The sequence below is a fragment of the Schistosoma mansoni genome, chromosome 3, assembly GCF_000237925.1.
Source record: "Schistosoma mansoni strain Puerto Rico chromosome 3, complete genome".
Taxonomy (NCBI): Eukaryota; Metazoa; Platyhelminthes; class Trematoda; order Strigeidida; family Schistosomatidae; genus Schistosoma; species Schistosoma mansoni.
Genome location: NC_031497.1, coordinates 16306673 through 16366217, shown reverse-complemented (window position 1 = coordinate 16366217; position 59545 = coordinate 16306673). Strand labels below are relative to the sequence as shown.

Sequence of the window (59545 nt, the reverse complement as noted above, 5' to 3'; positions counted from 1 at the left end):
CAATAATCATTCTCCCATAAATTTTGTTGTTGATTTTCGATTTGTTTCTCGGATTGTGCTCTTCATTGTTATATCGAAAGTAATGAACAAGTACCACCCCAATGCCGTCAGCGTAGCTTTATTATTATTATTGTTAGTAATGCCACTTTTTGAATAAGTCCGTATGTTTTCATAAATTTTTCATTTTATCACTCTAATCAGTGATAATGATTTTGGTGGATAATTTTGAAGAAAGATGAAAATGGTTACTCGTTTGCAGCTGTTTGTTATATGCATTTGTTTTTTTACCAAATATGATTACTACGTAAGATTTCGCCAATAAAGGCTTCGTAAAAATTTCATAAATGTTCCATTCTACACTTATACGTTTTATATTATATATATATATATATATATATATATATATATATATATAATAAAATGGTACTGGATTATTCATTTTACATCCATTTGTTCATTATTTGCAGGACGTTTAATTGTTGCAGTTATCATTGAATTATTTGAATCATTGATTACAGTATCTTATTCTGTTTAACATGGTCCAGATAACCTGATAGGATTAAGCTAGTATACGGAAGATTTAATGGAACCTTATAGTTGGCAAAGATATAAATGGTTATAAGACATATGTTGTTAACTGCATTATGACATTAATCACATATTTTTGATTGTCCTAAATCTCTTTTTTTTAAATTTGGAAACGTTTCGCACTATTTATTTCTATTTCCTGATCATGTTTTTAAAACATCTTTTGCGAAACATAATTAAATGAATGTCATTAAATGATTAAGGGTAATTTTGGTCATTAGCTTTTAATGGATTGAACCGTGGGAACCACATGCCATCATTTGATATTTAACAACTAGGTTTAAATCTTAGTAGTTTAATCACTACTTACAACCATTGAATAGCAGGATTAATTCTTGGCTATTCTGGTGTATTCATTAGTCCTTATACAATAAATTCATGAATCTAACCGCTGTACACCAACCTTTATGTACGTTAAATGAATTGGAAATTTTTCTACTAAAGAAAATTTTGTCTTTGAATTTAGTTAATAAAATATTGCATTATTAGATTTCGATAGTTTTCATTTCTATCCATTCATATATACTCTTCATTTGTTCAGGTTAAAGTGTATATTTTAAAGATGCTGCTTGCTTGACCATCCTAATTCTTGCTAATTTTATTCAGATCACGAACCAATCCAAGCTAGACAACTATTGAATACCTGGAAGCATTGAACTGTCGTTTCGTCTCATCAACGTGCATTGACAACGTTGTAACCGGGAATTGAATCTAAAAAAATGGAAGATGGTCGTGCATTATCGTGGGTTGATCAAACTTAGACTTGAACACTATTGAATCCAGGTCCAGTGGTCTTGAGGTTAAGCGTTTATGTGTGAGGCCGACGGCCCTGGGTCCAATTCCCGGTATAGGGTGGTGGTTGCGCACTGCTAAGGAGTTTGATACCAAGACAAAACGGCTGTCTCATGCTTCCTTATTTCTAATGTTTATCGAACTTAGATCGATTTGTGATCTCCATTGAATTCAGCGATCTTCGTAATCCATTATTGATACTTTTATTGTTAGTATCCTGATGCACTGAAAGAACTAAAAAGCGAGTGCAGTCTCAATGAAAAGTGATAAACGCTAGAAATCATTTATATACGATCTGAGAATCAATAAAGAAAATAAACAATTCGTAAACATCTGCTTTTATTTAGTCGTTTGTTTGATTAAACCGGTAGTTATTCATATGACTCTTGATTCTAACAGACTACCATGATTGCAAAAAATAATAATATGGTTCGTTGTAACTCTTCGATTACGCAATAGATACGCTTTTATTTTATCACTCGTTTTTTTTTAGTTGTACTTAATTAGGCGTATTCTTTGAGAATTGTATAGAAATATTCACGCAACGAAACTGAAATACTGTGCATTGTTGTTTAGGTGAATTCAATAAAAATATTTTTTTGTAAAAGTAGACAAAAGCAAGCAATTTATTAAAGTATACATCTTTACAACAAACTAATTATAACAATGAATTATTTTCCAAATGATATGTTTCTTCCCAGATTAATAATTCTTTACTATAAGCAGCTGCAATGTATATTTTATTCTTTTCTTGTATAATGACTGATTTGATAAGTGGAAAAGATGATAAAAAAGGTTGATTCTCATTCATACAAGCATTATATACATACTGTGGTCCAATAATTTTTTTAGATTTAATTTGTAAACCATTAGAATAGAAGTTTAATAATTGAATTTCAGTTTGATGCTTATTTAATGATGATCGTGTCAATATAATTAACTGTAAATATGATAATATTAAGTGATATGTTCTAGTATTTGTAGAAGGAAGTATAAATACCGGGATGATTGATTCCACTTTACCAGGTATCTGTAAACATAATGATGACGATGATTCCGTTTGAGTTTTAATCAAATCATCAATTGAATATATCCATAAGTTTGTAATTTCTGTTGTTTTATTAGTTGCGTATATCATAATATAAGGATTGCCAAGTTTATCATGACTTTCTTCATCGTCTGTAAAAAAAAGGAGTAGGAGGATAAATCGATTTATCATCGGAAATTTAATTTATTAAACGTTGAAAAGAACTCTTCCTTCAGACCGACCAAATTAACCCCCAGATGGTATTTATTAGTCTCCACAATGGTGAAGGTACTCCGCAGAAGGTCTCCTATATGGCCTACACTCAGCCAGTCCTCAGGAACACGGTTTCAAACAACCTCGGCTAGGGGAACTGGGTAAACCTGGGCCACCCCGAAGGACAAGCAGCGGGATTCCGACACGCGAAAAGAAAGAGAATAGCCCTCCTTTTACCCTAGCCGATAGTCGATATCCTGGTGCGTTTCACCCATGCTACTGGAGGCCTACAGCACTGACACTGCATATGAATTCGGCGACGCTTAGCCAACCAGCACCGTGTTTTCAGTAGGAACCACGAAGAGGTAGTCTCCACGCAACTATAACACACGAAAGGACCAAAAACCATTATTAAATTATCCAGAGAATATAATAAATACTCATATCCCGTTTTGGGTCAGGGGTTCAAGACTGTATTAGCTCTGAACATAGTCACTTGCGGCCTAAACAGAGTCGTAGTTGATAAATCATAAGATGTTTCGTCTTTTGTGATATTCGTACATTTTTTCAGTAAAAGTATGTGTCGGAGTGGTAAAGAGTTTTAATTATCGCGTTAGAAAATCACTGTATAATATATTTTTTGGAAATATACTATTTTCTTACTATTTAGCTTCTTGTTTTAATGTTTTCATATCCATTCTTAATTAACTTGCAACGTACAATAAACATTCAATGTTATCGAGAAAAGAGACAATTGTTCATATACCAGTTCATCTCTTTATTCGAATTAAATTGTAGTATATTGTCAATACTTCATTTGCTTCCAGTAATTGTGTAAATTTACCAGGGATATGTATTGAAATGGGAGAAATATTCAATTCTATTAAAGAGTTGGAGTATAAACCAAACTTACTTGTGATTTGGAAATTCTGTTTGCCGGGTTGCAGAATGCCGTATATGGAATTCCTGTGTTCTGACGACAATAAACAATGTGGATGGTTTTTTTCGATTTGCGTATTTAAAGTATACTAACTTTTGATGGTTGTTAGTAAAATGAATTAAGCCTCACAGTCAAAAGTGCAAGCCATTTTTATGCTCATAAGAAATCATCAGTTGCCCTTTAATTAACTGCTTTCAGACTTCAGGAAATTAAAATTTCAGGCAACTTTCGGTTTAAAGTTGTGCGATATATCCTAGATTCATATGTTCCTTTTTCCAAGTGCTTGGATTTAATAATGCTTTTGATATTAAGATCTCAATGAGGAACAATTTTCTTATCAAATCTTCTAAATATATTGACTGTGTAGAATTTTTTTCTATTGCGACTAGTTTGTCACTTTGTCAAATATATTACTAAGTGTAAATTACTAGAACTCATTTGCTAACAGTTCTTTACACATATCGTTTCTGAGACTTTGGACGTAACTTTAATATACGTAAATGTAGTCTTCCTGTTATTGAGCGGAAGATCATCTATGGAATTCGAATCGATAACTGCATCTCTGTCTTAATGTGGTATGGCAACTCGAACTGATGTACGTACGTACGAAGTTTTACGTTTTGACTGACTGAAAATTTGTTCATCATAACATTTTTTATAGTGTTTTAGTGTGAAATCCATTTGTATTCCCACCATCACAGTTATATATGATATTCATTTGCGAATCATCCAATGACACTAACATCTATGTATAAATGAGTGTATTCGCTAAAAAAATCATGTTTCTTGGAAGATGAACGAAATCTTTTGTGATTATTTTCTATCGTGTTCCTCAGTTTGCACAAATTTTGTTTCAAGTTCAATTTCTTAGGTATATCACCTTTCCTCATTTATAAAATTGCCTCATATTTAATTATCTTTCGTAATCACTTTAAGTTACTAGAAATTTCTATGCTTAAGTCTCAAACGTAGCTTTTAAAAAACCACAAATGAATTTTAACCATATTCAGTAATTTGCATATATATAAAAGGTCTTGGAAATCTTTCAATAAATTAGACATACTACTTACATTTTATTAGTTTCAGAATATCTTTCAGATTTTGTGTTGGTAAAAAATCGGCGTGATAAGACAGTTCAGCAGGCTCATTTTTTTCATCTTCACTGTCATTATTATTATTAGTAAGTTTCAGTGATTCCAATGGTAACCAAGCAAGAAGATAAAATCGTAGCGGATTATGATAAGGATTTGCACAAATTGATAAATTCCATACACTTAAACGATTCTCTGCTCCAACTGCAAGACATATCCATCTTGTATTAGGAAGAAAGTAGCGAAAAGATTCCGAAAGAAATATGTAACAAGAGATGGTTCAGTTAATGAATATGCATATAGGTATGAAGAAAAAAAACATTATAGGACAATCCATAAGGGAATACTTGATTTTTGACCTATTGAAACTATGATAATTGTTAACAGAATTGAATGGCGGCTAGCAGTGCAATCCAGGACCCGCGCTTCATCCTATATACAACTCGTCAGCTTAACGTACCTGGATCTCAGAGATGATTTCCACTATCTGGACTCAATAGCTAAGTGAATAACGCAGTGGCGTATGCAGCGAACGGTACTGGGTTCGACTCCCTCTTTGAACATCTGCTCGGATGCAGGTACATCCAGCTGTCGAGTCGCAAATTGGACGAAATGTGAGTCCGGAAATTCACTGCTAGCCACCATCCATCTCCGCTTATAATGTTAGTAACTTAAGGCAATATCGAGGCAGTTCGCACAGAATGTATGTATATCGAGAAGAGACCGGTCGATTGCAGTCCTAATCGTCGATCGGAAGATTCAAACAACCAATACAAAAAGTAATCAATATAATTGTGGATATAATTATTGCATGTATGTAGTTGATTATTGCAAATAACATAGATTAACAATATTTATCTAAAGGATCACGTGCAAAAGCGTTTTCGACCTGAATTTCGAAAAAAAACACTTCAAGCTATTCAGATAAGTCTTCATCCACGAATCTATGTAACTATTCTTCGACAGTAATTTGCATTTCATTTTCAAAAATATAATTTTCGAAGACTCAGCATTAATATTAGTGTTATGATTTAAAAAATAAAACCCTAATATTGTACAGTTTTGAAAGTCATGTTGTGAACAAACTGTATATATATATATATATATTCGTGGATATAAACTGTAGCTATCACATATCTCATACTGTGGTGAATTTAGACTCGATACAACTGCGTTTGAATATGAGGTTCCATCTGTTAATAAGTCACTGTTTTTTTTCGCATAGAATAAACATCTTTTTACAAGTTAATACAAATTTATCTATTATGAAGAATCTATCTCGACACTGTTAATAAATCCAAACACTTTTAACCACGCCACTCCCCAAAACGATTAGGGTTGGACGTGAAATGTCAGAAATCCTATTATCTAGTCATTTGGATAGTAGAAGCATAGCATTTTTATATATCCTACGCTAGATTTATGTGAAGTTACTACATTAAGTATAGGTTGTTTTATTGTTTCTGTATGCATAAACTTGTTTTGTTATTGCAACAGAAAACTGCTTGACATCACATTATGGAATAATAAATATTTACTAGCTTTGCCATTCGTAGCTGAGTACTACGAAAGGGAACGTATTAACCTTTATGATAGTGCTACATTTTTGAACTGACGGCAATAAATTTTACGACAATTTCGGAACTGTGCGCAACTGCTTTCTTCTATTCCAATCCAAAATGTTCCAAAGGAAAATATTGTTAACGATTTATTGGGTGAGACCGAAGAATGTTGACTTACATCTACATGATTCAATTATATATGGATCAATTACAGAATTTGTCAAATTAGCAGGCATCACTTAAATGCAAAATAATACTGAACTGATGTATACAGTAAGATCCATTGAAACTCATCAAACCAACTTCATATGGAATAAATCAATAAAATTAAAAATGCACCGTAAGTCAATAAGCGGTTTCTTTCTTAAAATGTATTTTGAGGATTTAAATTATCTTCAACAGCGTACGAGACTCAAATACAGTTTACAAGATAATACAAATATTAGCTTGTATTAATTGTCCCTGAAGTAACATCAAAATGATCATAGGTTTTATTAAAAATTTAATCAACTTTTATTTATTTAGGTTCTTGCTTCTTGCATTTATACTTTTGCCAACCTTTCTTTCTGGGTTACGTGTAATGTATTTTCCTTAAGATTCCGAAGAAAATTCCCCAAGATTCCTCCTTCTTTTCTTAAATGTATCTTATTATTTTAGAAATAGGTTGCGAATAACAGCATAGTTATACAAAATACGTATATTTTTGTTTACTAGTATCTACTCAGTAGATTATGTATGATGAAATACGTCTTCTGTTATTGTAGTTTCCCATCGATCACATTGGATATTGGATACACAGTTTGGGAAATTAGTTTATGTCAAACATGTAGATGAATAGATAACAACTCATTGATCTGGAAAAGATTCGGATAGGACAGGATTTTACAATACTTGTGTCCGAGTCTGTCGTATTGAAAAGTTTACAAGGAAACCTAAAGAGGAAGTCGAGGGTTATTAATTGAGATATATTTGGATTGTCGGCAGAGATATGACAGCGTTTAACTTTTGAGATGGCTAGCTATTTGTGGAGATGCGGTCCACGATGAGTTGAAACGTGATCTGGGGTCAATGCTCAACTGAGTGCCCTCAGTAAATTGTGTGTCCAGCGATAATAACATGGTTAGCATCAATGTTGAATGCTTAAACACTATTTCTTCTGGATTTTTTATTTACCACTATAGGTTTTTAAGTTAAATATTCACAGCTAGACGTGAAGGCGAGTCCTGATTCAGTCGTAGATGCGGACTGCTACGCAGTTCCACATAAGGACTCAACAGCTGCTCAATGCTTTCTAGTTCCCCATGGTTGTCAAACTAAGGACAATATGTGAAGTGAACTACCAACTTTCTGTTCTTGTGTTTGAAGGTGTGAATAATTGAAGATAGTTAGGATAAAAGTCAGGTAAAACTTTTTTTGTTCCTTCAAAATAAATAATCGACATATCTCATTCTTCTGTGAATAGGCATGATTGAACAGATATAGAATTTTTATGGGAATACTCTTGCCTAGTTCATCAAACTAAAGTTACAGATACAGTGCAGAGACTATAGTTATTGCATTCTCATTTCATTATATAAATTTATCAAGGAAACTAACTTTTAAGAAGACCTAATTAATACGTACTTAGTTTAGAACATGTAGCACATTTTATTATGTGGCTAATGAATCGAGAAATCTAACAAGACTTTTATCTTATTGATCATAGTTATTAAAAAAAATTCAGTTTGCCAGTCGTGCTCGAGATGAATCTAGATCGATTTAAATGGTGACATCTCAGATCAACATACTGGAAACATTAACAAGATAAAGCGTATCGAAAGGAGGAAAGTGGCAATACTAATTCCATTGAAATAATAAGTAAAATGAAATCTCACAGTGAAAAATTCTCTTTCATATAGAATCTCATGATTCAGGAGACAAGGAATGAATCCAACTTTATCGCTTCAATCAGTTGGGATTCATAACTGATTGATTAATTATTTTAATACACGTAATTTGGTCAATATTTCTTCTACTATTAAGTAATAAGAACAGATTATGTAAACTCACGACTCTGGTTGGTTGTATTCATTCATGTCGGACTTTATTATTGAATAGATGGTTTGTTTCTTATCCTCTTTCAGTTGGTGTAAATAGTAATCATACAATAAAGGTTGTGAATAAGTATTCAAGCATAGAATAGGCATAGGGATTTGACAATTGACCAGGTAATCTTTTATAATACGTTTGACTAGAATAGGCTGTGAATATAGCTTATCATAAGTATTATTATTATCCTCGGTATTATAACCTATAGATAATAGGACCAGTAAACCATTTCTAGTTCCAACAATTAAATAATGTGGACTAAAAAATCTGATTACTGTAATCTGATCATCCAACTGTGGGAGTATTCGTTCAGATTCACTGACTAGACACATCTATAAATGAGAATTTAACCCATTAAAGCAAATTGTTAGTCATATTTTGAGAAATGTTTATAATTTACAATTTCATACGTTGAATAAACAAAAAAGTAAGTTGTATTAGAAAAAGTATAGAAAGATCAACACTTTGTCAATATCTTACATATTTGTAGTAGACCTTTTATTGTCGCACTTTTTTCCTCAGATAATGATTTTAGAAAAAAAAACTTGAAGAAAAGCAAAATTTAAAATTACACCTCTTAAATTGTGAGTTACATCCTCTTATATTTGTAATACATTAGAAGAAAGCTAGAGATAGCCGGAGCAAAACGTGGCATTATTTCATAAAGTTATTGAATGTTGGATTAACCATGTTAGTAGGTGAAGAATATCTAGTTAGAATCCTCCCAATTATCGTAACCAATGGTTGGAGACGTTTGGTAATATGGCTTGGAATCAGTCTCAGTGGCCGGGACACACCCATATGTTGTCTTCCCTTAGATCTTGAGATTTAGAATTATAGTATACTGTTTTGTTGAACAAATTTATTCCCTATTCTCGAATCATATTATCTATGCCTAACGTTTTCACTACTAATTATCCTGTTATTACTTCTATTACTTTGGGATTTGTCTTGACAATTTAATCTTGCTGAGTTGATATGGTATAGCAACGTGGACTGGTGCATATGCGCATTTCGTTCTGTGTTGCCTGTCACTGACTGAATCATCAATTTACGAAACTCATAAAAAGCAACTATTTTATCTGTCACACATCGAACAGTCACATTATTTTCAAAGATTAAAGTCGAAATTCAAGAACCGATAGTCATCTAATAAAATCTATTGCTCAGAAAATCATAAATTGCTAATTGTATCTGTTGAAAATTTTAAGCTAAATCGAACATGAACATGATTTTTAAAAAAATATTATCTTTATAGGATAATTACGCTCGTCATTGAGACGTGTGTAAAATCATGCTAATCATTCTTTGACTTCCGATCACGTAACGATTCTGTAATTGAAACAGCGGGTTTGAAAATTACACTCTCATAGTTTTATCGGACTGGCATTAATGCTTTTTGTATTACTCAGCTTTGTAAACAAACTAGTAAGCTGTTGAAAAATATCGCTCAACCGATTATGAATCTAAACAGACAAATGATCCATCAGTTCACAAATCATTTAAGATCTGTCAGATCAGTCATCTTACACGTAGAGCTTTGGATAAATGTGAGTTGGCCCACTTTTCTATGTCACATTAGCACATATGATACAAAAAAAAACAAGCTGAATTGAAAAAGTTATCGAAGTAATGTAGCGATGATAATAGACTTAAAATTGAGGATATAATTAGAAAAGAATGAAAACGTATTTATAAATGAGTATTCAAATTCAAGAAGCAGAAAGGTGAAGAGTAAATGCTTCTGAGCCGTTACGGTTATCGCGTAGACCACAAACATGTAGTTTGGGCTTACCAAAATGACTTAAACCAACAGCTTCATAGACTGATACTATGTCACGGCTTGAAAGTCTTTAACATTCTCCCCACCTACCTCCCTATAGTACCAAGGATTGACTGTAGAAGTAGGGAGTGATCGTGCATACCTGACGCGTTTCCTAACTACCACTGTCAATGAAGATGCAAAATTCCATTGACCGATTTTTTACTTTGCTTATAACCTTAAGTCCAACCTCAACATTGTTCACTCGATAGCTTAAAGAAACACGAGCAAAGTTTCAAGGATAACTATCAGTAAAAATCCAAAGCTTACACATTTCTTCCTTTTTTAAAAACCGTGATTCACATACATAAAGTAATCCAGAGCGAATCACTGCTCAGTATACACCCGCTTGGTTGGAGATGGACAGTTCTCTTACTCCACAAGTGACGCAAGCTGGCAAGAGCCAAAAGACCTGAATCCATGCTGGGATCCTGTCAAACACCAACCTACTAGAGTTTATATAACTTTCCATTCAATTTCGGTAGTTCGAAAGAGAAAAGTGTGACTCAAAAATTGTGTGATTATTTATTTTAGCCTACAATAATATAATATATACATAGAATCGGAACAGTTTGATCAATATAATACTCCTTTGGTTTTGGGAGTTTACGTGTGAATAATAGATACCTTTGCTGTTAGATTTAGCATCTATATTGGTTTGAAGAAAAGCGTATCAGCCATCTTGAAAATAAACATGTTGATCTCGAAATTCAGAAACTTCTTAACTGAACAATGTGGTTAGAGCGATTCGTCATGAGAAAAGTGGCTAACTTGAAAGCAATATTTACAAGACTCTAAATACAATTTACCAACAATCACAAATGTGCATAAGACGAAAGTTTTCTGAACTAACCAATCATCTCCACTTTCTCAACATTAAATAAAATGACTTGGTTTTTCATTTAGAATGACATATGTTTCAGATACATATACCGCAAAACTACCTGTGCGGATAATTTAGAGACCATAAATTATTCTAATTTACCTTTATTTAATGTGAGCTGTAAATAAATGACCATAAAAGGAAATCCTCATTATTATATTAGGGAAAATATTTAACGTGTGATATCTCATGAATGGACTCTATAATCTTTAGATCTCACTGTGATTGCGTCATTGTTAAATCCATTAGTAAATATCATACAGACAATACTAAATTTCTAATCAATCAATCATTTGTTCAAATTTCTGTCTTGGATTATTGGACAAGGTTTTAGCATCAAAACATTACTTTTATTTTACTACCTGATGACGGTTTGTTCGTCTTCATGTAGATCTGAGCTCAGGTTCAATCATTGAAGGTACAAACCATGGGTTCAGTGAATAATTCTAATCTGCAATGAAAGAGTTGTTTCATGTATTAAAACATGTTTTAGTTCTTAAAAGAATACCTTCCTATGATAAGTAATGAAAATTCCTTTGTTGTAGTGAATCCTGTTTTTATAAATGATGATCATGATTTTCATTTAAAAAGAAATAAAATATCTATGAAAGATTTAATATTCATTACCTTATGCAAACAAAATAATCGTACACATGTATCAGTATAAGCAATAGCTAAACATCCTGGTGATTTTCTACCATTACTATCTTCCTTGGATGAAAGCGTCTCATTGACCCCAGATACTTCTGATCCAGAACATATTACACCGGGATAGTCTAACAAACATAAATCAACTGTTGATCCGTTTAAACTATTCACTGACTCATTAGTCTGAAAGGTAAAAAAGAAATGAACCGTTTTATCATTTCACAATTTATGTCTATGTTTTAAAATGTTTATATGTTCAAGAACATCTGGTATTTTAAAAAAAGGTGTCATGATGATTCAAACATACGTTTAATTCTTCAGAGCATATAATAAAAAGTAAGAATAGCAACTTTCGCCCCAAAGTGAACTTAACGGTTGTTTTAAAGCGACGAGATGCGATTTTTAATCTAATGCAGTGAAACAGGAACAATTGCATATCTCTGACTCATAGAGTAGGCACATTTAAATGTTTCGGCTGTCAAAACAAAACTGTGATGTGGTTACTGAATTAGTAGTACTGTCCAATCAGTAAAGTGTAAGCCTAATAACCTGAAAACCACCAGTCTGAGTTTAATTGGATTTATTATGACCTTCAATTATCTTTCTTACATATAGTAGCTTGGTCCATCTCAAAGCTGAAGTGATGATGCTTATATACAGTAAAGCAGCGAAATATCAATTCACACTGAGATTTAAATATATGTAGGAGATAAGTTAATAAAAGATGCATATACTGATTTTTTCCTTGTTAGCTATTATAAGCAAGAGTTGACTAACATCTATATTAAGGGATCTGACAAGCTGCCTTTGGAACAATTAATCGTGCTACTTTTAGTTGCAAAATTTAACGGGTAAATTATAAATGCTCACGACAAATTATGTCTACAAAATTCATGGACGTTTCAAACTCTAAACGAATCGTCTTACAGTATTAAACAGTACTAAACAGCAATACGTAACTTAATTCTTAGGAGAACTGATATTATTTATGTGATTCGAACCGACGTTATTCAAATGCGCTCCGAATAACTCAGACCATCTGAGTTGATTAACTCTAAACACCTAACATTTCAACATAATTCATGCAAGTCTAAGTTTCTTATACTAGTGGTCATATTCCGAAATGGTCGATTGAATTTGGTTAACATGATAAGACTAAATAAACTTGTAATCGGTCACTATTGAGTTATGGATTACTTTTCGACATTTGTGCTTATTTAATATCCTAGTAACAAGGAAATTCCCCTTTTGTATGTATTCATACCAAAGAATCAATTCAGATTTTGACCTACAGTAACTATCTGTAGCTTATCATGACCTAATTTAAAATTAGAATCCATTAATCAAATTACTCTTCATATACAGATCTTGAAGTTGATTGAATAATTTTAACTTATTGGATTGTAAACAAAGATGGATGATGACTAGCAGTGGAATTCAGGACGTGCATTTCGTCCTTTTCAGAACTCGTCAGCCGGGTGTATCTGCATCCCATACAAAGTGAATTATTGAACTGTGTTTCAACATGAAGGTTCATATCTACACCACGAATGAAAGTAGAACAAAGTTAATGATTAAACTGGCAATCTAATGTTAGCCAAATAATAAACGATGTTTCGTTTAAAAACTTTTAGTATGAAATATATTATGATTACTACAATTATGTAAACATGAAACAATTTCCAATGAGAAATTAAACAAAATCCTAATATAAATTATCATCTGATGAAATAACCTTTAATTCAGAAATTAATTGACAAGTTTCCGGATTCCATAATCGTATATTTCCATCTGATGTACAAGTAATCAGAATATCATTCATATGACTGAAATCATTGTTATCCAGAAAGTTTTCATTAAATAATTGTTGTTGAGATTTTGTCCACCAAATTAATCCAATAATTGGTGTTTTATATCCACTACTTAAAAGTGTTAAATAATCTTGCATTTTTGATAATGAATGATTTAGAGGTGAAATTTCGTGAGTTGTCAATTCTTCAACTTCAGACCAATCCACATACCTTGAAAATATCATCAAACAAAATAATTTGAAGATGTATATCAAGATTAATTAATTTACAGAATACGTGCTTTATAATAACTTATGATTTTTATGCAGGTATTGAATAGTATCTTATTTTCAAGATTTATCAGGTTGACAGTTTTGTTTCCTTTGGCATTACAGTCAAGTACCAACCTACCCAAATAATAGATCTATATTCCTAAACATGATGTGCAGACAATATTCTAAGCATTGTTAAGCTGAGAGAGGCTAGTCATCTGAATCCTACAGAATACCCTATGAAAAAAAATAAAAGTTTCAACACTATTGATAAATATTTGCCAGGTATGATTGTTAGACAGTTTTACATTTTCGTTTGACAATCATTTAGTCATTCAGCATTGAATAAACTAGGACAAAGGTATTTGGTAATGTTATGGCTGCGTCTCCAACTGTTATATCTAGTCATCTCTGATTTCTATGTCAAAATCGCTTATTATTTACACATGTAAAACGCAGAACCACTGCATTTCTCACGACGCGAAGTAAAAATACCAAGACTAGTACAAGTGAAAATTTATTAACATCAAAACACAACGATAACCGTATTCGGAAATGCACTAATTAATATATTGATTGTACACTCATTTTGTTTACTAATAAGGAAAAGGTTACATATATGAAAAATACCTTGAATTTCGGCAAATCAAATGCTGCGTGTCATGCTGAGTATAGTTTAGGTTAATTTAATACGTACAATCTCGTTTGTCAAACAAACATCACACTCAAACTAATTAATGTTATAGAGAATAAAAATATCATACCGAAAAACAAAACAAACACTACACAGAGTAATTATCACATTGAATTAGAACAGAAGTAATGTTGAATAAAAATCAAAATGAGTGAAAGAATGTAATTATGCTTTTTTGTCCCGTCATATCAATCAAATTATCACAATTTCTAACACCACAACGAAGGGAATTCAACAGAATTTTATGCGTATTATTTATATTGGGAAAATATTTTATGAACAAATAACTCAAAATTAAATTCTGATTACAAGCTCTGATTCGAGAGAACGATAGCAAGTTATTATTATAAGTAAAACAAAATTAATAAAATAATTAGTTTATTGGTGTGTGTGTGTGTGTGTATAGGGGGTGGGGATTGTCGACGTTTGTGAAGTTTTGCCACGAATTGACAATATGTAAACAATTAATGAAAACCAAGAAGTAACGGACTGTTTCGCCCTAGTATAAGAAATCATACTGAAGTTACAGGCATGAAAAATTGTATATCATGTCAGTGACTTAAAGGTTATGCATTCGTAGCGAAACCTAAAGGTATCGTGTTTGATCTTTACTAGGGTCGTGGACCCGTGATAACATATAGTCTTGAACTATCTATATCAAAAACACCTAAAATGCTTTGTTCATTATTTGTATCCATAAGCTATTCAAACTGAATAGATAGAAATTCGATTATAACTGCAGGGAAACTAATAAAATCAATAACTAACAAGTTATAAAAAAATATAGAGAGGTAAACCGATGGTAATGTATCAACATTATAACACATGATAATGATTACGATGTAAAAATTATATTTTATAGACAATTAACAATTACCGATTTCAAGTTAAAAGATAGGCTGAATATCACTGAATACTTACCATAGATTACAGCCACTTGTACTTATAACACCAATCTGTCCTTCTATATCAAAGCATGCTGATAAAATTACTTCATTATCAAAATGATTAATAGATTTAATTTGCTTTACTTCAATATTTTTAATCCTGTTACGACTAACATCACTATTGTTGTGGGATGAATAAAGCTGATTGTTTGAATGTTGTTCATAATTGGAGTATTCTATTTCTAATCGCCAAAAGCGTAATGAACCACTTACATTACCTGTAACAAAACCACATGGACCACTGGAGGAGATAACACTAATCTGGGAAAAAAAGGAATAAAAATGAAACGAAATAAACGTGAAGATTGTAATGAACGCAACGATTAGATTTTATTAATTTTCGCTTTTTATAGAGGAAATAAACATAATTAAAAGAAAGACTTGATAATCTTCATCACAAAATAGTAGAGTGGGTTCTTAAGATTAAAAGAAAGCAGAGATTGGGGACACAAAGAAAATGGTGAAACGCTGACAATTTTTTTAAACTCATAGCGTAGTTGATTTGAAAAATAGATTATTGGATGAAGTTATTGTGATCCTAAGCTATTATTGGAGAACAAAAGACCTTGTCTTTTAGTTCTCTGGGTGCAGGACTTTATTTAAAAACTGTCAATAAAAACATATATACCATTCCTAACGGAGTGATGGCACAGTTCCTTTCGAAACATAGTGAGATGCTTGAGGTCTAAAGATAAAGGAATCATAAAAAATTCCATTACAGACACTCAAATTTGATAAAATATCAGCGCATATAAATATCTTTATAAACACCTAATGTGTTGATGAAGATAAGCAATTTAAAAAGCGGATTGGAACTTTTCTACAAGTACTGTCTGATAACATAGTGCTTGAAATAATTTGAATCAACTAAATTAGTGTAATCCAAATAAAAAGTGGTAATTTTGTTGGGTCTATGTAAACGTCATCATCAGTGTAATCAAACAATTCTAACGTAGACATTTTTATTTTTAAGCTGCTTGTAATAATGAAAGACGCTATTATGAGATGAAAGGCAAGGATATTAGATAAGTATCATTATCAGGCAATAAATCAATGTCACGCAATATTGTGAATTGATCAAAGTCAAACACTAACAAAATTTGGTCCCGTCCTCAATGTTTTAGAAGTTGAGCTTTGGGGCGCGAGACCGAAGGTAATAAGATCGAATTGTGGATGCAGGGTTTTGGGTGCACACTTCTGAGGAGTCCCATACTAAGATTAAACGGCCGTTCAACGCTTTCAGGGTTATTTTATTGGTGATGTAGCTTGGATTGATTTGTGATTTACACTATAAGGATTTAATTTTCTACTCATTGGCATATTACAAATATGTTGTTTTTATTATATTATGAAATAAAACAATTAATTAGTAGACTCTCAACTAACTTCACTACATTCTGCAGAGAAATTGTGTAAGCACATATGACTGTTCACATCCCATATGCTGATGTTTCCAAAGTTGTCTGATACAAGAATTAGTAAGGTCATTTTAGGTATGGTAGTATAGTATTCGTATTTAGTTGTAATTTTTAAATATGCTGCAGAACAGAACTCTGTATTGTACAAAAATTTGTTTTCGTTGAATGACCAATTTTTTCCTTTTGTATATGAAAGTATATTTTTTGCATTCACTAAATTATTACTGTTCACATTGTTAATGTTAACAGTTTCATAATTAGTATGGGTGGAGTATTTAATATCGAATTTCCAAAACAGAATAGAACTTTCATGATTTAATAACTTGACATTATCATTATCAATCTGATTTAGCTGAGCACCAATTGTAATAAACTCATTACCAAACAATGGAGAACATAATATCTGATTAAAATATCCGTCAATATTAACTGTTGATAATAAGGTCCAATTGGGCACTGACCACAATTTAACTTCATTTGTGTGATAATCTTCAATTGTAATAAGATATCGGGAATCGATTGTAAATGTCATAGTCAATAAAATGCCATAAACATTTGAATTGACTTCCATCACAGAATCTGAATCGATCACCTTCTTAATGGAACTATTATTGGTAGACAATAAAAACCTTTTACTCTGATCACATTTCAATGTTGGAAATGCTGATGACAAATGGTTTGGTTGACGATTGCCATTATGAACATTGAATTTAATTGGTACAGTTATAAATGAAGAAATACTTGTACAATTGGCGTTACCTTCATTAAAATCCCAATAATTTGTTGAACCAATAACTAGCGTTGATTTATTTGGAGCTAAGGCGATTGAATTAAAAATTTCTCCAGCGAAATTTGTTGTACAACCTAAACTACTTAGTACCATAGACCGATATGCTAATTGTAGACCAGTTTCTAATTCTTCAATTACAAGCAAAGATTCATAAGTGTAAATAAATATACCAGTGTCCGAATCCCATATCAAATTATCAATCATATGATTGAGACAACCAAACCCAACTGCTAATCCTTTCATACAATTTTCATTAATTAAAGTAAGTTTCAATTGATCCAATAAGTTTGGCTTGAATTTTCTTGTAGCATATAATTTACTGTTCGCATAAACAGTCCAGTGTCGATGAGATAATGGACAATCGTTACATTGTATATTTACTTGTTTATTTATTCCGTCTTTATTGACAACTTTACTGAAAGTGATATTAATATCATTATTAATATTTGTTTCGATTGTATTACATTGATTATTTGGTGTGAATGATTTATCCTCACATTCATTAGATAAAAATGGTCGAGTGAAAGTTGAATTTTCTCTTGTTTGTAATTTATCTTTCATTATGTTTGCATCATTATTGGAATTATTTTCCCCTTTTATTTCATGTGATCTTTGTGTAGAATCGAATTTCCACATAAATATACTACTTGCTTTTATTTCCTTTGTAATAGTAGTTTTACATATATCAGATTTCGTGTTAGTTTTCATAAAATGAAGATTTTGACACCAGTAACCTTTGTCAATACTTATACAATATCGTCCACCTAAAGTTATGTAGAAATTGTCAATCGGATAAATATGACCAATGAATTTTCGATAAATTATACTTCGATTTAATGTTTTATTAATATTATTTTTATCATTACTGTTACTGATATTTTCATATAATGGATAGAGATTAGTTGAAGTTATGTATATAAATGGAGTAGATGATTCAGCCAATAATAAAGTTTGACCATTAGGAGTAATTTTAACAGCATTTATATAAACTGTTGTCTTAGAATTTGATACTACATTGAATTCTGCACAACCTATCATTTTGTTATCCAATAAGCTGAATTTAAACAGATAACCTTGAGATGTACAGATAAACAAAAACTCATCATCATTACTGTCATCATAACTAGTACCATTGTAGTGATTAAAATTTTTAGTTTTATTACACTCAGAGTAAAACTGAATAAAATTCAATGACTTGATTGAGTTATTATCTTGACTCAGTGTTGATTCTGTTTGATTATTTGGAAAATGCTGGGAAAAAAATTGAAATTAGAATTTTTTTTTTGAAGAAAATCGGTAGTAACAGATATGTTTTCATGTTAGATAAAAATATGAAGAACGTAATAATTCAAGCATTAAAATCTAAATCTGTAATTAACTCAAAGGGACAGTAAATCTCAGACATAAACGGAACTTCATGTAAATATGTATTTAATATATAGAAAATAATACCTTTGTTTATTCTACCGCACTGTTACCATGTTTAACAGAATTTTTTAAATCACTATCATTGTAATTATTATCATCTTGAAAAATAAGCATTTATTTTCTATTGTATAGTTGTGCAAATAAAATTCAACGAAAAGAGAACGTTTCGCTGAATAATCTTTCTTAATTTATATCTCAATGAGTATATTTAGTCTATTATACATATATATATCCCATCACACAATAGCATACAAAGAGAAGATCAATAGGAGTCAAATAATATGTTATTAAACAAATATATTTTTGGAAGAATGACAACTAAGTGAACGGGAGAAAAATAATGATTTTTTCAAGTTATTCTTGCTCTAACTAGAATTACAAATCACAGAAAACGGTGACTTAGCATACCTAAGTGAGGAATGGACAGACACCGTGAATAGAGCTACAACATCATCTACTGCCTTATCCTTGTTTTTTTAGAATTTTCTATAAATTGTAATATCGCTCAATGAATTGTTCTACAACAGGCCAGCATTTGATTGAAAGACAGTCATGGTTAAATAGTGTAAATTACAAACAAGCATTTGTAATGCGGCAGAAAAATATTTCCTTGCAAACATTTTAGTAATGTTTTTATTTAGTTTGTTTGCCAATGTATTATATAGATATTAAATAAAATATATTTCCGTAACACGAGGGTGCATATATACTAGAAATGTCTTCTGATTACAAATGAAACAGACGAATAAGCTTTTAAATTAATCATTTTATATTTTACCAAGAACTATTCCTGAAGCTTAGTACAATTCTGACTTTCAATAATAAAAAAAGAATCCTAGAATCTAATTGAAATCAAGTGACTGATTCCAAATAAATGTGACAAGTTGTCACATGTTTCTTTAGGAGCAACTTAATATCTAGTTACCTTTTTTACTTTGAAGTGATTCGATTAAAATTGAACTTGAAAATCAAAAGTTGGAAGATAAGTCTTTAAGCCACTGGCCATCCTCTTCGTTTATAAATTAAACAGATTTTTACTTCAAACGGCAATAACACTGTGATTGGCTTGATGATAAATTGAATCAAATAGTGAAGAAAACTCACTTTTAATATCAAATAGGTTAAATCAATTTGTTGCACAGTTAAAGCACTAACTCCTTTGGCAATAGTAAGCATATCTAAACGAGGTCCCATATAAGCAATATACAATCCTTTAGACGATACAGTAATAATACTTTTCCTAATTTCTGACAACATTAAATGATTATCTTGTTTCATCATTGTCATCGTAGGTTTAATTATATTAAATATACCAATCTGATAATTTAATGAATGGATTAATTGACTTTCATATAATCTCTGTTTATCATCATGTATAATTTTCCAAACTGCTAGTTGACCAGAACTATCTGAAGTGTACAAATAGTTGCCACATGGTGAGTAGAGTAGGGCTATAATTTTTATTTTTGGCAATGAAGAACAAAAACAAATGTTAATGAAAAACATGATTTATACAAAAATTAATCATTCATCATTGTCAAGGGAACAATTACCATTTCTTATTAAGTAAACAGTTTTTTATCTTATTATTTTTTCATAAACTTTTCAACTATTACATAACCAACAATTTTTGGATATCTGAAATTTTTGAACACTTTATGAACTGGTCTAATTTCATTTCGCTATAATATACTACTGTATCTGTTATATCCGGGCGAGAATAAATGAATAGTAACCGTTAGGATTTACGTATGGACTAATTTTATACATGTATTTTTATTGTATAAACGTTAGGACTTAACAGGCAGGGATAGGCAGAAAAATGACCAATCGGGCCTCTAGGCTGCTCATATTGGCGTATGTGTCATTAGTTTGGTCGTATAAGTTAGCGTATCTAAATTGGCAATTGTATTTCGCGATAATCGTATAAGTTAAGGACATAACAATAGCTGTTTATATATATTAATATATATATATATATTTGGGACTCGTCAGCTGGATGGACGAAACGCGCGTCTCGGATTCCACTGCTAGCCATTGTCCATCTTTGCTTGCCATGCTTGTGAATTTAGGCTATATCGAGGCAATACACACAGTATGCACATATGCCAATTAGAGACTGACCAGTTGCAATCCTAAAACATCAACGGGTAGATTCAAACAAACAATACTGAGTGAATTTAAACTTCACCCCATTCCACAAGCAAGTGGTTATCAGGACTCAGTGGTAAAGTAGATAACGCGATGGCGTTTGGAGCGAAAGGTACTGGGTTCGACTCTCAGAGTGAACATCAACTCTGAGATGCAGATACATCCAGCTGACGAGTTGCAAATAGGACGAAACGCGCGTCCTGGATTCCACTGCTAGCCACTGTTCGTCTTTACTTACCATTCTTTGATTAAGTTAATTATATGGAATTTTCATAGTAAAATTACTTTTTATTTGAGCTCTACCAATCATTATCTCTCTTATGAAATTATCATAAGACCTTTTTTAAATTTTTGCACTCTTCATGTTATTATCAAAATGACTTTAGTATGAAATTTAACACATTTTGTGTTATTTCCATACTATTTGATTGATTACTAAAAATAACTACTTAAACAAATATTATTTTGCTTTTGGAAATTCAATGTGAATCTTTGTCAATGCTAACTATATTTCTGTTTCAAATAGGATTGAGAAAGCGACTTATAAACCGTGGACCATATATCAAACCAGGATGATGGCTGTCAATTGTACGATTATGAATTTTAATGAGGAAAACTTTATCATATACTTAAACGACGTTAGATTAGTGAGGAAAATACTGATCTATAAATTACAGACAAGTGAACTCGAATGTGAAGAAAAATGGGATAGAGAGATATTTCTTTGCAACGTTTGCTAGAAACATAGCCAAGACTTGTCCGTACAAATAATGTTTAGTTCAAGACTGAAGTACTTACAGAAAACATAAAAATGTTCACTGTTGACGTAAAAAATATACATTTTTGTGAATCATTCCACTGAAATTTTCGAATAAGGAAAAAGAATCAAGATGTCCTCAAGGTGGTTTCAACTAAATTCCAGAACTATGATTAAGCATTATCTCTTTCTCTTACTTATGTTAAAATCCTAATATTTACATTATCAGATCATGATAAATAGCGAGACAAGAATTTTTCGGAAACCATTGTCCAGACGAAATCAAAATGTTTTATAACTATCAAAAAATAGAACTCGTAAGATGAATATTTGGTGAGCACAATGATCGAAAATGATGAATTTAAACATATGATCTGTAAATGAAAATTTAGGCAGGTGTGCTATACAATGAACCTGTATATAATAGATGAAATAAAATGGGCAAAATGAAATTGTCTCTTTACACAAGTAGTTACTTATAAGTAGTCACAAAATATGATCCAAATTGTATATCAGACTATGTGTACTCAGAATAATCGTCATCATCACTGAATGGAATCGTTAAAGAATAGGCAATAAATTTTTCATCAATTAGAGTACACAAGTTTATTTCATCAAGTGTGTTCTTAGTTCTTCAGACTCTTCGGTATAAGTATAACAAATGAATGTTACAATTCGAATTTTTAATTAGTCTAGGTGATCCAGTAAAACATCAACACTGCTAATGAGGCTGGAAGCATTTATACAAAAAGATTCAGCTAGGCAACTTTTCCTAGGGAAAATTATTGCATTATTTATTTATCTCACTAAGAAGTTGATTCTTTTAATGAGATTAATAATTTAGGACATAATGTTTGCAGTTTCTTACCTTACTAACGTTGGTCATTCTCACCAAAAATAATCTCAAGTGTAAATAACGAATTTAGCTCTCTTAACCTACAGATACAATACGCTAACCATTAATATAATCATATTTCAGTAGTTGATGTAAATAATGCACCATTTTTGTAAATAAATATTAGAAAATTGAAATCAGTTTGAAAAATGCGAGGTCTGTTAACTTTCACACGAACTTTTGGTTTATTTGTCTGAGTATCTAACGAGACAAAATATATACAAACTGGAGATAACCTAATAACTTTGATAGTAAACCGGCACATAAAGATTGTTTCCAACCTCCAAATTGACTTGTCCAAAAAAGACGTAACAAAAGTACTGAAGAAACTCATCAATCGCACTAGTCATCAAATGATTACCTATCAGTTGTAAATAGTTTAAATTAAAAAGGGGATAATTATAGCATAAATGGTTACTTTGTTGCACTGTAGGAATAAAATACCTGTTACATCATAATCGTTATGAAAATTTAATTCATATAACATTTGTGTGTTGGCTGGAGAGAAGACACGTACTAGACCAGTTTTAGAATAACCACATGCAATTTGAATCCAAGATATATCCACATCTTCCAAGTTTAATTCTGACCAATTCGATTTCGGTTGAATAGCAATACAAGCTGGTGTTTCATCTGATATAATTAGGTCGATTAATGGGTTTTCTACAAGTTCTCTGTTTGTGTAGCTTTCGTCAACATTTATTCTTTTCATTTCGATATCTTCAAATTGATTGGTAAACGTTGGACGAAATGAAATATGCCGAATTCTAAGTTCGCTTCATTATTTTAAAAAAGTAAACCAAATAATTAGCTCACCAACAATTCCTCCTTACTCAAACAGATTATTCCCATAACATTATCATTTTCAACAAAGCAAGAACATATTTCTAATATTCAACCGGTCAGGATTTATCATATATTCTTATAACTTACAATAATTAAAATAATATTTTAAAAAATATAAAAATTCCATATTAGAGTTAAGCATTTTTCATCATCTTGATAGTTTGAAAGAAATCTACGAACGACTAAAGCAAACACGAAGTTACTGTTTGTTGGACTGAGGCATGTTAGCAAGTGTAGACCGCCTAGTTGGGATCTTCATAATAATCTTGACCAATCTTTGAAGACTCTGAGTGACATGGATCATAATTGGTCTTAGATACAGATGGCGCAGACTCATTAACTCTTTATCTTTCCTTAGATCGTAAAATCTATAACTACCTTTTTTATTCCGCGAATTTATTGTTTCTTCTCAAATCATATTATCCAAGCCTAATCATTACTACTACCACTAAAAAAGTTACTAATTCCATGTTACTTATGACTGATTTTTTCATCATCAATTAATTAAACAAAATGCGACACAAGTTCATATATTAACACAGAAGTTCATTTTGTCAAGAAATATTGTTTGTTTAAGTTTTATATGGGTCAGCAAATGGAAAATATGAAATATTAACTACAAATAATACTCCTAATAATTAATCATTGTCTTAATAAACTAATCATTAAAATGATAAATATTGATTGGAAATCACAGTGAAAGGATTATCACTAATATATAGTTACAATGTGATGTCTACTACACATGCCAACAGACATAAGTAGTATGTAACGCCAATCGAAAGTGGTTAAAATTATACAAAATGTGAAGGACAAATGATGGAAGATTCGTAAATGAAGTATTTAATGTATGGTTCTTCTATTTCACGAAGATATTCTGTAATTGTGTATTAAACAATGAAATGGTTGTTCCCGCCTGATCTCTTATTCATTACAATAGTTGAAAAATTAAAAATAGAACGAAATGATACATTAAAAGCCAGTGCTATACACGAAAGTGACAATATTTAAAATAATACCCTGTAATAATCTTAAATATCCTAGGTACTTTAATTTAAAGTACATCTAGTCATCCAATAAGCTTCTTTTGGCAGAGAATTGATGGGAAACCCAGATTTTCATAAATACAAATTATAAAACGTTCTTTTGTTTTGAGGTAAGTTGATAATATTGTTTTCAACCATTTACCTCTTCAACCAGGTATTCACAAAAATATTGAAAATTTAGTCTTCCTATGTATCTTTCCTCTACAAATTAAAGCAATATAAATGGACAAAATAGGTATTTCACCTTAATTATGGGGTTAAAAACTATCTAGCAGCTGTTTTAGGTGTCGTCTTCTTTAACCCCAAGTGTATTTATACTTAAATTCTTCACAACAAACTGTTTTTTTTTCAAAGGAACCCGGAATAAAATTAACCTAGACGTTTGATCTGTTATATCAGAGTTGAAGTGTACATCGTAAGTTGATTGTAGCACAAAAATGACTTTGGTATGAAGTTATTTTGATGATGAGATTTCTTGTTATAGCTACAATATTCCTAAAATATTTTTAAATATTATACAATAAGGTGAAATGAATAAACTTTTGAAATCTGGAAAAAACGTACCCATCAATACTTAAGGTAGCCAATATACACTGCGATTGTAATTTATCTATATGAACCAGATCTGTGGCTATAATTGGGCCGTAGGCCTGCCATGAAAGAATCCGTCTAGGAGAACAGTTTAATAATTTAAACTCATTTATAACATCAGTCTCATTATTTTCCATAGAATTTTTATGTAAATCGAATTCGAAATTAAGATCGAGACAAGCAAGACCGCCAGAACATGTTGCTACAGAAATATAAACTTGATGTTGTGCATTTCCATTTAAAGTACCTTTTTCACTAAAAGATGAATCGAGAGCAGAAATCATCGAAGGATATTTTACTGAAAGAGTAACTGAACTTAGTGAATTATTAGGTTCCCATAAAAACAGACGACCATCTTTTGTGCACACGGTTAACCAGCCTAAAGAAAAATTAATTCCAGGAGTTATCCAATGCAGAGAGGCAATTGAAACGAAGTTAGGTTTCGAATGATTTAAATCATCTGAAAAATTTAAAACCCACTGATTGTTTCTAAATTCTCTAAAAGCTGCAAGTTGCAATTCGACAGTGTTTGAATGCTCTGTTGATTTTCCTTCTTGTAATTTTTCAGTTAATTGATACACATTCGAAATACAAAAAAGATTTAAATCTACCTAAAAGGAGGATTGGAAGTTCATTAACTGCAATAGTTACAAAAGACATATAACATAAACAACTTTTATAATGCCACAAAACCATTAATTCAATGTTTATTTACAAACAAATTGTTGGTTTTACTGTTTATTATTTTAGACTGTGGTATGTGTGAAACAAGGTATTGGTTCGCGACATTTACTAGCTTAGATTTGAACCAGCCTTTCTTCTCTTTACTAATTTGGTGCAACTCTTTCATTTGATCAAATAAATTCTCAACTTGAGTTTCTGTATTGATTTTGTTGAGGTAGTAATGAGAAGTCCGTTAGGTCCCATCCTAGCAGATATTTTCATCGTTAATCTTGCAAGAACCAAGATCAAAGGAGCAATTGGTGAAATGGTGTATTACTCAGGGTATGTTGATGACACCTTCATCGTATGTAATAATCAACAACATGCAACAAATCTGCTGAAACTTTTCGACAAAGCCCATCCAAATAATCAGTTTACTATGGAACATGAAAATGAAAACAAGTCCCATTTTCTCGATATTGCAATAAAACGAGGGAAGAATGGCACAGTTCAATGTTCAGCTTATACGAAAGATACATGGAATGACACATCTCAATTTTAATAGCTTCTGTCCAATCAGTTACAAAAATGCACTTGTTAAAACACTATTTCACAAAACAGAAAGAATATGTGCTGCCAATACACTGAAGGAGAAACTAATGAATGTTAAAAGATGTTTAACGAACAACAGACACCTACTGAAATTTATTGAGAAATATGCGAAACGTGAAGATAAAAAACCTATTTTTATTCAACTTAAATTCAAAGGTGATGATGTGACAGGGTCAATCAGTATGTGACTAAAAACTGTATTGACAAAGACTTATCTTACAGCTAGACTAATTGTCATGTCAAAAACAATATGTCCTTTAACACAAACAAAGACCGATAGGTAACCCTTTCTTGTATGTTACCATCAACTGTGTATACAAATTCACATGTATCCGCCAAAGCAGTTAAATTGATAGAACAAAAAGGAGAGCCTACGTCTGATTCAAAGGACATATTCCAAAAATTCTAAGGTCAAGTGGATTAAAAGTATTCCGTAGTGTCATCTCGAGACATCTCCTTGATACAGGACGTCAAGTGGATATATTGAAGTCTTTCAAGGTGATTAATCAACAGTCAAACTCCAACCTTCCGAAATTTGAGGAAGCGATAGCAATCAAACTTCTAAAACCAGATATATGTGTCTAGAAAGAAACAGTAATAAATCATTCTTCTCCCTGGTAACATTACATCCTTTTTATTGCATCATTCATCATTTAAACTCTTTTTGAAGTTTGATTACATCATTGTCATTTTCCTTCAATTCATAACTGACTGATTTCAAATCACATCTCTCTTTATTATCATTAACATGTTTTTAGTTAATTCATTGCACAATCATCTAACTACATGAGTTCTAGTAACTATTTCAATGTTCTGGAACTTTCCCTCTCAAACTTCATTCATTTATCCGAAACAAAAAAACTTTTATGACCTTGATAACTCTATTGGAATCTTCGCTTCATCATGATACCAAAATTCATCTCTAATCACCCCCGTGTTTACAAGTACATCAATATCTGTAATAACTTTAGGTTTTAAATATTATAGGTTGTAAGCATCTGATGAGAACCTAAAGAAATAAAATCAAATCATGTTATTCTGCACCAATTTTCCTTCTTGTTCCCTAAGAATAAACAATAAACGAACAGTTTTATGCAAGGGAAAATAGAAACAGGACTGGTTTAACAAATACCCAAATTAACTGACGAAACGCGGAGGAAACTGTACATTAAAGTAATAGTTATTTAATAAAAATAAAGTTAAGTTATGCAATTTTCACGTAATAAATAGGGTATTTATACTAGCGAAGTAACACGACCACTTGCTCTATGTTGAGATAGAACAGATAGTTTCGGCCTCCTGTTTACGAAAGATTATATTGGAACGGAATATCTCATTACGTTCACACACGTTATTTGATTTGTCAGAAGATCAACGTTTCAAATTTAAGGATTACATTGATACTGTTAGCAAAAATCGTACGGAAGATGTGACTTTGAAATTAATGAAAAGTTTAAAACAGACGGAGACTCAAGCTTCTTTTCCCGAATCGCCAGAGAAATATGTTTTCAATTATTCAAGCATAACATTATCGACTATTCAGCTACAAGCATTATCCCTTGGTCCTAAATTTTGTAGTACGTTTACTAACATTAATGAATTGAACGCTAAAATCCTGTTTAAAAGCCTTATTCGTCAAACAAATGACCTTATTCCAGTATCTAATAAAGATTTTGAGCATTTCAAAACAACTCTTGTAGACTGTTGTAATCAATATGTAAATAAAATCCCTACAGTTAGTCGCTTACTCACAAAAAAACATAAATCTCAATTATCTGATCTTCGGAAAAATCAGGACTTAGTATTATGTCGCCCAGACAAGGGTGCAGGAATTGTACTTATGGATCGCCTTGACTATATTTCCAAAATATCTTCGATACTATCTGATCCGGTCAAATTCTCTAAAGAAACCGTCCAAAATGACACAACTGAAAAAATCGAACAGATGCTAATTAAAATCCTAAAGAAGATGAAAGATGAGTTCATTATCAATTGTGACCTCTTTGAACATCTCAAACCATCGGGTTCTGTTATACCTAGACTATATGGACTCCCAAAAGTTCATAGGAATAATATCCCTTTACGTCCAATACTTGATATGAACAACTCTCCATATCACTCTATTGCTAAATGGTTAGTTGACATTTTACAACCTGTTAAAAATCATATCAACAAATACAATGCTCTTGATTCCTTTGAATTTGTCGACTCAATCAGAAATATCAACGTAATGGGTAAGAAAATGCTCTCATTAGATGTCACTTCGTTGTTTACAAATGTTCCTCTCACAGAAACTATTTGTCTTTTATGTGACTATATTGAAAACAATAATCTGGAAATATGTATCCCAAAACACTATCTTAAAGAACTACTCCTACGATGCACGCTCAACGTGCAATTTAAATTTAATGATGGTTTCTATAGACAAACAGATGGAGTTGCAACGGGCTCTCCATTGGGTCCTCTTTTGGCTGATTGTTTCATGGCCAATCTAGAAAATTCAACACTTCGACCAATAATCGAGAAATTTCATTTATATAAGAGATATATAGATGATACTTTCATTATTTGTGATGATGACATGGACCACAATGAAATATTAAATATTTTCAATAACTGTCACCCATCAATTCAATTTACCTTAGAGACAGAATCGAACCATGACTTCCATTTTCTTGATGTCCGTTTGAAAAGATTGCCTGATGGTTATTTACAAAGATCTATATATAGAAAACCCACTTGGAATGGACAATACACGAATTTCCATAGTTGGGTTCCACTTAGTCGAAAGAGGAACTTAATTCACTCTTTATCCTCTAGGATTAAGCGAATCTGTTACAGTGACACAATAAATGAAGAACTACTTCATCTTCGACAGACCCTCATCAAAAACGGTTATCCACCGAGGTTCGTCGATAGCAACTTAACACCTAGACGTCAGCAAGAAATAACTTTGACAGTGCAGAAGAAAACCTTGTTTATAAATATGGAATTCAAGGGAGACACGGCTGCTGAAATCCTGAATAAACGGATTTCAAAAACGTTGAATAAAACTTTCTACACAGCCAAGCTTCGAATCGTTTTCTCTAGCCGGCCTACCATTCGGGGGTGTGTTAAGGATAAACTTTCGCTTTGGGCCACATCGATGTGTATTTATAAACTTACTTGCTCATGTGGAGCACGTTACATAGGCCGCACAAAGCGATCGCTTTCCAAACGTATCTCTGAACACTATCCAGCTTGGCTCCTAAAAGGTGAATGTAAAACGATAACCAGTTCGATACAAGAGCATTTGATCAATTGTGGACACATTGCTCCAAAAGATACGTCTTTTAAAATAATCTATAGAGTTAAAGGAACCGCATCAAAGGGAGAAAGAAAATTTTCTTCGCTGAATTCTCTTTTTCTTATTCAATGACATTATGAGTTATTTTAGTTATCTAAAGATTATATTAGTTTAGTGTTTATTGAAATTGGTAACATTTGGTTTAATTAAGAACAACTATAATCAAAAGGTTAATAAATTGATAATTACCTCTAAAATATGTCCTGTAGAAGAGCCAACTAACAGTGAATAATTCAACTTATTACAAGACTGATTAAAATTTTGAATTTGAGGTTTGATGCAACAGCTCACAAAATTTAGTGATTGACGTAATGCTGGAACAATAATTGAAGTTAATGAAACAACTGAGGAAGATAAATGGTACTTGTTTTTTAATGTACCATTAAATGAGATACCACATTTTTGAACGGTATCTTGTCCTAATGATGCATATTTAAACCGCCATAATCGTATTTCACTAGATGTATTCTTTTTTATACCCTGATATCTATCTGCTATATTCCAGTCCATTGTATCATGTGAAGTATTAAGTCCAGATACAGTAGCAAATCGTATAAAAGAGTCTGGAATATCATTTTGTTGATAGTAATCTGGTAGAAGACAGAAACAACTAATTGTCTTGTCAATCGTTGAACGGATTAATAACGGTAATACACTACTATGAAGAAGATTCTAAACAGGACATAAAAAAAACACAGATTGAAGAAAGAGTAAGCAAATGTAAATAATATTGAAAAAAGGTTTAATTATTGTATTTAAATATTACATAATTATCATTATGTAAAAATGACATTCCATGTATTTAGTGTGCTGACCTGGTTGGGACTGTGTGGGTTCAAAAGAAATAATTTTAAGTTATAGTGAAAAGTAAAAGGAGCATTGGAAAGCAACTCACATGAGAGATATAACCTTAAAATCAATATTGTTTTCTAGGTAGTCTCAATCATTCTGATTTACTTCTTACAATGATTATCACTAGTGACTCATAATAACTACTTAAAGACTAATTACTCTACATTGATCTGACGTCCATTTATTCCATACAATCTTCTCTCTAAACCTAATTTATCACCCTCCAAATCAGAATTTACAAAGACTCCTTATAATAGTGTTGCACCCTAACAAATCTCGAAACAGTTGGTCTGTCTTTATTTCACATGACCTTGAGATACAAATCTGTCTGAAGACATGTATTCTTCTTAAATGCATGCATTCACATTGTGAAATTAAATTTAGTTTAAACGCATAAAGGATGTGAACTCCATCATTGATTGTTTTTAATTTTGCTGAACATCTAAACGTAATTTTTTTTATAGTTGCATAGCATATATGAGGCTTAAATGTTTGATTGAATTTAGGCATAAAGAACCTAGAAAGTAGACATCAAACTAAAAGCTTAAACACTGTCTGAAAGCTTTATGCTAATTCTCCTTCATTTAATTTTCTGTGAAGATGCTAATTTCACATAATTTGGTTTTAAGGAAAGTTGAAAGACTTGTACATTTAGTATTTTAACATTCAGATCAGTATAATTAAAGACTATATCCATTATCAGTATTCGATTCTTTAAACTGATCGAGACGAGTAAATCAGAAGTACTTCAAAAAGCATAACAAAATGTCATTTATAGCGTTATTGAAGTTTAAGCTAAACAACTGAACACTGGTCTAGTTAAATTCTATAGCAAAATTACTTATTAATTAACTTACCCGTAAATCCCATACAACTATCATACCACGTGAGCGAACATCCATCCCGTAAGCAATTAAAAATTCACCTCGATCTGACATACATAAACCTTTCAAAGACTGAGCATTTTGGACCCTTCCTGTTCCCAGTGGCTTATGAGTATGCAGTGAATAATGAAGTAAGTTGGGCATACGCCAGACATGAACAACACCAATGCATAAGTTATTAGAACTCAATGTTGAAGATTGACAAGAAGCAATAATTTGACCACCTGGACCGTGACAAATGCCACTTATTTCAGCGGTGTGGCCTAACTCAATGAAAAGTGAATTAAATGAAGTTCAGGTGACCTTATGAATCATAAAGCTGAGTTGTGAACCATGAAAAAGATTTTTTAAAACATACCATAAACAAATCTATCGATAACAAAATGTTTTGACTAATACATAACTTATTCACGGTTTGAATTTCTAATAAGCTCATGAACTAACACTAAAACGTTGTATGTTATGAAAAATGAATGTTATAAGGAATGAATACTTAATAGAAACCTACCTTTTAGGAAGCATTGACGGCTACTACCAACCTCCATTACAATAATGTATGCTGCACAAGGAAAAATAATTACATATCTATTTTGAGCGATGATTAGACTTGTACAATATGAAGGACACGAAGCGACATAAACCAAGTCTAAAGATATGTCGTTAGCATTATTCTCAATGGTTTGGTTAGATGTATTTGTACATAGCACGTGAGCATTGTCTGACTTTAAAACACTTATTTCGGAGTTTAGTTCGTCCACACTTGACATCTACAATTATTTGGTCATTTTCGGAAAAAGACAATAAATAAGTACACTGATTAACATTATTTTGTTAAATATTAAACCTATCTAGTGAATGTCAATGAGTTAAAGTATAAGTTTAACTATAATTGTTCTCGAGTGGAAGCTTGCCTTTTGGCGAAATTCTCCCATTAAGAATAAGTTTAACTAGTTTAATGTATAGAAGAGCTCCTAGTTAAGATGAATGAGACTGTCTTATTAACCAGATTAATGAAATAATCATGGGTTTGTGAAACCTTACTTTATTACTCATTCATATCAACTCTAGATTTATTACTAGCAACTTGATTACAAACCTTTTTCATAATTAAATAAATATATATAACTCGAAGTCACATAGAGTAATTTTGATAACGTTGAATCTCATCCCCATGAAACTCGATATGCAGCTAGTCCGTTCCAAAATCTACATAATCTATCCAGCTCTCGGACGTTGACAAAAGTAGATGAGAATATTCACGTACTCAGAATTTTTAGAAATGGAAAGGTATGCCCCGACCGTCGCTGATACCTTGATGTGGTGGTCGGGCTTGCCTATCGTGATGAAGCAATCGGACTATAATGATTGGAACAATCGTTCATCAAGGTCCTACCATGTCAGGCAGGTTGGTCAAAGAGCGGTAAGACTAAAAGCAGCAAACCCAAGGTCCAAAGGCGAAGTCATACTGCTGACTACAGAGGTGTGACGGCAGTAAGGTGTTTCTTCAGACAACCAGCATAACAGCGATGCTGCCTTCTCACAAGAAGGGCTGCAGTTAGAAAAGGTCGACCCTAAAAATGCACACCTCGCCTTATCCCACAGATATCCGTCTCCGGCTGTAAGGTCTCAACAAGTATGGAGCTAATACAAAAATTACTCACAAAAAGGTCGTGTGTGACTGGCCCCAAGCAATTGTCTCTTGGGCACTGCGATCACTCTCTCAGGTCACTAAGACCACTTCTAACTCAATTTTCTTTTCAAGTACCTCTAGAAGAACCCTCTCACAGTATGGACAACCGAGAAGTGATAACCACCCTCATACCTCTAACAGCACTCAACACCACTATATTCATAGTCGATTGCCCTCCTATCTGGACTTTCAGTTCCAAATTTCATCTTTTGACTTCCTCCTCATATGCCACTATGGCCAACGATTCTAGTGAGCGAAATACTGTCCCAGATCTACTGAAACCTCGCTCCAAACTACACATTAGAGCTTTCAACGCACGCACCCTATGTCAAATTAACCAGCAAGTCTTCTTGGCTATGACCACAGAATCTCTTACGATTGATGTATGCTGTGTCTCTGAAACACGCATACAGTATCCTAGTGTGGTCATTCACTTGACCTCACCTAGCTTAAAGGGGAAGCCGACGAGATACACCCTCCGTGTATCTGGCCACCCGACTGCTAGATCTCGTGGACTGGCGGTTGTGGGCATAGCATTAAGTATGAGGGCAGAACAAGCACCATTAGAATGGATCCATGTTAACAGTCGCCTATGTGCTGTTCGGCTAAACGGCTCCGTCAGAACTCGGAGGGATAGTGACACACGTCGTTTCTGCCTACGCTCCCACTGACTGAAGTCCGGATGAAGTGAAAGATGGCTTTTACAGAAAGCTCTCTGAACGTATTCATAAAGCTAAACGCTCAGACAGAGTACACGTTGCAGGTGACTTTAATGCTCAAGTACGTAGCTTAAACCAAACAGAAAGACATTTAGATGGGTATTTCGGTATTCAGGTTCAGCGAACAGATAATGGTGATCGTCTGTTGCAACTATGTTCAGACAATCGTTTATTTTTCGCAAACATTAAATTTAAGCATAGATAGAGACATCGTCTAACATGGTGACCTCCTGCACCAAACCAACGATGGACTCAAATAGACCATGTTTCCATCAGTCACCGTTGGAGAGGCTCAATAGAAGACTGCTGCTCGTTTTGGAGTACATGTTTAGACTCTGATCATGCATGCTCTAATACGAGCACGCATTTGCCTGCATCTCACTGGACGCAGAAAACCTACACTAACAAGACCCATTAGAATCGAATTCAGTGATAAGAGGGGTGAAGGTAAATTCCAGAAACAAACGAATTCACACCTAGGCAATTCTGAAAACAAGGCTGACCCAGATGTTATTTGGAAAGATATACGAACAGCTATGGAAACAACAGCGACATCTAATAGTGATTTAAACCAAGGGGTTACGATAAACCAATGGATTTCTGCTAAGTCTGTTATACTGATAGACTCTCGTAAACTCATTCTATCAGGCTCCAAACATGATGAAAAGCGAAAGCAAATCAGATCTAGGCTAACAAAAAGTCTACGGAACGTTCGTGAGCAGTGGTGGGTAACGAAAGCAAAACAGATGGAAAAAGCAGCGGCTGTAGGCAACGCCAGACAGCTTTTCAGACTAATAGAAGAAACAAATTAAGAAGTCAAGTGTAAGTGAGATGATCTCGGAAAAAGACGACACTTATCTGCTCTCAGCTCAGACCGTATATTCACTATTCGTCAGGTTCTAGAACGCAGGCATGCTTATCGGCGCCAGACAATGACAGTTGTTCTTCACTTGAAAGCAGAATTTGACTCTGTAGACCGAGAGGCTCTGTGGCAGTGTCTGTTATTGAAAGGTGTACCTCAGAAGTACATAAACCACGTGAAAGCTCTTTACTCGACCACTACCAGCCGAGTCAGAGCTTATGGTGAACTGTCATCTGATTTTACAACCTCAAGTGGTGTCTGGCAAGACTGTCCACTGTCTTCATTTTTGTTCAATTTCATCATAGACCTACTGCTGGAAATAACTCTCTCGTCGACTGAATTTTCAGGAATCGATCTCCTACCAAGAGGTCCACTTATCGACTTAGAATACACCGATGATATAGTCCTGTTTGGTGAAGATGCTGATGAAATGCAGTCTTTTAATAGCACTGAGTAACAATGCCAGGATGTCTGGAATGCGTTTTTTCACTCCTAAATGCAAACTGTTGCTTCACGATTGGCCTGCATCAACACCTGAACTAAGGATAGGGAGTTAAGTGGTCGGACGCATCGGTAACTTCACTTATCTTGGAAGTCTGATCAGCACTATTGGGTTGGTGCCTAACAAAAACTCTGCATGGATTCAGAAAGCTCGTTTGGCTCTTGCCAACTTATGACACCTATGGCGAAGTTGAGATATCTGTCTATCAATGAAGGGACAAGTAAACTGCGCAGCAGTTTGTTCTGCTCTACTTTACGGCTGCGAAACATGGCCACTAAGAGTAGAAGATACTCGTAAGTTACTAGTATTTGACTACAGATGCCTTAGAAATATTGCTCGCATCTGTTGGGATCACCGGGTAAGTGATAGTGAGGTTGGACGCAGGGTATTAGGGAATGATAGGAAATAAGTTGATGAGGTTGTAAATCTTCATCAACTGAGATGGTTTGGCCACGTGTTATGTATGCCCGAACACCGATTACCACGACGCTCAATGCTGACTAGTATTGAGGATGGTTGGAAGAGAGTTAGGGGCGGCCAAACCAAAACATGGCAACAGTGCTAGAAGTCACTAACCTCTAGCATGAGTCATGTTGGTAGATGCAGACTACTTGGTTGGGTTCCGCGTGACTATCTTAACCAATGGTTAAGACTCTGTGTAACATGGCTCAGAATCGATCACAATGGCGTAGGTGTACATACTCTCTGTCTTACCTTAAAATATAAGATTAAAATTGCTTCATATCTTTCTTTCTTCCTGTACTATATTCTTATATACAAGCTTTTCACATATTACCACCATTATGGCCACTCGTCACATTCAGTTACTTTCAAATGTCGGATAGTTTATCTTATTAATGCTTCGTGACAATATTTATGAATTTGGTAGAAATGAGTGAACACAACTTGATTTTCCGATCATTATTCATCAGATTTTATAGATTGTTTCTTTAATAAAGCCTGCATCATGTACTGATGGAATGGTGGGCGACATCATTATTCAAGAATAAAAGTATGATGATAAAACATATTCTCCACTGAATTTGGTTGCAGTATAATTTGTAATGATATAATTAGCTTAAATCATCAACAGTTGCCCAGCAGAATGTTTGAATGACTAATGAACTGAAATGACATTTCAGCATCTATAGCCATCAAGCTACAATAGTAAAAATCAGTAAATCTAGTATATACAAGAATAAGAACGTCCTACTTTTAATTCTGAGTTGGCTGAAGTCAACATTTACAAATAGCTAGTACTAAAGAAAACAACAGACATGATGATAATCTTATAATATTAGTACTAAGAATGATTTCACTTAGTTATTGCTGAATGAAGAATTCAAAGTAAAATGAAAGTTGAAAATAATATTGTAATTTTTTAGACTTTCTTACCTCATGGTCATCCGTAACAATATTCTTCCTATGTTTATGTACATCATCCAACGTGTTTGGCCCTGTTAAATATGGTGATTGCTCACATTTCTTGTTTTCAGCACTTGATAACAAATTTATATTTCCAGTCGTTCCCGCATTTTTCGCTTAACAAAATATATCGATAAAATTGAGGGATGTGCAAAGTGTGAAGATATTTTAAAGCTTAAAATAAATAACTTCTACTGAGTTCCATATTTCTTAATTGATTCTAAATACCTTCAACATACTTGATGTCTCTTAATGAAATAAATGCTTAAATTACTCTGCTTGTACTGTTACTTGTTACTGTCTGTCGTCTTTATGGATCCGAAAATGTGACAGCAGAAAGTCCTTTCATTAAAATGGACTATTCTACGTACTAGTTTCAGTAATTTCGCCTTCAAACGCGAGGCTTAGTTCCCATCTTTCAAGACAATTAATTTAGAACCACAGAATGAAAGACTGCTGAGAATCTTTTGAAATGTGTATATGTGGTCAGTCTTTTAATATAAAGTATGGGACTAGTATATCTTTGGTGTGGGTCCAAGACAAAACAAGATAAACGACACGCTACTAAAACTACGTCGTCAAATTCAGACTACTTTGAGTAAGAGTTTTCAAAGACACTGTTTTATTTACTTGGCATTGCTATGGCGAAAAGTCGAAGACTACTACGAATATGTCTCCGAGCACTTATCAAGTAAATCATCGAACTAAACTGTTTCTCTGTTAAATGGGAGATCAATGAAAGGTGGACAATTTACTGAAAATTATTAATTTCAAGGACAAGTACGGACTAACTAATTGCACGCGCGTTGTCTAAAAAGGACAGTGATATTTTTCCTCGCTGAGTTAATTTTATTGTTTTGATCATATATAGTATATCAAGATTACTGTTTTCGCTTCAAATGAATTTATTTCAGTTTGTTATAATTTCTCTTATTACGGCCGAGCTATTCCTATAGCTTAGCATTGATGGATACCAATTCACTCAACAAGTTCCAAAATCAGAATACCGTTGAACAGGGACGAAACTATATTCCAAATAACACGGGTAGATGAAAGTAGAAATTACAAGAAGAAAGACGTCAGTATATTTATGGTTCTTACAGGAGAAGATTCTAGAGTCTTCTCCAAGTATCTACTAGTGCTGGTTAGTTAATAAGCAGCCAATCGACGTGCACCAACACAATTCAGCACGAAATGCGCTTTAATCCAATCTATATTCTGCTAACACATTTAGTATAATCGCCAAGAGTATTGTTCTTTTTCGAAAGTACGTTATCATATGCACATTTGAGTACGTTGTTTCCTTTTGTATTTATCTGAACTTTTGCAACTGACAATTTACAGATTTTCAATCTTTTCTGATCAGCAGTTTCTTATATTTAGGCATTGTCTTTGTCTAGTTTCTTTAAACAAAACCTCTGACTGAACAGTGAGAAAAATCGACTGCCAACTCCCAGGCTGTCGATGCCCTGTGCGACGTGGCATGCAGTGCAACAAGTGCAAAGAATTGTACCACCACGTTTTCACGAATCTAACGCCCGTGGTTTTCAAACAGTTTAGCGAAACCAGTTGCTTGTCGTTGTGTTAGTAATTCTGCTAAGACGCAGGCAAATTGCTATCCGAAGCCATTGAAATGGTGAATGCTGCTAAAAGGAGTATTAGCAAGTGTAATTGAGACACATCAAATGGTACTCACTCGGTCAATACACAAATCTATGCGAAGTTACATAAGGTAAGCTCAGAGTCGATTAACTTACATGGGCTAACAGGGGAACGATGATCTATAAAGAGCTCTGTAGGAAAAAAATTTCAAGAAAGGAAGTTTCTTTTGTCCTGCACTTTCCAAATGGCAGCGAGTAAGAAACGTCTAGTAGACCTAATCTCAAGGATGGATATGTTTCTAGCAGAAAAAAAAACAACCCGACCACCCAAATAATCGATCATCCAGGATTCCACAGTGTTTGTAACGTGACTGTGCTTTCTACTCCAATAAACGTTGGTGAATGGGTACAGATAAAAAAATGAGAAACGACCTAATGTTGCTAAAGAAAAGTCAGTCCACCAAGCAGTAGCTGAGAAATTGAAGACTGATCATAGCGACAGGTCACCTGTCTTTCATAGGGTCAAGGAGGGTGAAAGCTCAGAACCCAGAACCCATTTTGAGCATGACATTGAGTTGATAAAAGATCCACTAAACCAGCTAGTACCACAGTAGTTCTCTGGGATCACCTTGCTAAAGGTTGATAGACTAGATAGCTTAGTGGACTCGGAACAATCAAACCAAGCTGCCAAAAGTAGCATTTAAATCTATTAATGAAAATGACTTAATACTACAAAATGGACAATGTATATACCATAGAGATGCACTCCCCCTCAGTTTACACACACATCGATCACTGTGACTATTAAAAAATTAGATGTTTTTGGTCTGCTAAGTGAGCTTGATGTAGGCAGATCCATGGCACCAGATGAAATGTATACTAGGTCACTAAAGGGATTAGAGAATTTTGTCACGAATCCCTTAAGCAGATGTCTCAATCTGTCTGAAAGTTGGGGTCAATTAGCAAAAGACTGGAAGGATGCTATAGTAAGATGCTATAGCCATGTCGATGCTAAAACCTTAACTTTGTATATGGTATTCGTGGTTATGGATATTGCGTCAGAGTAATCCAGGCAGGGTATTAATCACGAATTGTGACGTTGAAGTGGGCTAGGTGGTCGAATCATTCCTATTCAACAACAGAAAACTCGCTATTCATATAAGTGACATACAAATTTTTCAGTTACGTGACTTACAATTCCTATTAAAAACTAGTATCTATGATACCAAGCAAAGTAAAATAGTGTAATTAAAATATTTCAAAACCTACACTTTGAGTCCACAGTCAAGCAATTAAAGTGGGTATATTTTCAATTGCATGCAGCGATGCATTATCAAAAGCCACCTAACATTATGTATAAAAAGGGCTCTGATGCTTTATTAATGATAACCAAGCCAGTAAACATTCAACTAAAGTGGTCTTGTAACTGTTTAGTATATAAATAAAACTAATAATTCGTATGTAAATCATCGAAGACGCAAATCATGAGGAAAGCACCCAGGTGCATCACAATGCAGCCCTCACTTAGAATCCTCAAGGCCAGAGGAGAAAAGAAAGACTAAAGAACACATTACACTGAGAAATGGATTGAACTAGAAAGGAAGGCCCAGAACAGAGTGGCTTGGAGTATGCTGGTCGGCGGCATACGGTTTATTTGGAGTAACAGTCGTAAGTAAATAAGTAAGTAAGTGAGTAAGAGATAGATGAAGATGATAGACAAAAAGGCCTATCGCGAAACTCAACTAAGCGATTGACTCTAAATACATGCACCAATCCTACAAAATAATGCCAAATCGAAGCATAGTATTGGCGCAGAAAGTCGATATCTATAGACACTTTAAGCCTTAACGATCAATATTAATCTTCTTCATAATAGGTTTAAGCACTACATTTTGTAGAAATCACTATAAACACATTGTTTGATACAGATAAATAAAACGATCCACATACCCTCGAAGTGATCAGTCCCATCTTCAGGTATGGTGACTAGTTCGAAAGTCTCATATAACTTTTTTAAATTCAATACAGGTTGAAACTCTTTGGGAAGTGGGAGGACTGAATTTTTAAGCATATTCTTTTTTCTTAAAACAAATGGTGAATACTTATTATCAGATGTAAATGCTGCATATATTAACAAACTACAGCATAGTTTTAGGCGACTCAAGCTGTGGTAATGATAGCTGGAGTATTTATTAATGATTTTACGAAGATCAAAACGCAAAACGACCCATTTCGGTTCTTCTAAATCTGGTGAAACAGTCAGCAATGGCAAAGGGAGACAAAGCGAGAAGTTTGAAACTTTAGGCAACTTCAGAGCATTCGTCACTGTAACGCGGTAGACAACCGAACTCTTTGTTCTACAATCAAATCTGACAAGAAATTTCTTATTCTTCAATGGCCTTAAAATTAGATACAGATATTCCCCAGTGAGGCCCAAATTACACTTTCGATCATTAGGAACTGTGGCATGATTAACTGCATTGACTAAACCATCTATTAGCAATACCTCAGAGTTGATAGTAGGATCCTGAACGGATATAATGAATCAGTGATTGCTTAATCTTACCGTTACAAAGCATATTTCGTCAACATTTCCCCGTCTTTTCCATGATGAAAGTGGGTAATGTTTCATTATATTAAAATACGGATTTTGAGGGCTCTTCATTTTTTTTCTAACTCCGATCTGGCACTAAGACTGATCGCAATGGTAATGTTGACATTTTCGTAAAGCGATCAACTGTAAATACTATAGCGAATGGTACATTGAAACACTTCATATTTAGGCATCTCATAGGAAGGCAACGTAAGGCGTTGGTTTAGTGACCCTATAGTTTTTATTTAATAAAAACCTTCGGGTTAAAATTTAATTTTACATAATTCTACCCAGGTGTGTATTGTTGCTTTGATAATGTCAATATACAGGTTATGGTATTCTAGCTTGGATTCTTCAAATTTCATGAGCCTCTCCAGGTAGATAGCGTCCCTAAACTCTTCGGCAATACTTAATCACCTTAGCCTTCAAAATTCAAAGGAGTTAAGTTAGAAGAGATCTCCAGGCACACATAAAAATCAACTTAAATTCCTTTCACAAAGTGGAAATATATTCCGTTTGCTTTGCTGATCCTTCAAGCCTCTCAATTTTTTTTAAGGTCTAGCTTGAAATTTTAATTAGTTGTCGTTATATATTGAAATACTAATTGGTGCTTTGCTATCAGGATACGCAAAAATAATTTCCCAGCGATACTGCCTTATACTGCAGACAGTGTTTTCTTCATACTGTCGTCCAATTTTACGACTTTTCAGTTTTATAAATATCATCCGCAGCAGGATTTCAATTCATGCTCTTATGAGGTCAATTTTCGGGAAAACAGTCGCTATCAGTTTGTGGATATACAGTTGGGGGTAACAATCAGGAGGGGTTTTGCTTTGAGTCGTCGATAATCAACCGTTGGACACCAATGATTTTTATTGCTTTCAAAGACCATTTTTAAAGGGAATATTCATAGGTTATTTGATAGCTGGATTATCCTCAAATGTATCATATCGTCATATAATAGAGAATAGGGATGAAGGAAAAGTAGTTGTCCCTCTATAGATTGACTTTAACAGACCATTCGATAAAGTATAACACTTGTCTTTACCATTTAAGTTTAAGACACTCAGTAAAGCAGGTAAAATGTATAAATGGATTTCACCCTTCGTAAAGAACAGAACTCAGGTGCTGAAAGTGCAGCAACTCTTCTCCTACCTTCAGAACATTAGTACTGGTGTCCTCCAGGGCTCAGTTATCGCACCTCAACTGTTTAATATGTATATTAATAACAGATGCAATTGATTTACACTTGAAAACGCATTTAATATGCCGACGACCCTAAAGTCATATATGCATTCCATGCAATCCCTAGTCTAGATATAAGCGTTATGATAGAGAAAGATGTGGATGAAATCATAGACTGGTGCGATGCGTGGTTTCTTTCTCTTGATACTCAAAGAGCTAGGTACGTGTATTTTGGTGAGCTTAACTCACAGATAAGCTTGCATCCGAATAAGCTGAAATTGCTAGCATCTGTGAGTTTGGAGTGAAATATTCCAGAAGTCTTACATTCACTGAACAAGCGATATCATAAGCCTTCAAGGCTCGTAGACCTACTAAGTTTATCAATCACAAATTCTAGTTGTAAGGTTGTAAAATGATTTTCTAGAAAGTTGAGGATACGACTGGTTATTCTAACTTTACAATTAGCTACCAGTAGCACCTTCTATAATCGAAACCTTCTTGGCCAACGGAAATCAGAAGTCAGACGAGAAGAGGCAGGAAAGATATATTTGATTCGTTACCAATATATCGAGGAACGTTTATTCTAAGCTGACTAGTGAACGTAGGGGCAGTGTCCCACGCCGTGTTGAAACGTGATCTGGTACGGATGCATGACCGAAAGCCTTCAGTTAAACAAGTCCACTTAAACAACATGGTCAGTATCCAATGTCGAACACTTAATGAGCTATTGATTTTGGGGAATTATTTACAGCTACAGATCACTCCCCCCCTAGTGAGGTAGTGATGCCCCTAAGACGTGACCAGCCAGAAGTTTAAACCCAACAAGTTTGTCGTTGGTAAACACTTTTCTGATAGCTTGCTTTGTTTAGCAGCGTCTGGTCGTCTTTCCTTACACTAAGGGACCAAAATGTACAACATAACAATAATGAAATAAAGTACAATGAAAATTTCGGTTCCTTGCGAAACTTCGTCGTTCTTTTCCAGCTGTCCTGGAAAAGAGGAAAAATAGAACGTGTGAGTGCATATCAAAAATACATTCGTACTTGCGTAAGGACACAAGATGAGCGGAAAAATAAATAAATAAACTAATGCACTTGCAAACAGCGTAAAAGCGATCGGAAAAAAATGTTTTTTTTGGTTTTTTTATACATAAAAAAATATAAATACGCCCAAAAAAATAAAAAATTTTTTTTCAAATAAATAAAAAAAAGTGCATATTAAAAAAATTATTTTTAATAATAAATACTGAACAGGGGATGCGATATTAAGTTTGTGTCCTGCGTGCAATAGAAGTTTAGATGTTCTGGAAATCTTACCCGTCTTCCAGAACGCGTTGTTTTAGGTTTATCTATCGACGTTGACGAAGTATCAAGTTGTGTGTCGGCTGTCGTGTAGGGTACTACGAGTGTAGTAGCTGTGTCGTTTGCTTGTACCGAAGGAAAATCGACGTAGCTAGGGTTTCCTTCTAAGTACGCTGCTTTGAGTCGGTCGATACTGATGCTATCGTTCGTACCGTTCTTATCGACTACATAGTACTTAGGTTCGCGTTGAAGAACTTTGAAGGGTCCTTCGTATGCTGATTCACGGGGTCGTTGATGTGAGTCTCGACGAACGAAGACATGTGTACTATGTCGTAATTCAGGTTGAACGAAAACATCAGTTGATTGAGGTCGAGTGTGAGCAGGTTTAACTGAACGCATAGCGTTTGTAAGCCTACTCGTGTAAGAGTTTAGATCCATGTTCAATGAAGAAGATGAAGGATCTACGAATTCTCCTGGGAGTCTGAGTGTCGTTCCGTAAACGAGTTGAGATGCCGTGTATCCAAGCAAGACGAATGGAAGAGCATCTGTCCACTGTGAAACGTTTGTAGCTGATAATGAAGCTTTAAGTTGTCGATGAAAACGTTCTACCAACCCGTTTGCTTGTGGGTGGTAGGCGGTCGTTCGGAAGCGCGTGATTCCTAATAGTGAGGTCAGACAACGGAAAAGTCCCGATTCGAACTGGCGTCCGCGGTCTGTAGTGATGGTTGAAGGGCAGCCGAAATTAGCTACCCATCGTTCGACGAAAGCGCGAGCCACAGTTTCAGCAGTAATGTCCTTAATCGGTACTGCTTCTGGCCATCGAGTGAAACGGTCTACGCATGTCAAGAGATATGAGTATCCGTTCGAGTCGGGTAAGGGTCCTACCAAATCTAGATGGACGTGGTCGAAACGAGCGTCAGGGGTTTTGAAAGAACCTAAGGGACATTTGTTGTGTCTTATGACCTTAGCTTTCTGACAGCTAACACAGGAGCGTGCCCACTCCCTCACGTCTTTATTCATGCCAGGCCAGCAAAAGCGTTCGGCTATAAGCTTGATTGTTGCACGAGCACCTGGATGAGAAAGATTGTGCAACGTATTGAAGACGTTGCGTCGATAATGTTTTGGTACAATTGGACGATCCCTACCTGTAGATGTGTCACAGAGTAAGGTTTCCTTACCTGTTCCCATCTGCCTAACACTTAGTTTAAGAGTTGTTGAGGATAACTCATGCTGAAGATCAATGTCTTCTTTTTGAAGCTGAAGCGAGTTTAAGAAGGTCGATTCCTTGGAAACTGTTCAAGGAACTTATTCGAGACAAGGCGTCTGCGACTACATTGTTTGCTCCAGAAATGTGTTGTATTTCTGAAGTAAACTGCGAAATGTAGTCTAGTTGTCGAGACTCTCGCGGTGAGTACTTGTCTGAAGATGAATTTAAAGAGAAGGTAAGATGTTTGTGATCCGTAAAAACGTGAATTCTTTTTCCTTCGATGAAATGGTTGGAAATGTCGTACAACCACAATACATAGCCTGAGAGTTCCCTTACCGAAATTGCTGTACCTAGATTCCGTGTCTAACAACCGTCTCGAGAAAAATCCTAGAGGTTGCCACGAGTTGTTAACCCATTGTTGTAAGACTGCTCCGATTGCTGAGTCGGATGCGTCTACTGCGATATTAATGGGCGCTTGAGTGTCCTGATGAGCAAGCAGGGTTGCTTTAGCGATGTGTTCCTTAACTGTGGAGAATGCTTTACGGGCTGTGTCGTCTAAACTAATCGATTTTGCATTTCCACGAAGCTGGTCGGTTAACGGTTTTGTAAGAGATGCGCATTTAGGTATGAACCGTCTATAGAAACTTACAAGGCCGTTGAAAATTCTCAATTGCTTGATCGTGGTCGGTTCTGGGTAATCCAGAATGGCCGCCACTTTGCTCCTAAGGGGTCGGATGCCTTGAGCATCAATAGTATGTCCCAAGAAGTCTAAGGAGTTGGTTCCGATTTGGCATTTCTGAATGTTGACAGTAATGCCATGCCTTTGGAGTCGACCGAAAACAATGTCCAGATGCTGGAGATATGATTCTCTGTCCGGACTTGCTATTAGACAGTCATCAACATACGCATGTACGAAGTTGAGACCTCGGAAGACATCGTCGATAAAGCTTTGGGAGGTTTGAGCGGCATTTCTTAAACCAAAAGGAATTCGTAGAAATTCGTAAAGACCGAAAGGAGTGATGATGGCGGTTTTAGGAATGTCGTCAGGTGCCATCGGTATTTGGTTATAAGCTTTAACCAAGTCGATTTTCGAAAAGACAGTTGTACCTTTCAAGGTAGCTGTCAAATCGTGAATATGAGGCAGCGGGTAACGATCGGGAATGGTTTTAGCATTCAGACGCCGATAATCACCAGTTGGCCGCCAATCATTGTTGTCCTTTTTAGGGACCATGTGCAATGGGGATGCCCATGGACTATTCGATGGTCGAATTATCCCTAGGTCCATCATGTGGTCGAATTCGTTTTTAGCTAACCTAAGCTTCTCGGGAGCGAGTCTTCGAGCTTTCGAAAATACAGGTGGTCCTGTAGTCGAGATGTGATGTGTAACATTGCTGGTTACACAAGGTAATTTCGATTGCGATTGGTATATCCCGGGGTATTTGTCGAGTACTGATTGGTATGGGGGGTCTATGGCGTGCTTAATCGTGACTGGGGATAACCTGCAACCAGAACAAGGAGTTACGCAAACGGATAACTTAGTGTTTCCGTCTACTAACTTTCTTGAGCTAGTGTCGATGAGTAGATTGTGATATTGTAACGGGTCTATACCAATGATTGGCAAAGAAACATCTGCAACCACGAAGATCCAGTGGATGGGTTTGCGTAAACCCACGTTAAGGTAGACGTATCTTTTACCGTAAGTAGCGATCGGTTTTCCGTTTGCCGCCTGTAAACTTAAAACAGACTCGCGAAGTCTGTCGTTAGGATTTGCTGGAAGCACGCTAACTTCTGCGCTGGTGTCGACGAGGTAGCAAACTTTTCCTGTATCATGACATTTCATTAAAGATATTTGTACTAACTGATGTTTCCTGCGAACCCCATAGTGCGCTTATTACGAATTCCAAACATAGTACGTTCATTTGTGTTCACCTATTTCTACTACCTAAGACTGCACTACTTCGAAAATTCCTAGTTAGCACATTAATTTGGACACGTTTCATTGGCACACTGGTGTAGCAATGTAGTCAAATCTTGAACAACTGGATATTAATTCAAGTGAGGATATTCTTGAAGATTAGATGCTGCAGTTTGAAATGCGGTGAATGGCTGGAAAAGGTATTAAAAGCTACGAAATCGCTGCTTATTTCTTGACATTCACTGGCAAAGAAGCGTATAGCCTGCTAAAGAATCTGGCTTATCTAGAAAAACCAACTTTATTCTCATGTGGATTTCTCAAAGAATAAATGATTAGCCACGTGCAGCGAGCTAGTTTTGAAAAGAGAGATCGAAGCTTTACAAGACGCTGTGACAAAATAACCAGAAAGCTTAAGACTTCAAACTTAAACCACAGAAAAAGTCAGCGAAGTCCAATTTTGGAGAACATTTAGAAGGTCAACTTGGTGGTCCATAGAATGCTGTCATAAATAATTCGACTTCAGAATGAGAATTAATTCGGAAACCCAAAGGTTAATCTAGCGTTTATTAACTATGAAGCATTGGACTAGAATGGTTTCAAGGTAATGAAAACTCCTAACACTTTGTTAAGTCCTCGTGATCAACTACATTCACGATATCTCTCAAGCTCGCGTTTGTTTAATAATGGTTCCCATACTCATGAAAATATCAAAAATGATTCAACACAGAATTTCTAAGCAAGTTACAGGTGAGCACGGGTTCGGTAACTGCTTATACTGTGGTAAATTTCACTTGCGTGATTCATGTGTCTGTCGTTATGCTAAGTGCTATAAGTGTGGTAATATGGGACACATCAAGTTGGGTCGCAAAGCTATTGTTCACTTTACCACTAGTGATGATGAGCCATGAAGTCGGGACTTCATGAAGTTGAGTATTTCCAGTGACCGTTTATCTTTATTCACGAGTTCGAAAAGTACATTCTATATTCAGAAGCGTATATGAACCTCTCTTTGTTCATTCCATGAATTTATTGTTAACATAGGCGGTAGTGAGTCCATTATTTCACAAGTTAAAAACTTCATATTCCAACATTATAGCACGACCCGCTGAAGTCTCAATATTGAAGATTGCCGAACAAGACCGCCTGTACCAGGGTTCTGTAGGTAGCTGTTTGGACATGATATTTCCTCATACATGCCTTGTGAGTTTTTAGTTGGAGAAACCGAACCATGAACAGTGGGTTTGGAAAATTTGGAAAGGCTTATAATAGAGTTGTATTTATTAGTCTCTAAAGAAGACTTTGATGCTTTGTTGAAAAATCTGATAGCTGCGTTTGCTAAGTGCAAAGGAGATTTGAGAATCCAGCCCACAAAATTTCAAGTACATGGTGATCTATCCTTTTCAGTAGGCGAATGATTTCCTATAGTCGTCAAGAAGCAGTACATAAGATATTCAACGATTTGTTTGCGTGACGTATGATTGAACCCATCCAGTCTTAAGCATGGGATACTCCTTCTGTCACGCCATTGAAGTCTGATGGCAAGGCCCCTAGATCATATGGTTATTTTAGACTAACACTTAGCTCGTTTTTATTGAAGCAAATATGCACGACGGCGAAATCTGAAGATATTCTTGATCGGAATCACGGTTCCAAGATATTCTTGGCAGTTAACTTAAAAGATGCTTATTCCAGAATTCCTCAGATCAATGTCATTTAACACTCTTTTTACATGTTGAAATAATACTTCCAATTGGTTTAAGTTGTTCGCCAGCCATATTTCAGGAAGTGATGAATAATATGATCAATGACCTTAAAAGTGTTGAAGTTTATCAAGACGATCTCATTATACATGGTTCTGGTAAATTAGCTCATGGTCAGAAAATTATTGCTTTACTGAGTGGTTTAATTGAGAAGAATATTACGGGGAATCCGAATAAGTGTTCGGTTTGTGTATCCAGTTTTAGGTGTCTTGGACACCTAGTTGATGGTAACGGTTTTGAAGCAAAAATAGAAGCGACTAGCTCCACTGACAAATGCACCGTCTACAAAGGCGTACAGAACTACGTTCACTTGTGGGTGCTCTTTAATACTATTCCTGTTTTATTCCTAATTTTTCTTGTCGTGCCAAATGTTTATTTAATCATTACAAGACGGACCTGTTACTACTACAGACTGCGTGCCATTGCAACCATTACCGCTGAGACGTCCAGATTTTATTAGAGAAAATCGCAAATACTTTGGATGTATACCCAGTACTATACGAAAAGACTGGAGTGTTAATCTGAAACGTAGATTCCCTGTCTATTTTTTCAAGCACGCGGAGTTATCCAATACTCGTGATGGTATTTTGTGTTTAGGTGATCGTGTTTTTATTCCTCCTTCATTACATAAATCTGTTTTAAAAGTGCTTTGAAAATGAAGTCCTTGGCAAGGCTCACATGTTGGTGGCCGGAGACAAATGCAGATATATGTCGTACAGCAAGCAATTGCAGAAGATATCATTAGTCAAAAATCATTCCTTGCAGTGCACTCCATGGCCAGTATTGTCTAAGGACTAGCAGAGAATTCATGCAGACTATTGTGGTGCATTTCTCGGAAAACACTATGTACTTGTTGTCTTTGTTCTTTCCTAAGTGGTTAGAAGATATTCATAGCTTCACTAAATTTTGACTTCACAATACAATTACTAAAAAAATTTATTTGGAAGGGGTTTTATGTAGTGTTAGTGACTGATAATGCCTTTGATTTTGCCTTAGACACATTCACCACCTGGTTGAGTGGTAGAGGATGCAGGCATCTGTTTACTGCTCTCAGGCACATTCGCCCGAATAGTCAATCAGAAAATTCCGTCACGACATTGAAAACTGCTACCAATTCCATTGCCGCTCAAACATTTGATAAACTGGAGAGGGGAACATATCTCTACTGCAATGAAAAAAGCTAAACAGTTTATACTTTGATTGTTCTACCTAACACGAGTCCCTGAGATGTTACCAAGGAATATCCGGTCAATTCAATCTTTAACTCAATTGAAATCTCTTCTAAACTGCTTTATGGACCGATTCGGTACAGCTTTCCTAAGTCAGGCTACATTTGACGATGGGCCACCAAACGTCTAACCTTGTGAGTAAATAAGAGATTCATATGCCATGGTTTTATCACTAGGTAAAAATATTTTATCCTTTACTGGCCTCTTTAGTCCATGCTCTACATTTTCCAGTCCCAACACCTTATGCTTTATTCTATCAAGTGTATACTTCGTATCATTTTCCTATGACTACTAAATAAACATGTCTATTGAGTTTTCTTCCAATCTCCATAACATCCTCCTTAACTATTTCCGGTGTCACACCTTGAGCCGAAGGACTTCTTTGAACCACAGCTCAGAGAAAATCAGTGCAACCGGAAATTGCTCTATAGAAAATGTGAAACACTATCGACCACACCATAATGTCAGTCTCCTCAGTTTTAGTGGCTCTGCATCTTACTCTTGCTTGATCGTATGATAATTGTTATCGAAATATACACTCCTCGAACCCCCGTATATTTTTATCAACTTGGTTCGCGTTAGTGAATAAGGGGATAAAATAAGTTATGTACAAGAATGCACTTTGAATACGTATTGATGACGCAACGGATGTTCTAGTTTTACAACTAGCTACCAGTAGCACCTTCTATATTCGATCGTTCCCAGTCAGATAGAAATCAGAAGTCAGACGAGAAGAGGCAGGAAAGATATATTTGATTCGTTACCAATATATCGAGGACCTTTTCTATAAGCTGGCTAATGAAACGTAGGAGCTGTGTCCCACGCCGTGTTGAAACGTGATCTGGTACGGATGCATGACCGAAAGCCTTCAGTTAAACAAGTCCACTTAAACAACATGGTCAGTATCCAATGTCGAACACTTAATGAGCTATTGATTTTGGGGAATTATTTACAGCTACAGATCACTCCCCCCCTAGTGAGGTAGTGATGCCCCTAAGACGTGACCAGCCAGAAGTTTAAACCCAACAAGTTTGTCGTTGGTAAACACTTTTCTGATAGCTTGCTTTGTTTAGCAGCGTCTGGTCGTCTTTCCTTACACTAAGGGACCAAAATGTACAACATAACAATAATGAAATAAAGTACAATGAAAATTTCGGTTCCTTGCGAAACTTCGTCGTTCTTTTCCAGCCGTCCTGGAGAAGAGGAAAAATAGAACGTGTGAGTGCATATCAAAAATACATTCGTACTTGCGTAGGGACACAAGATGAGCGGGAAAAAAAATGAATAAACTAATACACTTCCAAAAAGCGTAAAAGCGGTCGGAAAAAACATGGTTTTCTTTTGGTTTTTTTTTATATATAAAAATATATATATATATACGCTCAAAAAAAATTTAAAAAATGCTTTTTTTTTATATAAATAAAAAAAAAGAGCATATAAAAAAAAAAATTTATGATAAACTATGCAAGGGTAATTCAAGATAAAGCGTATGTCCTACGTGCAATATTCGTTAAGATGTTCTGGAAATATTACCCGTCTTCCAGAACGCGTTGTTTTAGGTTTATCTATCGACGTTGACGAAGTATCAAGTTGTGTGTCGGCTGTCGTGTAGGGTACTACGAGTGTAGTAGCTGTGTCGTTTGCTTGTACCGAAGGAAAATCGACGTAGCTAGGGTTTCCTTCTAAGTACGCTGCTTTGAGTCGGTCGATACTGATGCTATCGTTCGTACCGTTCTTATCGACTACATAGTACTTAGGTTCGCGTTGAAGAACTTTGAAGGGTCCTTCGTATGCTGATTCACGGGGTCGTTGATGTGAGTCTCGACGAACGAAGACATGTGTACTATGTCGTAATTCAGGTTGAACGAAAACATCAGTTGATTGAGGTCGAGTGTGAGCAGGTTTAACTGAACGCATAGCGTTTGTAAGCCTACTCGTGTAAGAGTTTAGATCCATGTTCAATGAAGAAGCTGAAGGATCCACGAATTCTCCTGGGAGTCGGAGTGTCGTTCCGTAAACGAGTTGAGATGCCGTGTATCCAATGTCAGCTTTCACTGCATTGCGGATACCTAGCAAGACGAGTGGAAGAGCGTCTGTCCACTGTGAAACGTTTGAAGCTGATAATGAGGCTTTAAGTTGTCGATGAAAACGTTCTACCAACCCGTTTGCTTGTGGGTGGTAGGCGGTCGTTCGGAAGCGCGTGATTCCTAATAGTGAGGTCAGACAACGGAAAAGTCCCGATTCGAACTGGCGTCCGCGGTCTGTAGTGATGGTTGAAGGGCAGCCGAAATTAGCTACCCATCGTTCGACGAAAGCGCGAGCCACAGTTTCAGCAGTAATGTCCTTAATCGGTACTGCTTCTGGCCATCGAGTGAAACGGTCTACGCATGTCAAGAGATATGAGTATCCGTTCGAGTCGGGTAAGGGTCCTACCAAATCTAGATGGACGTGGTCGAAACGAGCGTCAGGGGTTTTGAAAGAACCTAAGGGACATTTGTTGTGTCTTATGACCTTAGCTTTCTGACAGCTAACACAGGAGCGTGCCCACTCCCTCACGTCTTTATTCATGCCAGGCCAGCAAAAGCGTTCGGCTATAAGCTTGATTGTTGCACGAGCACCTGGATGAGAAAGATTGTGCAACGTATTGAAGACGTTGCGTCGATAATGTTTTGGTACAATTGGACGATCCCTACCTGTAGATGTGTCACAGAGTAAGGTTTCCTTACCTGTTCCCATCTGCCTAACACTTAGTTTAAGAGTTGTTGAGGATAACTCATGCTGAAGATCAATGTCTTCTTTTTGAAGCTGAGCGAGTTTAAGAAGGTCGATTCCTTGGAAACTGTTCAAGGAACTTATTCGAGACAAGGCGTCTGCGACTACATTGTTTGCTCCAGAAATGTGTTGTATTTCTGAAGTAAACTGCGAAATGTAGTCTAGTTGTCGAGACTCTCGCGGTGAGTACTTGTCTGAAGATGAATTTAAAGAGAAGGTAAGAGGTTTGTGATCGGTAAAAAGCGTGAATTCTTTTCCTTCGATGAAATGTTGGAAATGTCGTACAGCACAATACATAGCTAAGAGTTCCCTACCGAAATTGCTGTACCTAGATTCCGTGTCTAACAACCGTCTCGAGAAAAATCCTAGAGGTTGCCACGAGTTGTTAACCCATTGTTGTAAGACTGCTCCGATTGCTGAGTCGGATGCGTCTACTGCGATATTAATGGGCGCTTGAGTGTCCTGATGAGCAAGCAGGGTTGCTTTAGCGATGTGTTCCTTAACTGTGGAGAATGCTTTACGGGCTGTGTCGTCTAAACTAATCGATTTTGCATTTCCACGAAGCTGGTCGGTTAACGGTTTTGTAAGAGATGCGCATTTAGGTATGAACCGTCTATAGAAACTTACAAGGCCGTTGAAAATTCTCAATTGCTTGATCGTGGTCGGTTCTGGGTAATCCAGAATGGCCGCCACTTTGCTCCTAAGGGGTCGGATGCCTTGAGCATCAATAGTGTGTCCTAAGAAGTCTAAGGAGTTGGTTCCCATTTGGCATTTCTGAATGTTTACAGTAATGCCACGCCTTTGGAGTCGATCGAAAACAATGTCCAGATGCTTGAGATGTGATTCTCTGTCCGGACTTGCTATTAGACAGTCATCAACATACGCATGTACGAAGTTGAGACCTCGGAAGACATCGTCGATAAAGCTTTGGGAGGTTTGAGCGGCATTTCTTAAACCAAAAGGAATTCGTAGAAATTCGTAAAGACCGAAAGGAGTGATGATGGCGGTTTTAGGAATGTCGTCAGGTGCCATCGGTATTTGGTTATAAGCTTTAACCAAGTCGATTTTCGAAAAGACAGTTGTACCTTTCAAGGTAGCTGTCAAATCGTGAATATGAGGCAGCGGGTAACGATCGGGAATGGTTTTAGCATTCAGACGCCGATAATCACCAGTTGGCCGCCAATCATTGTTGTCCTTTTTAGGGACCATGTGCAATGGGGATGCCCATGGACTATTCGATGGTCGAATTATCCCTAGGTCCATCATGTGGTCGAATTCGTTTTTAGCTAACCTAAGCTTCTCGGGAGCGAGTCTTCGAGCTTTCGAAAATACAGGTGGTCCTGTAGTCGAGATGTGATGTGTAACATTGCTGGTTACACAAGGTAATTTCGATTGCGATTGGTATATCCCGGGGTATTTGTCGAGTACTGATTGGTATGGGGGGTCTATGGCGTGCTTAATCGTGACTGGGGATAACCTGCAACCAGAACAAGGAGTTACGCAAACGGATAACTTAGTGTTTCCGTCTATTAACCTTCGTGAGCGTGTGTCGATGAGTAGATTGTGGTGTTGTAACGGGTCTATACCAATGATTGGCATAGAGACGTCTGCAACCACGAAGATCCAATGGATGGGTTTGCGTAAACCCACGTTAAGGTAGACGTATCTTTTACCGTAAGTAGCGATCGGTTTTCCGTTTGCCGCCTGTAAACTTAAAACAGACTCGCGAAGTCTGTCGTCGGGATTTGCTGGAAGCACGCTAACTTCTGCGCTGGTGTCGACGAGGTAGCGAACTTTCGTAGTCACATCTGTGACGTATAACAGACGGCTGTGTTCGCCGGCTACGGTTGCCGTTAACGCGTGCCGGCTGGGAAGTTTCCCGAACTGTTTTTCGTGTCACTCGATTTTGGGGTCGGATAATTGCAGGGCTTCCTGCAATTTCTAGAGGATTTACCGTACCGGTTGTGATACCAGCACCAGTCGGGGTTGTCTGTCTCTCGTGGTCGAGAGACAGATCTCTTACGTGAAACGCTCCTACGTGGGGATTTTGACCGACTACGGTCATTACGAACTCTAAGATATCTTGTAAGCGTGTGACATAGTTCGGCCATGTCAGTCGAGGTTGATTGGGGTTTTTCTTTGATGGAAAAACCTCGGCCTTAGAAAATTTGGTGATTTCCAAGATTCGATCGGCAGATGCAGCTAGTTCATCTATGGCATTGTTTTGAAATGAAACAAGCACTGCCTGCACCTGTTGAGGGAGTTTAGACAAGAAAAGTTGTCTAAATAGGCCATCATCGAAAGTTCGTTGGCCGATGACTTCTCTCATTCTAAGCAACATGTCTGTCGCAGAACCCTGTTGCAAGTCGATATTGTTAAGGAGTTTGTCTAATCGTTGTCGATCAGTTAGGTCTCCGCGTTTTAAAATCGAAAGTTTAAGCGTTTCATAAGGTTCGGGAACATCACTAGTAAACATACTAGGTGTTACGTACTTGTTGAATTCGCGCGGTAACGCCTTAACTACCGCGAGGAAACGTGTGCGCGAGTCCGTGATTCCGTGCATGCAAAAATCGGCTTCTGCATAGCAGAACCAAGACTCGATATTTTTGGGCCAAAATGGCGTTAACTGAATCGAAATAGGGGGAATAGACTTCAACTTAAAAACCTTGGGTGAGTGTTCCGTCATAGTAATATAGATAACGAAAAATGTCTAATTAAAATATATCCGGAAAAAAAAATTCGCGAATAAAAAGTATATCACAATATATAAAATTCAAATAAAGAATAACAATGAATAATAATATTCCAAAATGGAACAGACTCACAGTATATTGACTTGGTGTACCAGATCACGTCGGTCTCACCAATGATGATGCAACGGATGTTCTAGTTTTACAACTAGCTACCAGTAGCACCTTCTATATTCGATCGTTCCCAGTCAGATAGAAATCAGAAGTCAGACGAGAAGAGGCAGGAAAGATATATTTGATTCGTTACCAATATATCGAGGACCTTTTCTATAAGCTGGCTAATGAAACGTAGGAGCTGTGTCCCACGCCGTGTTGAAACGTGATCTGGTACGGATGCATGACCGAAAGCCTTCAGTTAAACAAGTCCACTTAAACAACATGGTCAGTATCCAATGTCGAACACTTAATGAGCTATTGATTTTGGGGAATTGTTTACAGCTACAGTATATTTCACACACTCACTGGTTCAGACAAACAATCAGAGAAACGAATTGATGCGTAGAGGCGAAAGCGAATAAGCTAACTCATTTTGATCAAGCGTCACTCAATGATTGTATGCGGACTAAAATAAGTTACAGACACGTTATGAATAGGGCATACAATTAAGACAAACACGATCATATAAAACCATACAGGGTTAACAAGAGGATAGTTGACAAGGTCAAAATACGGCCTGACAAGAGTGATTCGTCCAGAATCTAGAATAACTGATGTGGGCTTGGAATAGTAGCAGACCATACTTACCAATCAAAATAGCTGTAACCTACGGTACGAGCTTTGCTATAGAAACTAGACTGAAAACCAAGGTACTTTGCACAATCAACCTACAAAAGTCATTTTTGGAGTGCAGTTGCCAGCTTCACCCCCTGACGAGTCATTTAGATCAAGTCATTTTAAACCACATGCGAAATATAAACTCACTTCTCCTGTATAGCTTCAACCAGACAGTATTCTCACTCCTCATTCCTGAATAAACTCTCCGAGAAACTTCACTAGCTCCTTCGATATATCCTCCTTTAACCCTTTTTGTCAACAAAGCCAGCTACCCAAGAACAAGCAATCCCTTGCTTTAAGCACATATCGAACCCCTGAGGATTATAATAACTGCATTAGTCGAGATGCTGCCACCCACTTAAATTAGTTGGCCACTTATTAATTATATGTTTTACTAACTCTCGGTTGATGTTTAACAAAAAGACTGACTTATCTCTGTTTGTATCTCTTTAATAATCACCAATTATAATCATAGATGAAGCACTGACTGCCAGTGGTATTTCACATTCATGGATGTCTCTTGGTGACTATCTCCTGTATCAAATTGGTAGGTCACAAGGACGAGATGAAGGTTGCCTTACATATGCCCACTACAGTCAACACATACTCTTTTATGATATGCCAGAATTAAATAAGCTACATGATTCTTTGTGGATTGTCCTGAAGCTCTCAAATTCAGTACCTTTCTGTTCATCTGTGTTCACCGTCAAACTAACGCACCAACAGGGAAATACCAATATTATCTGAAGTATTTATATTAGCTTCATCCCTGCCACTCACAGACGAGACTATTTGTGGGGATTTTAATATGCCTGAAACCCCCTGGCCTCCAGTCAAAGCACCGAAACGATTTGACTCATGTCTTAAGTAATTAGAGCTTAGACATTAGACTCAACATGCCGGTAGCCCTACCACATATCAAAATATCTTGGATCTAGTCTTTACCGGTAACCTCAATTTTAACACTGTGCATATTGGGGAGATGTTTCCAAGTAGTGACCATAATACTATCATCCTCAGACGTGATATAAAAACCACGACCAGTAAACGCAAAACTACCACACTTCATAGAGACTATCGTAAAGTTGGTTGGAAAAACTTCCGACATTACCTAAGAAGCACTAATTGGCGTACCTTTTTCACTGTAAACAACACCTAATAAACTGAAGAAATTGATAACAAGTTGCAATTGTATACATGGAGGGATTTTTACACACAAAATCTCCAAAATGGATCTTACGGGCAGTTTCCAAGGAATAGACCTTCTTAAAATTGTGCAACTTCAAAAAGAACATACTGATTTTCAGCACAAGTTATCTCTGATCACCCTTAAACTGAGGATTGAACTGATGAGGACGTGTTGTAGCGGTAAATGAATCCCAAAATCAATAGCTTTGTAAGTGTTCGACAGTGGATGCTGACCACATTAGTTTTAATGGACTAACCTAGCTGGAGGCGCTCGGTTATGCATGCGCACCAGATTACAATTTGAAACGGCGTGCTCAACGTCTCCTGCGATCACTAGCCAGTTCAGATCAGTCACTTCTCGATATATTGATAATCTACCAAATATATTCTCCAACATCCTTGCTTATTATTATTATTATTATTATTATTCACAAACATCTTATGGGTACATAAGTGTTGTGAAGAAACCATTTCGAGTTTCTTCAAAAATACAATAATAAACAAGTTTTAATAACGTTAGAATTATGCTTGCCATATCTGAAAAAGAGAAAAGAAAGAAAATAAAACATCAATCATAGAATAATGTTAATAAATCAGGCTCTGTGTAATTGAGAAGGACATCGAATTGATTTTGAAGAAGGAAAGGAAGAAACTAAGGAAATAAAAATAAAGGAGACGTGAAATACGTAAATAGCTTAACACAGAACAAGAATAAACAACTATGTATATATCATCAAATGAGTAATAAAAATAAAACAAAATAAACTAATAAGTAAATAACTTATTATTGCGGTAAGATATGACGTTAGAATAAGTGTTTGTGCATACAGTCATAGTTTGGGTTATGCTATGAAAGTCTCAATTAAGTGCAAAAGATAATCAGTATGTATGAGGTGTATATGCATAGTGAAGATAAAACGAGTCTAAGAAGTTGAATCCGGCGTAACACAAGTTATTGTCTTAATCTAAAACTTCGTAATCTTAAGAATAATATTTATTTAGAAGGAAAAAAGAGAGGAAAGAGATGAACACCTAGTGAAAGGGTCTAACCATGATAATAATAATAATGTAATGGATATAGACTTTTGAGATAAACAAATAATTTAAAGAATAAAATAAATAAATAAATGAGGAAAATCAGGAAAAAATTAATAATAACAATGATAATAATAAACCTTTAGTGCACTCAGATAAATACATGTAGATTTATGTAACAGTATACAGAATGAAACCGGGTATTAGTATAAACATTAGTGCAGTAATAATTTAGAAGATTCGGCCGAATGTGGCTGTGAATGTGGAGAACAGTAATTAATAGAATGAGGAGAAGTCAAGAACGGTATATCGTATAATAATAATATCTGGGTCAAAATGACGCTCATAATAAAGGGAACATGAATATGAATATAAATAAATAATATATTTGTAATATCCCAATGAGTAGAAAAATTAGATTTTCTGACGTTTCGTGACTCAGTGTAAGCCACTTCTTCAGAGAATAAATAACCAAATTAACAATAATCCAAGTTTAAATAGTACAACGGAACAATCCAAGAATAATTAGGTGATCAATCAAAAACAGGTCTGAATAAATCAATGTCACGTCATTTCATTGCGGTCAAGGTGATTCATAAGTGACATGTATGTAATTTTTGTTTGTTTGTGTCCACTGTAAATGATGAAAAATGTGTGACCTTTGTAATGACAAAGGATAGAGTTAATTTGTAATGTAATGGTGTGAAATTGTAAATAATATTAGACTGGTTGACTAGGATAGATAGTCCAAGTAGGATGTATGGTAAGGCCTTCCTTTCTATTGAGGGCAGTGGGATTAAGCATTATATGGAAAGCTTCAGCTACTCTTCTTTCTTTGTGATTGGAAAAACCTTTCTGTAGTATTTTGATGTTATATTATATATTATTTATTTATAACAATCTACCCAATGCTCAATTTATTCAAAATTATCAAATCAAAACTTGGTAATGATACCTACAAACTCATGAATATGAATAGTTTAGTTACTTAACAATTAAACAATAGGAAATATACGTATCATATCGGTCCATAAATAGTTCTCAAAAGTTACCATTCATAATTCTCTACGGGATATAATACCGGGCAGAGGCAGTACGTACGCGAATACGATTACATAGAAAAAAATGCTATCAAACTTAATACTGACTCCTCCATACTTATCAGACACCTCCGAAGTAGACTTGAATGTTCAGAATCCAAACGGGAAAACATATTTATTAGGGATGTTATGACTTATAAAAAATAAACAAAGGACGTATGACAATTCGTTATCGATTTTATATCCGACTTCTATCACGTGAATTATCCACCAATCGAAATACGACTCTTCCGACCTTAACACTATGACAATCAATGACGTTCGACCATTATGAGTAGTCTAGCGTCCTTATTGGTCCCTT

At 35.1% G+C, this 59545-nt stretch overlaps 2 protein-coding genes across 2 annotated transcripts; both read right to left on the bottom strand.

Annotated features, from left to right (window-relative positions):
- Positions 1-2038: 2038 nt before the first annotated feature.
- Positions 2039-41067, bottom strand: Smp_156300 (hypothetical protein; the record flags this gene model as incomplete). Its single annotated transcript, XM_018799415.1, has 19 exons — positions 2039-2320; positions 2381-2559; positions 4631-4872; positions 8263-8633; positions 11634-11837; positions 13390-13675; positions 15332-15618; positions 16744-18329; positions 18432-18816; positions 20098-20444; positions 23241-23572; positions 25253-25890; positions 30090-30319; positions 30380-30572; positions 31610-31899; positions 32145-32403; positions 36805-36950; positions 40386-40962; positions 41002-41067. The coding sequence occupies 19 exons, from the start codon at positions 41065-41067 to the stop codon at positions 2039-2041; spliced, it is 6900 nt and encodes a 2299-aa protein (XP_018651206.1).
- Positions 41068-54156: 13089 nt separating this feature from the next.
- Positions 54157-55126, bottom strand: Smp_185890 (hypothetical protein; the record flags this gene model as incomplete). The annotated part of the gene is made up of 1 exon (XM_018799414.1): positions 54157-55126. Exon 1 carries the CDS (start codon positions 55081-55083, stop codon positions 54157-54159), a length of 927 nt encoding a protein of 308 aa, XP_018651205.1. The 5' UTR covers positions 55084-55126.
- Positions 55127-59545: the final 4419 nt, after the last annotated feature.